The sequence below is a fragment of the Arachis hypogaea genome, chromosome 17 (genome assembly GCF_003086295.3).
Source record: "Arachis hypogaea cultivar Tifrunner chromosome 17, arahy.Tifrunner.gnm2.J5K5, whole genome shotgun sequence".
NCBI lineage: Eukaryota > Viridiplantae > Streptophyta > Magnoliopsida > Fabales > Fabaceae > Arachis > Arachis hypogaea.
In genome coordinates, this window is record NC_092052.1 from 93,922,912 (window position 1) to 93,995,000 (window position 72,089).

Sequence of the window (72,089 nt, forward strand, 5' to 3'; positions counted from 1 at the left end):
CCTAAATCACATCAAGAACAACTTTAAATCCAAAAACTCTCAACTTACCAAATCTCACTCAGTATGTTAGGAAGAGATATCTCACCTTAGACTTGCTGTAAATTCACATTTCTTGGCCCTCAAGTCAAGTTAAGCATGATTCCTAAGGAAGAACATCAAGAAAACACATATTTTGCATGGTTTTCCTAGAAAACCGAATTGAAATGGGAGGGAGACAGCCATCTCACCTTATTTCCATCCTTGATAAGTTACATGGTTATGTAGAGGAAGAAGAGAGGATCATTTTGGTGAAATCGGAGTTTTGATTTGACTTTTAGTTCAGAAGAAATCAAGCTTTGAAGATTAAGTGTTCATGAAAGTTTCTCTCTTTTCTCTCTTGTTATTTTCGGCCAAAATGATGAAATGAGACAGCCTTGGAGGTATTGGGGGTGTAAGGTGAGTTATGATTGGTTGGCTTGGAGGTGGATTAAAATAATATTAAAATATCTCTGGTGTACAACTACTAAAACTAGGTGTATCGGAACACTCGTAAAAACATCTCTAAAAATTATTTTCTGAGCTACTAGCATAAATGACACTAGTAACATATTTATTATGAGAATAGTATATGTATAATGAGGCCTTAGCATTGCTAAATTCATCAGAGAGTGTTGGTGCTAAGCTGCACCAGTAAACCGTAAATCCGGTTAAACCGATTTTCTGTTTTTAACTAAAACTGACCAGGTAACCTTATAATATTATTCAAGAAGCTTCTAATACTAATATAATGATAATATCATCCTATTATCTCTCTTCTCTCATAAATCGAGTCCGGTTCATCAAACTGAGACTATTTACAAAAAACCAAATCAAAACTTCTAACCGATACGGCTCAAAAACCAGGTTCTTTGTGACCGCGTTATCGAGCTTGTTTCGGAAAAGGTTCTAACTTAAAGATGACATAATGACAATGAGGATTGAGATACTTGATGATATATCAAAGGTTTTCCCCTTACTGATCTTCCAGAGAAATCCGTACTTTCAGAAAAGATTTCGCGTTCTCGAAAACCGGGGTTGTTACATTCTACCCTCCTAAAAGAAAATTTTGCCCTCAAAATTTCAGTTAACTGAGAATAGATGCGAGTAATCAGCTTTCATCTTATCTTCCAGTTCCCAAGTGTGCTCTTCTTCTCCTCTTTGTCCCTAAGCTACTTTGACTAAGCGAACAGTCTTGCCTCTCAGTTGCTTATCACTTCTTTCTACGATCTGAACTGGTGATGCTTGATATGTCAAATCGTTTTGTAACTGTACTGTCTCTGGTTGTAAAATGTGACTCTCGTCGGGAATATATTTCTTAAGTTGCGAGACATGAAAAACATCATGAAGGTTTGATAAATAAAGAGGAAGGGCTACTTGATAAGCTACTAGACCGACTCTTTTAAGTATTTGGAAAGGTCCTATGTATCGAGGGTTAAGCTTCTTAGTCTTAAGGGCTCTACCTATCCTAGTAGTCGGGGTTACTTTAAGAAAAACATGCTCTCCCTCACTAAACTCTAAGGGTCTACGTCTATTATCGGCATAACTCTTTTGACGGCTCTGTGCGGTCTGGATCTTCTGGCGAATCCCCTTTATCTTCTCAGTAGTTTCTTGCACTAAGTGTGGACCTAAGACACTAGCTTCTCTGTCATCATTCCAACACAATGGTGTCTGACATCTCCTTCCATAGAGAGCTTCATATGGTGCCATCCCGATACTTTGTTGGTAACTGTTGTTGTAGACGAACTCGACCAATGGCAAATACCTATCCCAACTGCCCTGGTTATCCATCACACAAGATCTTAACATGTCTTCCAATGTCTGGATTGTTCGCTCTGATTGTCCGTCTATCTGAGGATGGTATGCTGTACTCATATGCAATTCTATTCCTAAAGCTTTCTGGAAAGCTCCCCAGAATCTGGAAGTAAACCTCGGATCTCGATCTGAAATAATTGATGAAGGTATCCCGTGCAATTGTACGATTTCTTGAATATATAGCCGTGCTAGCCTTTCTAAAGTATAGTCAACTCGAATCGGGAGAAAAAGTGTTGATTCTGTTAACCTGTCCACAATCACCCAAATAGCATCGTGTCCTGTTGAGGTCCTTGGCAATCCCGTGACAAAATCCATAGTGATCTGCTCCTATTTCCATTTTGGTATTTCCAAGAGTTGCAGGGTTCCTGACGTTTCTGGTGTTCCACCTTCACCTTCTGGCAGGTTAAACATTTTGAGACATAATCAGCTACCTCTTTCTTCAAGCCCGGCTACCAGAACATTTGTTTCAAATCCTTGATACATTTTTTTTACTCCAGGATGCATAGAAAATATACTTTGATGAGCTTCTGCAAGAATCCTTTGCCGCAAATCTCTAGAGCTAGGCACACAAATTCTGTTCTTATATCTCCAGAGGCTGCTATGATCTAGTCTTACAGCTTTTGGTTCCTCTACTTTCATCCGTCTCAGCATCGTCATCATTTCTGAATCCTGTGCTTGTGCTTGCTGAATCCTAATCTTAAAATCTGGTGTTATATGCAATTGGGCCAAACGGACTCCACTTGACGTCTCAGTCATAGCCAACTTAAGGTCCTCAAATTCCACGAGTAACTTTTCTTCCTTTATCATCATCCAAGAGATATTCAAATTCTTCCTGCTCAAAGCGTCTGCCACCATGTTCGCTTTTCCTGGGTGATAACTTAACTTAAAATCATAGTCCTTCAAGAACTCCATCCACCTTCGCTGTCGCATATTAAGATCCTTCTGGTCAAAGATATACTTTAAACTTTTGTGGTCAGAGAAAACTTCTAGTTGAGCGCCATACAAATAGTGTCTCCAGATCTTCAGAGCAAACACTACTGCAGCCAACTCCAAGTCATGCGTCAGATAATTTCGTTCATGAGGTCTCAGCTGCCGGGAAGCATAAGCTACCACGTTTTTGTCTTGGATCAGCACACATCCAAGTCCTTTATGAGAGGCGTCACAGTATACTTCAAAAGGTTTCTGCGGGTCGGGTAGTACTAATACAGGTGCAGTTGTTAACTTCTCCTTAAGCATCTTGAAACTTCTATCACACTCAGCCGTCCAAACGAACGGAACTTCCTTTCGTGTAAGGTAAGTCAGAGGTAAGGCTATCTGTGAAAACCCTTTAATAAACCTCCGGTAATATCCAGCAAGTCCGAGAAAACTCCGAACTTCTGTAACGGTCATAGGTGGTTCCCATTGCACTACTGCTTCAATTTTTGAAGGATCTACTACAATTCCTCCTTGTGATATAACATGTCCCAAAAATGCCACCTTCTCTGTCCAGAACTCGCACTTTGATAGTTTAGCATATAACTTCCGAGTCTTTGGTATCTACAATACAGTCCTTAGATGCTCTTCATGCTCTCTTTCTGTCTTCGAATAGATGAGAATATCGTCTATGAAGACTACTATGAACTAATCAAGGTAAGGACGGAAAATACAATTCATGTAATCCATGAAAATCGCAGGAGCATTAGTTAGTCCAAACGACATAACTGTATACTCATAGTGACCATATCGAGTTCTAAATGCAGTCTTCGGTATATCTGACTCTTTCACTCAAATCTAGTGATAGCCCGATCGCAAATCAATCTTCGAAAACACAGTTGCACCTTTTAACTGATCCATCAAATCATCTATTCGTGGAAGTGGGTACTTGTTCTTGATAGTGACTTTATTTAACTGTCGGTAATCTACACAAAGTCACATTCCACCATCCTTCTTCTTTACTAGCTACACCGGAGCTCCCCAAGGTGATGCGCTGAGACGAATAAATTTTTTTTTCCAAGTAGCTCATCTAACTGCTTCTTCAACTCTGCAAGTTCCAGTGGTGACATCCGGTACAGTGCTATGAAAATCGGTCCGGTTCCAGGTACAAGTTCAATGCTAAATTCTATCTCTCGCTGAGGAGGAAACTCAGGTATGTCATCCGGGAAAATATCAGGAAATTCCTTCACCACTTGGATTCGTTCTAAGCTTAGTTCACTATCATTCGAGCTAGCCGCTAACAGAACGTACCCCTCACAATCACTCCTGTCTAATGCAACTCTTACAGAATTCCGATATAAAGTATGAGACAGAAATGGTTTAATATCTAAACTATCAGATGAAATAATAGCAGTTCTTTCATAGCAATCAAGGAAAACATGATACTTAGATAACCAATCTAACCCTAGAATAACTTCTAAACCACATAGAGGCAAACAGATTAGATCATGTATAAAAGTTCTATTACTAATAGTGAATGGTACTTGCAGGCACACTAAACTAGTCAAAGCATTTTAGGATGCAGGTGTATGGACAATCAGATCAAAGTTCAACTCAGAGAAATCTAGTCCCAACTCACGAGCAACAGTTAAAGAAACAAAGGAATGCAATGCACCCGAGTCATACAGTACAATTAGAAATCGATCTTTGACAATACACTTACCTTGGATCAGGGCGTCTGATTGCATAGCATCATCAGCAGTCATGGCAAACACTCGACCTTATTGCTGGGTTCGCACTAGATTCCGAAAAAACTTTCTTGGGTACATCCTAGCTGTGTGTCCAGATTCTTCACAAGTAAAATAAGCGTTCATTCCTTACAGCATCTAAATATAACATAACCATAACCATGGAGATCATAACAGCTATGAGGATAGCTGTGCCTCGCATCGATTCATCATTCGGAACTCAATTAAACTATGTCTATTCGCAGTCATTAAGGTCCTATCCGCACCAAACAATCAACATTAAGGTGATCAGTCTTAATATTTCAAGTAAGGCATGAACATTCCCAAAATGAGCACTCATAGACATTCATGCCAAATGTATCTTAAAGATACCCTAACAGCATGAGACACACAAGCAGAGTATGCAATGAAGCATAGTCAGTCCACTCCCCAGGCTCTACTGGGAACGAATTGCTCTGATACCAAATTGTAACGACCCAATTTTCAGTACGCCTAGGACATACCAAAAACTGAGTGCTACCAATTTGTCATCCTAATTATTATCTATTATTTATTATTGAGCCTGATTCATTGTTAAAAACGTAGTTAGTTAGTGAGGTACTTTTTTTTTTTGAAAATGTTTGAATTAATAAACAGAATCATTTATAATCAATTCACAAATAATAACAGGTAAAACAATTATAAACAACCACACATAAATACATCACAAGTAGTTAGCAGCGTTCGGTGATTCAGCCTTTATTAGAAGATAGACTATTAGTTAGAACACCCTAGATATAGCTAAATAATATCTATATACATATATATACATACAACATCCCAGGTCCTAACCTGTTCAAGAGGTCCCTAAGATGGCACCTAGGCTAGCCTAGACTCTATACTCACCTAGTCCCTCTAAACTACTAAAGCGAGGGAAAGTACGTTCTAAGTCTTCACAACTCAAGTCAGGTGGAACGTCATCAAAAGATAGAACATCATCTGCTACTCCTCTGCACGATCAGACTTTTCCACAGGACGTCTCTCTGGTACCTCATGAAGTATCCACAAAATCGGAATCTCGTACACAGGATTTAGGTTAAAGTGCGCATACGAAGGGGTGCAGACGTTGGCTGGTCTCACAGTATTTACATATAATCAGAGAACGATATTTGTAACGACCCAACTTCCAATACGTCATGATCGTACCAAAAGTAAGGCGTTACTGACCTGTTTTCCTTATTAACTATTTACTATTAAGCCTTTAGTTTGATATCGCGATTCAATTTTAGTAAAAATACCAGAAATTTTTGTTTTTGTTGATTAAAATCATATAGCAAACATCACCAAGTAATAATAATCACATAATTATTAATAATAGTAATATTATACAAAATAATTTAAATAGAATTCAGGTACAACTCCTATCCCTCTGCATAAAATAAAAACTAAAGCTTCAACGGCGAGGGAATTCTATGAAAGAAACTTAAGTCATAAACTTAACTCGTAAACAAGTTCTATAATTGCCCGCAGCTCCAAACAGAGTCTTCGAACCTGTGTCATTGAAAGGGTGGAAGATTTTGGGGTGAGAACAAACCACACGTTCTCAGTAGGGAATGGGAATGCCGTAAAAGTAAAGAAATAAAATGCAAATAATTAACATACTCAAGAAAACTATATTTCATCCTAAATCCAAAGCCTTTTTAAAAGTTTTTCCTAGACAGTATGAATGATCAAACTGTTCCAAGTATAGGTTCATTAAGTCTGCTGAACTAGTTTAGCTTTTCATACTTTTCTAAACCAAAAATATAAACCAAACACAGTCTTCAGTCCATCTCGTAATTAACCACGGCCCTAGGCCCAAGCAACTTAATCAACAACCAAATCATTACAATCCAACCAATTTTCACTCACAAACACAAGTAAGAAGGTTCAAACACAACCAAGCAGTTATATCAAGTAAAGCAATTAGCAATTAAACATAACTATTCACATAGGCAAACCAATTATAATATGAACACCCAAACAATGTCATATAAATGCATATGATGCATGCCTGTCCTACTGGCCATGAGCTCATGCGTCGGTTATGTTGCCAGACCCGACTCGGATAAGCGGGATTCAACCACCATCCTTATCCGTAGGTTCCACAAGCAAGCAGGACTAAACCACCATCCTTGCCCGGAACACGCAAGCGGGATTTAAACCACCGTCCTTGCCAAATAATTTATCAATATGTGAGCGGGACAAAACCACCATCCTTACTGCAGGCGGGACAAAACCACCATCCCTGCATAACAGTTTACGCACTGAGCAAGCGGGACTATACCACCATCCTTGCCAGGCCTCATCATATTCTCAATAACTTCCCGGTGCACGAAATTGTGATGTCCAGGCTCAAACTATTCCTGGCACATGAGCAACTTGGTACGCGTAATCGTGATTACACATTCATAAATTGTCACAACTTCGATACAACTAACCAGCACGTGCACTGGGTCGTCCAAGTAATACCTTACGTGAGTAAGGGTCGAATCCCACGGAGATTGTTGGTATGAAGCAAGCTATGGTCACCTTGCAAATCTCAGTCAGGCGAATATAAAACAGTTATGTGGTTTTCGAATATTAATTAATAAGATAGGGATAGAAATACTTATGTAAATCATTGGTAGGAATTTCAGATAAGCGAATGGAGATGCTTTTCGTTCCTCTGAACCTCTGCTTTCCTGCTATCTTCATCCAATCAGTCTTACTCCTTTCCATGGCTGGCTTTATGTGATACATCACCACTGTCAATGGCTACTTTCGGTCATCTCTCGGGAAAATGATCCAATGCCCTGTCACGGCACGGCTAATCGTCTGGAGGCATCACCCTTGTCAATGGCTTCATCTTATCCTCTCAGTGAATAATATGCTCACGCACCCTGTCACGGCACGGCTATTCATCTGTCGGTTCTCGATCATGCTGGAATAGGATTTACTATCCTTTTGCGTCTGTCACTAACGCCCTGCAATCGCGAGTTAGGAGCTCGTCACAGTCATTCAATCATTGAATCCTACTCGGAATACCACAGACAAGGTTTAGACCTTCCGGATTCTCTTGAATGCTGCCATCATTCTAGCTTACGCCACGAAGATTCTGGTTAGGAGATCTAAGAGATATTCATTCTAGCTTAATTCATGTAGAACGGAAGTGTTTGTCAGGCACGCGTTCATAAGGGATAAGGATGATGAGCGTCACACATAAGCATCACCTTCATCACGTTCTTGGGTGCGAATGGATATCTTAGAAGCGAAATAAGAAGAATTGAATAGAAAACAGTAGTACTTTGCATTAATCTTTGAGGAACAGCAGAGCTCCACACCTTAATCTATGGCGTGTAGAAACTCTACCGTTGAAAATACATAAGTGAAGGTCCAGGCATGGCCGAGAGCCCAGCCCCTCTGATCTAAGAACCAGGCGTCCAAAGATGTCAAAATACAATAGTAAGAGGTCCTATTTATAATAAACTAGCTACTAGGGTTTACATGAGTAAGTATTTGATGTATAAATCCACTTCCGGGGCCCACTTGGTGTGTGTTTGGGCTGAGCTTAAGTGTTGCACGTGCAGAGGCCATTTGTGGAGTTGAACGCCAGTTTTTGTGCCAGTTTGGGCGTTCAACTCTGGTTTTGGATCCTTTTCTGGCGCTGGACGCCAGATTTGGGTAGAAAACTGGCGTTGAACGCCAGTTTACGTCGTCAATTCGTGGCCAAAGTATGGACTATTATATATTTCTGGAAAGCCCTGGATGTCTACTTTCCAACGCAATTGGAAGCGCGCCATTTCGAGTTCTGTAGCTCCAGAAAATCCACTTTGAGTGCAGGGAGGTCAGAATCCAACAGCATCAGCAGTCCTTTTTCAACCTCTGAATCTGATTTCTGCTCAAGTCCCTCAATTTCAGCCAGAAAATACCTGAAATCACAGAAAAACACACAAACTCATAGTAAAGTCTAGAAATGTGAATTTAACACAAAATCTATTAAAAACATCCCTAAAAGTAACTAGATCCTACTAAAAACATACTAAAAACAATGTCAAAAAGCGTATAAATTATCCGCTCATCACAACACCAAACTTAAATTGTTGCTTGTCCCCAAGCAACTGAAAATCAAAATAGGATAAAAAGAATAGAATATACTATAAATTCCAAACCATCAATGAAACAGAGCTTCAATCATATGAGCGGGACTTATAGCTTTTTGCCTCTTGAATAGTTTTGGCATCTCACTTTATCCATTGAGGTTCAGAATGATTGGCATCTATAGGAACTTCAGATTTCGAATAGTGTTATTGATTCTCCTAGTTCAGTATGATGATTCTTGAACACAGCTTCTTTATGAGTCTTGGCCGTGGCCCTAAGCACTTTGTTTTCCAGTATTACCACCGGATACATAAATGCCACAGACACATAATTGGGTGAACCTTTTCAGATTGTGACTCAGCTTTGCTAAAGTCCCCAATTAGAGGTGTCCAGGGTTCTTAAGCACACTCTTTTTTTGCTTTGGACCTTGACTTTAACCGCTCAGTCTCAAGTTTTCACTTGACACCTACACGCCACAAGCACATGGTTAGGGACAGCTTGGTTTAGCCGCTTAGACCAGGATTTTATTCCTTTAGGCCCTCCTATCCACTGATGCTCAAAGCCTTGGGATCCTTTTTATTTGCCCTTGCCTTTTGGTTTTAAGGGTTATTGGCTTTTTGCTCTTGCCTCTTGGTTTTAAGATCTTTGGCTTTTTCTGCTTGCTTTTTCTTTTTCTTTCTATTTTTTTTTCGCCTATTTTTTTTTCTGCAAGCTTTGTTCTTTGCTGCTTTTTCTTGCTTCAAGAATCATTTTTATGATTTTTCAGATTATCAAATAACATGTCTCCTAGTCATCATTCTTTCAAGAGCCAACATATTTAACATTCTTAAACAACAACTTCAAAAGACATATGCACTGTTCAAGCATACATTCAGAAAACAAGAAGCATTGTCACCACATCAATATAATTAAGCTAAGTTCAAGGATAAATTCAAAACTTCATGTACTTCTTGTTCCTTTGAATTAAAACATTTTTCATTTAAGAGAGGTGATGGAGTCATAGGACATTTATAACTTTAAGACATAGTTGCTACTACTAATGATCATGTAATGAAGACACAAACATAGATAAGCACATAATATAGAAAACGAAAAACAGAAGAAATAAGAACAAGGAATGAATCCACCTTAGTGATGGAGGCGTTTCCTTCTTGAGGAACCAATGATGTCCTTAAGCTCTTCTATGTCTCTTCCTTGTCTTTGTTGCTCCTCCTTCATTTCTTTTAGATCTTCTCTGATTTCATGAAGGATGATGGAGTGCTCTTGATGTTCCACCCTTAGTTGCTTCCAATAATTGTGTGGAAGAAAATGTATCCCCTGAGGTATCTCAGGGATCTCTTGATTTGCAGTCAAATGTTCTACCACTGAGCTATAGACCCTTGATGGAAGCTTTTGTCTTCCCTTTCCTCTTTCTAGAGGTTTCTCTGGCCTTAGGTGCCATCAATGGTTATGGAAAAAACAAAAAAGCTATGCTTTTACCACACCAAACTTAGAATGTTGCTCGCCCTCGAGCAAAAGAAGAAAGAATAGAAGAATAAGAAGAAGATATGGAGGAGATAGATGAGAGTGTGTATTCGGCCATATGGGTGGGATTGGGTGGGAGAGAGATGTTGAATTTTGAACGTAGTGGGTGTATGGATGTGAGTGGTAAATGGAAAGTAGAAGGGATGATCATGAATGGGAAGAGAGATGATGAGGTAGGTGGGGATACTGTGGGGTCCACAGATCCTGAGGTGTCAAGGCATTTACATCCCTGCACCAATTTAGGCATGTAAAATGCCCTTGCACACAACTCTGGGCGTTCAGCGCCAGGTTGGTGCCCATTTTGGGCGTTCAACGCCCCTTTGCTGCCATTTCTGGCGTTAAACGCCAGAACCATGCTTGTTCTGGGCGTTCAGCGCCAGGATGCTCCCATTCTGGGCGTTCAGCGCCAGAACTATGCTCTGTTCTGGCGTTTGAACGCCAGACAGATGCTCCTCCAGGGTGTGATTTTTCTTCTGCTGTTTTTGATTCCGTTTTCAATTTTTATATTTATTTTGTGACTCCTCATGATCATGAACCTATAAAGACACATAACTAATAAAAATATAGTTTGATAAATAAACATTGGGTTGCCTCCCAACAAGCGCTTCTTTAATGTCAATAGCTTGAAAGTGGGCTCTCATGGAGCCTCACAGATGTGCAGAGCTTTGTTGAGACTCTCCAACACCAAACTTAGAGTTTGGATATGGGAGTTCAACACCAAACTTAGAGTTTGGTTGTGGCCTCCCAACACCAAACTTGGAGTTTGACTGTGGGGGCTCTGGTTGACTCTGCTTGGAGAGAAGCTTTTTCTGCTTCCTCTCCATGGTTGCAGAGGGAGATCCTTGAGTTTGAAACACAAGGGAGTTCTCATTCCATTGAAGGAATATTTCACCTCTGTCAACATCAATCACAGCTCTTGCTGTGGCCAGGAAAGGTCTTCCTAGGATGATGGATTCATCCTCTTCCTTTCCAGTATCCAGGACTATGAAATCAGCAGGGATGTAAAGGCCTTCAACCTTTACTAACACGTCCTCTACTTGTCCAAAAGCCTGTTTTCTTGAGCTGTCTGCCATCTCTAATGAGATTTTAGCAGCTTGCACCCCATAGATTCCCAATTTCTCTATTACAGAGAGGGGCATGAGGTTTATTCCTGAACCAAGGTCACACAGAGCCTTAAAGATCATGGTGCCTATGGTACAGCGTATTATGAACTTTCCAGGATCCTGTCTCTTCTGAGGCAATGTCAGTTGATCCAGATCATTTAGTTCATTGATGAACAAGGGAGGTTCAACTTCCCAAGCATCAATGCCAAATAATTTGGCATTCAGCTTCATGATTGCACCAAGAAACTTGGCAGTTTGCTCTTCAGTGACATCCTCATTCTCTTCAGAAGAGGGATACTCATCAGAGCTCATGAAGGGCATAAGGAGGTTCAATGGGATCTCTATGGTCTCTAGATGAGCCTCAGAGTCCTTTGGTTCCTCAGAGGGAAGCTCCTTATTGACCACTGGACGTCCCAGGAGGTCTTCCTCCTTGGGATTCACGTCCTCTCCTTTCCTCACAGGTTCGGCCATGGCACTTATGTCAATGGCCTTGCACTCTCCTTTTGGATTCTCTTCTGTATTGCTTGGGAGAGTACTAGGAGGGATTTCAGTGATCCTTTTACTCAGTTGGCCCACTTGTGCTTCCAGATTTCTAATGGAAGACCTTGTTTTATTCATGAAACTTATAGTGGCCTTAGATAGATCAGAGACTAGATTTGCTAAATTAGAAACATTTTGTTCAGAGTTCTCTGTCTGTTGCTGAGTTGATGATGGAAAAGGCTTGCTATTGCTAAACCTGTTTCTTCCACCATTATTAAAGCCTTGCTGGGGCTTTTGATCCTTCCATGAGAAATTTGGATGATTTCTCCATGTTGAGTTATAGGTGTTTCCATAAGGTTCACCTAAGTAATTCACCTCTGCTATTGCAGGGTTCTCAGGATCATAAGCTTCTTCTTCAGAAGATGCCTCTTGAGTACTGTTGGATGCAGCTTGCATTCCATGCAGACTCTGAGAAATCATATTGACTTGCTGAGTCAATATTTTATTCTGAGCCAATATGGCATTCAGAGTATCAACCTCAAGAACTCCCTTCTTCATAGGCGTCCCATTACTCACAGGATTCCTTTCAGAAGTGTACATGAACTGGTTATTAGCAACCATGTCAATGAGTTCTTGAGCTTCTGCAGGCGTTTTCTTTAGGTGAATGGATCCACCTGCAGAAGTATCCAATGACATCTTTGATAACTCAGATAAACCATCATAGAATATATCCAGGATGGTCCATTCTGAAAGCATGTCAGAAGGACACTTTTTGGTCAACTGTTTGTATCTTTCCCAAGCTTCATAGAGGGATTCACCTTCTTTCTGTCTGAAGGTTTGAACATCAGCTCTAAGCTTGCTCAGCTTTTGAGGAGGAAAGTACTTGGCTAAGAAAGCCGTGACCAGCTTATCCCAAGAGTTCAGGCTGTCTTTGGGTTGAGAATCCAACCATAATCTAGCTCTGTCTCTTACAGCAAAAGGGAAAAGCATGAGCCTGTAGACTTCAGGATCTACTCCATTAGTCTTAACAGTATCACATATCTGCAAGAATTCAGTTAAGAACTGAAAGGGATCTTCAGATGGAAGTCCATGAAACTTGCAGTTCTGCTGCATCAGAGAAACTAATTGAGGTTTCAGCTCAAAGTTGTTTGCTCCAATGGCAGGAATGGAGATGCTTCTTCCATGTAAATTGGAATTAGGTGCAGTGAAGTCACCAAGCATCTTCCTTATATTATTATTATTTTCGGCTGCCATCTCCTTTTCCTGTTCGAAAATTTCTGAAAGGTTATCTCTGGATTGTTGTATTTTAGCTTCTCTTAATTTTTTCTTCAGAGTCCTTTCAAGTTCTGGATCTGCTTTAACAAGAATGTTCTTGTCCTTGCTCCTGCTCATATGACAAAGAAGATGGCACAGAAAAAATAATAATAATAATATGGATCCTTTATACCACAATATGGGGATCCTTGTGTTAGTAGAAGAAAAGAAGGGAAGAAAATCTGAACTCAGAGAGAGAGGGGGTTCGGATTTTTGGAGAGTTGAAGGAAAGATGTTAGTATATCAATAAACAAATAGAAGAAGATGAGAGGGGGAAGTGAATTTTCGAAAACAATTTTTGAAAAAGAGTTAGTGATTTTTGAAAATAGTTTTTGAAAAAGGTTAGTATTTTTTTCGAATTTTTTTTAAATAAAAAATAAAAATAATTAGTTAATAAAAAAGAAATTTTTGAAAAAAGGGGGAGATATTTTCGAAAATTAGAAAGAGAGAATTAGTTAGGTGGTTTTGAAAAAGTTAAGAAACAAACAAAAAGTTAGTTAGTTAGTTGAAACAAATTTTGATAACCAATTTTGAAAAGATAAGTAGTTAGGAGGTTAGGAAAGATATTTTGAAAAGATATTTTTGAAAAAGATAAGATAAGAAGATATTTTTGAAAAGATATAATTGAAATTAGTTTTGAAAAAGATTTGATTTTTAAAATCTCAATTAATGACTTGATTCACAAGGAATCACAAGATATGATTCTAGAACTTAAAGTTTGAATCTTTCTTAACAAGCAAGTAACAAACTTCAAATTTTTGAATCAAAACATTAATTGATTATGTTATTTTCGAAAATTTGATATAAAAATAAGAAAAAGATTTTTGAAAAATATTTGATTTTTGAAAAAGATTTTGAAAAAGATAAGATTTTCAAATTGAAAATTTGATTTGACTCATGAGAAACAATTTGATTTTAAAAATTTTTGAAAAAGTCAATCCAAATTTTCGAATTTGATGAGAGAAAAAGGGAAAGATATTTTTTTTATTTTTGAATTTTTATGATGAGAGAGAAAAACACAAAAAAAGATGCAATGCATGAAATTTTTAGATCAAAACATGTGATGCATGCAAGAATGCTATGAATGTCAAGATGAACACCAAGAACACTATGAATGTCATGATGAACATCAAGAACATAATTTTGAAAAATTTTTAATGCAAATAAAACATGCAAGACACCAAACTTAGAATTCTTTAATGCTTAGACACTAAGAATTCAAGAATGCATATGATAAACATGGAAAGACACAAAACAAAAAATCATCAAGATCAAACAAGAAGACTTACCAAGAACAACTTGAAGATCATGAAGAACACTATGAATGCATGATATTTTCGAAAAATGCAAAATGCATATGCAAGTGACACCAAACTTATGATATGACTCAAGACTCAAACAAGAAACATGAAATATTTTTTATTTTTGTGATTTTCTAAATTTTTTTTGGATTTTTATTTTATATTTTTCGAAAAATTATTTTGAAAAAGAAAAATAAGGATTCCAAAATTTTTAATATGAATTCCAGGAATCTTATGCTCTAAAGCTCCAATCAAAGGGTCAGGCATGGCTTAATAGCCAGCCAAGCTTTAGCATATAATTACATGGACTGGAGTGATTAGTTGAATACCAATCCCAAAGCAGTTTGGGTATGGCTTTACAGCTAGATAGGATTCAACATGTTTCATGAAACACTAGAATTCATTCTTAAAAATCTTGAAGCCATAGAATAATTTATTTTTTGAAAACATTATTTTTATTATTTTATTTTATTTTATTTTATTTTTTCTTCGAAAACAAAAGAAAAATTTTTGAAAGCTTTTTGAAAAATTTTTGAAAACAAAACAAAAAGAAAATTACCTAATCTGAGCAACAAGATGAACCGTCAGTTGTCCAAACACGAACAATCCCCGGCAACGGCGCCAAAAACTTGGTGCACGAAATTGTGATGTCCAAGCTCAAACTATTCCTGGCACGTGAGCAACTTGGTACGCGTAATCGTGATTACACATTCATAAATTGTCACAACTTCGATACAACTAACCAGCAAGTGCACTGGGTCGTCCAAGTAATACCTTACGTGAGTAAGGGTCAAATCCCACGGAGATTGTTGGTATGAAGCAAGCTATGGTCACCTTGCAAATCTCAGTCAAGCGGATATAAAACAGTTATGTGGTTTTCGAATATTAATTAATAAGATAGGGATAGAAATACTTATGTAAATCATTGGTAGGAATTTCAGATAAGCGAATGGAGATGCTTTTCGTTCCTCTGAACCTCTGCTTTCCTGCTATCTTCATCCAATCAGTCTTACTCCTTTCCATGGCTGGCTTTATGTGATACATCACCACTGTCAATGGCTACTTTCGGTCATCTCTCAGGAAAATGATCCAATGCCCTGTCACGGCACGGCTAATCGTCTAGAGGCATCACCCTTGTCAATGGCTTCATCTTATCCTCTCAGTGAATAATATGCTCACGCACCCTGTCACGGCACGGCTATTCATCTGTCGGTTCTCGATCATGCTGGAATAGGATTTACTATCCTTTTGCGTCTGTCACTAACGCCCTGCAATCGCGAGTTAGGAGCTCGTCACAGTCATTCAATCATTGAATCCTACTCGGAATACCACAGACAAGGTTTAGACCTTCCGGATTCTCTTGAATGCCGCCATCATTCTAGCTTACGCCACGAAGATTCCGGTTAGGAGATCTAAGAGATACTCATTCTAGCTTATTTCATGTAGAACAAAAGTGTTTGTCAGGCACGCGTTCATAAGGGAGAAGGATGATGAGCGTCACACATAAGCATCACCTTCATCACGTTCTTGGGTGCGAATGGATATCTTAGAAGCGAAATAAGAAGAATTGAATAGAAAACAGTAGTACTTTGCATTAATCTTTGAGGAACAGCAGAGCTCCACACCTTAATCTATGGCGTGTAGAAACTCTACCGTTGAAAATACATAAGTGAAGGTCCAGGCATGGCCGAGAGGCCAGCCCCTCTGATCTAAGAACCAGGCGTCCAAAGATGTCAAAATACAATAGTAAGAGGTCCTATTTATAATAAACTAGCTACTAGGGTTTACATGAGTAAGTATTTGATGTATAAATCCACTTCCGGGGCCCACTTGGTGTGTGTTTGGGCTGAGCTTAAGTGTTGCACGTGCAGAGGCCATTTGTGGAGTTGAACGCCAGTTTTTGTGCCAGTTTGGGCGTTCAACTCTGGTTTTGGATCCTTTTCTAGCGCTGGACGCCAGATTTGGGTAGAAAACTGGCGTTGAACGCCAGTTTACGTCGTTAATTCTTGGCCAAAGTATGGACTATTATATATTGCTGGAAAGCCCTGGATGTCTACTTTACAACGCAATTGGAAGCGCGCCATTTCGAATTCTGTAGCTCCAGAAAATCTACTTTGAGTGCAGGGAGGTTAGAATCCAACAGCATCAGCAGTCCTTTTTCAACCTCTGAATCTGATTTCTGCTCAAGTCCCTCAATTTCAGCCAGAAAATACCTGAAATCACAGAAAAACACACAAACTCATAGTAAAGTCCAGAAATGTGAATTTAACACAAAATCTATTAAAAACATCCCTAAAAGTAACTAGATCCTACTAAAAACATACTAAAAACAATGTCAAAAAGCGTATAAATTATCCGCTCATCACTTCCACAGTCAATCAGACTCAAAATCTTATTTCAAAAAAATCATTCTTGGCCCACTTTCAAATTACAAATGTATTCAGTTCACATCTTGCCAAGAACCACTTTTCTTAAGTAAATTTTCTTTTCAAAACTTTCAAACAACTTCATAACCAAGCCAGATTCAAAATCTCTTCTAAAAGACTCATAATCACTCATTTTCAAATTATTCGCTTCATCACTTTGAAATCAAGAGTTATTAATCAACAACCTTGGCAAGGACTCAAGACTTTAGGGAAGAATAACCTGCCTCATTTCTTAAACTCTTCAGAAGTTCTCGGAATCATAGTTGCTTAAGTTGAGATAAATTAAAGTAAAGATTTAAAATCAAAACCAAAGCATGTAAGCCAAGAGTTCTGAACCAGTTTCAAAACCAAAATTATTTAAGTCCAAAAAAAAACCCAATTTCTTTTCATTCTTAAATCAGAAACTCTCCCAAAGGTACTTCTTTAACCAAACTTCAAAACATAGGCCCCTTCATATTTAAATCAATCAGGTAACATGAACTTTTATTAAACAGTTTAACTCAAAACACCAATTTCTTAATAAATCAAGAACCAATTCGTAGAACCTCTCAAGTCCAAATCTTTTTCTAAATCACATTTTAAAACAGAATCTAGATTTTTATGAAAATTCGGCAGCATCTTCCCTAAAACTTGGACTTTGCCACCCTTTTGGGTTCCCTCTTTCTCAACAAGTGTCCCCCTTTCCTCAACAACTACCAAAGAAGAGGTTCTCAAATCAATCAGAAAATTCTCAATTTACAATAGCCAACAGTTCGGTCATAACCCACAATTCCCACATAACCCATCAATTCAACTTTCACCTCATCAATTCGTAACTAACTTTCACTTATCATAGGATTCTTTAAAAATTAAACTCAATAAACTAGTATTCCAAGAAACTTGGTGTTGAGGTAATTTGGTCACAATAAAAACTTGTACCATCTCTCTTAAAATTCTGTTGTTGTTTCCTAAGAAAATGCAGAAAAACAGCAGCAAGTAGTAAGTTTGATAAATTCCTTAAAAATCCAGTTTTCACCCAATGCCTTTCAAAATTCACGACCTCAAACAAGACTCTTTTAGCTTTTTATTGAATCAAATTCCAGATTAATAACAAGTCATATAAAAAAGTTATGAAGTGAGAAACACAGCCAGGCCTTTTAGAATTCGGTTTCCAAAATCCAGTGAGTTATCCATACTCTTTTCAACATATCTACTTGGTTAAATAGGATATTGACATGAAATTTAAAATGAAGATTGTGGACACAGGAAGCTTGAATATGCCGTTGGTTTCAGCTCAAATACTTACCAGAATTGAAAGTTAAGTGAGTTGGAAGTTGGTGCTTCTGCAGTAAAGAAACAGAATTTTCTGCAGAAACCATCAATCTTCAAAAATTCATTTCTCCCAAAATACTCATCAATAAATTCTGAATTTTTTATGTATTGCTCAAAACACAGTAAAGTTTCATGAAAAAATAGTTTTATTCAAGTATATGAGCTGAGATGCTCCCAGAAATTGATTCTTTCTACTGTCATGCATGCAGAAATTCTGCCTTAAGCATTTTCAACACCCTTACTTATCAAAAACCACATTTGAACTTATAACCCTTCCAAAATCACACGTTTAACCTCTTTCCAGTTATTCAAATTGTCTTCATTGCCAACACAGCCCAAGAACCCAAAATCAATAATTCCCACGATGTCAAGTACTTAAGCATCATCAAACCTTTTCTTTTCTACACTATGCCAAGCATAATTTTCCATATACACTCATCATCATTCAAACACACAATAACTCATCAATTCACACCAGCAAGCTCAGCAACAAAAGTAACACCATTTATTCTATCCCTCACAACATTCAGTACGCACAATCATCAAATCAATCACCAACTACAGTTATAATTCAACTCAATTCCATCCATATCAGAGAAAACAATATCAATTACAACTTCAAACACTCACAACAAAGCCCAAAGACATTCACAGCCTTAACCTGAATTCAATAATCCAATTGAAGCACTAAAACATCATCAAACTTAATCCAAATTTCACAACCTCAAGCCAAGCTTATTTCTATCAATTAGTCTCTCATAACAACAGAACTAATTACATTCACAGCAATAATCAAAACTCAATTCATCAGTTATCCATACCACAACTTTTCAATAAATAACTCGGCATATTTCAATTTAATAAACTATACTAAATTAATCATTATTCACAACAGCATCTAAATTCAATCACAGCTCAGAATAATCACAACAACTAACTAATTTCAAATGCATTTCAAATCATTCATGTCAATTAAGAAATTCTTAACCATTTGCACTTATCCAAATAACTTTGTAGGCATTCTAAATTAAAAACGTTAAATCCCCTACCTCAAAGTCGAAACTCGCGGAAATCACTAAACCCACCAACTCCATTGGCAGTTCTAACATCCGTTCTGCTCTCTTAGCAGCTACCATGATGATTCTGGGTAGCTCCAGCGATGGTGAAAGGTCTCAGCTTCAGCCAAGCAGCAACAGTTTCTTCTGTCAATATCTCCTTCCCCGACAAGCTTCAATGGTGACAGTAGCAGCGTCCTCCTCCAAACTTGATGGTGGCAGAATAGCGACTCTGATGGTGGCACAAGACTCACCAACGACCCTGACAGCGGCGAAGATCCTTTCTCCCTCTCCTCTGTGTGTATTCTGCAATGGTGACAGCTTGGACAGCAATGGCGGCATCAACCCAGCAGAACAGCGACAGAATGACGGCGCAATACAGAGGTTTGCGTTCCTCTCTCGGGCTCCCTCTCTCTCTGTGGGTTCTTCTCAAGCGGCAGCGGTGGCTTCCATCGATGGTATCTAGGCTCAACGGCAATGGCGTGGCTATGCTTCCTGCGATGAGCAAGCTCTCTCTTCTGCACCCTTCATGCTTGACGGCGATGACTACGGCTCCCTTCGAAGCAGCGGCGACGGCGGCCTCGTGGCAGCAAAGCGCGACGACAATGAAGCTTCATCTCCCTCCTCCGTGTCACTCTTCTCTCCTGGCGATGGCACTCCTCGCCGGCACCGCAAACGGCGACAAGGACGGCGGCGGTTGCAACGGCGTCTCCTCGAGCGACAAATCGGCGGCATGAGTTCTGGCGGGAGTGGCTGCGACAAGGATGGCGCAGTGGCGGCGGGCTGGACGGAGGCAGTGCGATGGTCACGGCGGCGGCGGGGCAGCAGCTCTTCCCTCTCTCTTTTCTCTGCTCTTCGTGCTCTTTCTCTCTGCGTTTCTTTCTTCTTTTGTGTGTGTGTGGTGTTTAGGAAGAAATGGGGGTATGGTGCGGCTGAAGGGAGAAGAAAAGGTAGGTTAGGGTTTCTGATTAGGAACTTAGGGTTAGGGTTTCCAATTTGGGAATTAGGGTTAGAAATTAGGGATTTTATAAAGTAATATGGATAGATATGAATAGATATTTTGATAAAATTGGAGAGTATGATAATTTTAAAATCAAATATACTCTCTTAAAAATATTTAGGAGCATTATTTATCAACATATTGCTAAGTTAAATCAATTATTTCTAATTTACAATTATAAATTGAACAAGTTAATTATATTTTGTAAAGTACAATTTAAATTCAAATATCAATTTGCTAGATTAAATCATACAAATCTCTATTATTTTTCTATATCCGAAACTTTAATTTCAATTTATAAAATAATTAATTATAATAAAAATTATACATAAATATTAATTGACTTAACTTGAAGTATTTATAAATATCAATCTAATCATTTCTAATAAAAATAATTTCTAGGAGTTCAAGTTAATAATATAATTCATTCAAAATAGAATTTATTTAAATTAAATTATATAATTATTCTAATTTTTCAATTATCAAACTTATAATTTCAATTATACCAAAGATCCAATAAAGATTATATAAAAATTCTAATTAATTTAAACTCCAATTATCATGAAACTCCATTTAATTACCTTTAGCAAAATAATTTTCTTAAAATAAATCACAAATAATTAATTATTTGATTTTCAAAAATTAGGGTTGTTACATTCTACCCACCTTAGAAAAATTTTCGCCCTCGAAAATTGCTAGAATAAAATAAGTTCAAACTGAAATCAAAGAAAGCAGAATATATGGACAGAAGCATAGGCATTGTCAAGGATGAATATTCAAAGAATTACGTAAGCAATCAGATTCAAAGGCAAGTAAAGGTATACAATAATGACAAGGTATGGTTAAGAAACAACCAAATCACATCCTAAGGAAGAAATTCAAATCAGAGGATTCCAATGAAAGCAACAAAGAAAAGGAAGGTACGAGTTCATGTGGCACGAATATAGATTTTACGTTGAATCGAGGCTAACTTCATAACCTCTAATGCTCCCAAACCCCGTGAATCGCATTACCTATTCTTCTATTTCGTCTATGATAACCCATTAGTGTTCCCATATACATAAATCATTAGTATTAAGTTGGCCAGACCTAATACCATGAGGAATGCAATGGTAACCTAACAACATTAATCATCAGACAGTCATGCATATAAAACACAAACTCTTGTTATCAGAACAAGTCACAAAGCATGACAGACACTCAGAGTATGCAATGAAGCATAGTCACAAAGTATGACAGACACTCAGAGCATGACAGACACTCAGAGTAGGGTCGGGGTTATTAGTTACGTTCATTAATTCTATGTTGTTTAGTAGACTATTAGTAGAATACAAGGAAGCAGTAATTAGAAAACACAGATAAGTAGAGAAGATAGAGAAAACAGATAGCAGAACACAAACAGAAGAATACAAGAAAATATCACAAGTGCAGAGAATTGAATACAAACAAGGAAAGCATACATTCATACCACAAACATAACAAAGGAAATGCGCAACCAAGTATGATGCATGTCTAGCCCTAGTGTAGGTAATGAGCTCATCTGTCGGTTACTAACCCGCTCCCAACGTTATCCAGCAACCTCTGTCTAGATAAGGCTTTCCTATTGGCTATACCCATGTGTACAGGAAATAACCCCTCTGCCACCACAGGGTCCACTGCACGTAGGAAATAACACATCTGCCACTGCAGGGATGTACGCCGACACACCTTCTGTATACAGGAAATAATCCCTCTGCCACTACAGAAATGGAACAGGTGGTCACGGTACTTCTGTAGCAGGAAATAACCCCTCTGCCTTACAGAAATAAAATATGGATCTGTACCGTAGGAAAGCGTTCTCAGTGATCACACCATTATCTATCTGACTGCCTCACTGCAGCAGATGATCATACAAGTATATCTGGAGTTGCTTTAAACGTAACAAATGAATAAACACATCTCTTGGGTTGCCTCAAGCAACAAATAAATATCTCTTGGGTTGCCTCAAGCAACAAATCAGCACATAATCATTCTCATTATCATCATTCATCATCATTTTCACATTCTTATGCAGTACCTCTTTCTTTCTCTGTTCAATCATACTGTACAAACTTTACATCTTTCACTTTTACAACATCTTAATTCAAACCATTTCTCTTTATCACATTACTCTTTTCTCTTTGTCTTTTTACTTTGCTCTGATTACTCTTTTCTCTGTATCCCTTTATTCTGCTCTGGTTACTCTGTTCTCTGTGTTTCTTCACTCTGCTATGATTTCTCTGTTTAACGTATGTATTTAAAGCTTATGTAAATTTCGGTATGAATAGTTAGTCTGTCCCAAGTATAGGTTCATTAAGTCTATACTAAAACAGTTTAACTTTTCATATAATACCTAACCCTATTCGCAATTCAAGGACTAACTATGTTGTCCTAGTTCGTTCACTAGTCTCTGTCTGTTTTTCTGTCATTAAAACTTTACAGACTTTTTCTTTGATTTTTATCTTTTCTTCAACTATTTATCTTTTATTTATATTTGCCTCACTAATATGTTTTTACCACTCCCTAAGGGTTTTATGAAGGTAATTATGAGATTCTGCGCTTAAAGTTGTCTTTCTAAAGCTTTTACAGAAAACTGCCTTTTCCGCATTATTTTATTATTTTTATTAAAATATTATTTTTAATTAAATATTATTATTTAATATTTTATTATTTTTTATTATTTTATCATTAAATTTTCGAAAATTAACTTACTTTTACTTTTAACCTTTAAAATTCACTTTTTACCACCCGTAACTTTTAATATTTCTACTTTTACCACCCTAACTTTCAGAAATTACTAAATAACCCCCCAAACACCAAATTAATTACTTCCTTGCCCTTTTATGAATCAAAATGGTGTTCTTCATTGTTCTTCATCACACTCAAAGTGTTCTTCATGTTCTTCATAAATTCTTCAGATTCTTTCTCTGTTTTTACACGTTTTTCAGTCTTTTCAGCAACCGATTTTTACTATAATTCATAATAAATTAGCAGCCACTAAAACCCCATCTCTTCTACATGATTTCAACACAAATTGAACCTCAATTTAAGCTTAGGGTTTCGTTTTTTCAGCTGCCCCAAGAACATGAACTTTAAAGCTTGAACTTCATCAAATTTCATCAAAATTTCACCAAATTTTCACCAAGAATCAATCATATAAGCAACCAATTTTTAGCACAGCCAATTTATACAACATTCACACAACTAAAACACAAATAATCAAGATTAATTTCGTGACACCCTACCTGGTTTTGCTGCTCCTAATTCGGTTAAACTTTCAGGTGGTCCTTAAGCACTTTTTCCTCCTAAATCACATCAAGAACAACTTTAAATCCAAAACCTCTCAACTGACCAAATCTCACTCAGTATGTTAGGAAGAGATATCTCACCTTAGACTTGCTGGAAATTCATGTTTCTTGGCCCTCAAGTCAAGTTAAGCATGATTCCTAAGGAAGAACTTCAAGAAAACACATATTTTGCATGGTTTTCCTTAAAAACCGAACTGAAATGGGAGGGAGACAGCCATCTCACCTTATTTCTATCCTTGATAAGTTACATGGTTATGTAGAGGAAGAAGAGAGGATCATTTTGGTGAAATCGGAGTTTTGATTTGAGTTTTAGTTCAGAAGAAATCAAGCTTTGAAGATTAAGTATTCATGAAAGTTTCTCTCTTTTCTCTCTTGTTATTTTTGGACAAAATGATGAAATGAGACAGCCTTGGAGGTCTTGGGGGTGTAAGGTGAGTTATGATTGGTTGGCTTGGAGGTGGATTAAAATAATATTAAAATATCTCTGGTGTACAACTACTAAAACTAGGTGTATCGGAACACTCGTAAAAACATCTCTAAAAATTATTTTCTGAGCTACTAGCATAAATGACACTAGTAAAATATTTATTATGAGAATAGTACATGTATAATGAGGCCTTAGCATTGCTAAATTCATCAGAGAGTGTTGGTGCTAAGCTGCACCAGTAAACCGTAAACCCGGTTAAACCGATTTTCTGTTTTTAACTTAAACTGACTAGGTAACCTTATAATATTATTCAAGAAGCTTCTAATACTAATATAATGATAATATCATCCTATTATCTCTCTTCTCTCATAAATCGAGTCCGGTTCGTCAAACTGAGACTATTTACAAAAAACCAAATCAAAACTTCTAACCGATACGGTTCAAAAACTAGGTTCTTCATGACCGCGTTATCGAGCTTGTCTCAGAAAAGGTTCTAACTTAAATATGAAATAATGACAATGAGGTTTGAGATACTTGATGATATATCAAAGGTTTTCCCCTTACTGATCTTCCAGAGAAATCCGTACTTTCAGAAAAGATTTCGCGTTCTCGAAAACCGGGGTTGTTACACACTTGGTGTGTGCTTGGACTGAGCATTGAAGCTTTCACGTGTAGAGACCTTTCTTGGAGTTAAACACCAGCTTTAGTGCCAGTTTGGGCGTTTAACTCCAGTTTTCATGCCAGTTCTGGCGTTTTGACGCCAGAATTTCTATGCTGACTTGGAACGCCAGTTTGGGCCATCAAATCTCGGGCAAAGTATTGACTATTATATATTGCTAGAAAGCCTAGGATGTCTACTTTCCAACGCAATTGAGATCACCCCAATTGGGCTTCTGTAGCTCCAGAAAATCAACTTCGGGTGCAAGGAGGTCAAAATCCAACAGCATCTGCAGTCCTTTTTCAGCCTCTGAATCAGATTTTTGCTCAGGTCCCTCAATTTCATCCAGAAAATGCCTAAAATCACAGAAAAACACACAAACTCATAGTAAAGTCCAGAATTGTGATTTTTGAATAAAAAATAATAAAATCATAATAAAAACTAACTAAAACATACTAAAAACAATGCCAAAAAGCGTATAAATTATCCGCTCATCACAACACCAAACATAAATTGTTGCTTGTCCCCAAGAAACCAAAAATCAAATAGGATAAAAAGAAGAGAATATACTATAAATTCCAAATTATCAATGAAACTTAGCTCTAATTAGATGAGCGGGACTAGTAGCTTTTTGCCTCTGAACAGTTTTGGCATCTCACTTTATCCCTTGAAGTTTAGAATGATTGGCATCTCTAGGAACTCAGAATTTAGATAGTGTTATTGATTCTCCTAGTTCAGTATTATTGATTCTTGAACACAGTTACTTTATGAGTCTTGGTCGTGACCCTAAGCATTTGGTTTTCCAGTATTACCACCGGATACATAAATGCCACAGACATATAACTGGGTGAACCTTTTCAGATTGTGACTCAGCTTTGCTAAAGTTCCCAATTAGAGGTGTCCAGAGCTCTTAAGCACACTCTTTTTCCTTTGGACCACGACTTTAACCGCACAATCTCAAGTTTTTACTTGACACCTTCACGCCACAAGCGCATGGTTAGGGACAGCTTGGTTTAGCCGCTTAGGCCAGGATTTTATTCCTGTGGGCCCTCCTATCCACTGATGCTCAAAGCCTTGGATCCTTTTTATTACCCTTGCCTTTTGGTTTAAAGGGTTATTGGCTTTTCCTTTTTCTTTTTTTTTTCTTTTCGCCAAATATGTTTTTTTTTTCGCTGCTTTTTCTTGCTTCAAGAATCAATTTTTTTATGATTTTTCAGATTATCAATAACATTTCTGTTTTTCATTATTCTTTCAAGAGCCAACAAATTTAACATTCATAAACAAAAAATTCAAAAGACATCTGCACTGTTCAAGCATTCATTCAGAAAACAAAAAGTATTGTCACCACATTAAACTAATTTCAAGGATGAATTCGAAATCATGTACTTCTTGTTCTTTTGTGATTTAAAACATTTTTCCTTTAAGAAAGATGATGGATTCATAGGACATTCATAGTTTTAAGACATAAACTTTAAATATTTTTTTTTATTAATTATGGAAAAAATAAGACTCAAAAATAAATATAAGAGCAGACCAATAATAGTAGAAGACAGAAATTAAAAACAGAAAAATAAATGACTCTTAAAATAGATTCCTAATAATAAAGGTTATCACAGAGTTAGGAATCAACAACCTTGATTTTGAGAGGTGGATGCTCCTTCAATCTGTGGGGTGTTTGATCCTTCAAGGGAGAGATTCTGGCGCTTCAGCTCCTGTAGCTCACGCCCCTGCTTCTCCTGTTCCTTAAGCAGCTTGCAAAGCATGCAGTTTTGATTCTGCTGTTCTTCCTTAAGTTGATCCATAGCTTCTTGCAGCTTGGCGACAGATGCTTCTCGGCGGGTCTAGTAGTCAATTTCAGGGATTTCTGGGAGGAACTCCTGCTCCCTCCTTTTGATGGAGTTGTCTTGCACTTGTTGTCCTTCCATTGACTTCTTGGTGATTGGGTGTTCGATTGGGATGAATTTATATACTCCCATCCTCACCCCAGCATCTTTACATAGCAGAGAAATTAAGCTTGGGTATGCCAGTTTGGTTTCAGTGGAGTTCTTGTTTGTAATTGTGTAAATCTCACAAGAAATCAGATGATGAATCTCCACTTTGTTTTCCAGCATAATACAATGAATCATCACTGCTCTTTTGACAGTGACCTTAGAACAGTTGCTAGTGGGCAGTATGGAACGCCCAATGAAGTCCAACCAGCCTCTTGCGACTGGTTTGAGATCTCCTCTCTTGAGTTGGTTTGGGACACCTTTTGAATTGGTTATCCACTTAGTTCCATGGAGGCATATGTCCTCTAGAACATGGTCCAACCCCTTATCCTCTCTCACCATTCTCCTATTAAAGGATTCTGGATCATCTTGTAGTTAAGGCAGTTTGAAGACCTCTCTTATTTTGTCCAGATGGAAGTAAATAATCCTCCCTCTGACCATGGTTCAGTAGGTATGAAAGGCAGTTCCAGTTATTTTCTGCTTATCTGTCAGCCACAGATTTGAATAGAATTCCTGAACCATGTTTCTTCCAACCCTTGTTTCAGGATTAGCTAGGATTTCCCATCCTCTATTTCGAATTTGCTCATGAATATCCGGATATTCGTCTTCTTTCAGATCGAATTTAACTTTCGGGATCACTGATCTTGGACCCATTATTTTATGGTAATGGTCTGCATGTTCTTTGGTGAAGAACCTCTCTTGATTCCAAATACTCTTTGGAGTATTCTCTTTCTTGCCTCTTGAATTGGTTTGTTTTCCCTTAGGAGCCATGATCTTGATGAGTCTTAGCTCGGTGATCACGGAAAAACACACCAAACTTAGAGGTTTGCTTGCCCTCAAGCAAAAGAAAGGAAACAGGAAAGAGAGGAGGAGAGGCAAATTCGAATGGTGGAGAGATAGGGATGGCCGAATGTGTATTTATAAGTGGAGGGGAGGGATTTCGAAAATTTTGAAAAAGATATGACATAAAGATATGATTGGTGGAAGAAAATAGAGTCATGATATGAAAAAGATGAGATTTTTAAATGGAAAAGATATAAAGAGGTTAAATCTGAAAATTTGTTTATGCATCTAAGAATTAAGAGATGATATGATGAGTTGGAAAAGATTTGGAAAGAAATTGAAAAGATACTTGAGTTTTTGAAGAAGATTTTGGAAGGATTTGAAAGAAATTTGAAAAGAGATTTAGAAAATTGTTGAATTTTTGAAAATTGAGGTGAATGATGAAAGTTTGAAACATGTTTATGCAGAAAATTATGAGTCAAAACATGAAAATTTGAAAAATTTTGAAGTGGAAAACAAAATCCTCCCCCTATCTTTTTTGCGTTAAACGCCCATATGTTGGCCATTGTGGGCGTTTAACGCCCAGCCAGGTACCTTGGCTGGCGTTAAACGCCAGAAATCTTTTGTTACTAGGCATTTTTCTGAACGCCCAGGATGCTGCAATTCTGGCATTAAACGCCCAGAATGGTACCCATTCTGGTATTTAATGCCCAAAATGGTATCTTTACTGGCATTAAACGCCCAGAATGGTATCCATTATAGCATTTTACGACCAAAATGCCCCTTACTGGCATTTTCTTACCAGTGAGCTCCTTTTCTCTGCTTTTTGTGCTGAATCCTTCTGTAAATCTGTGAATTCCTACAATTTGATGATTAGTCTTGAAGAGAATTTATATTAAACTTCTCTAAGTATTAAGTAAAACAAATAACTTGCTAATGGCTGGGTTGCCTCCAAGCAAGCACTTCTTTATTGTCTTTAGCTGGACCTTGACTGAGCTTTATTCAAGCCTCAGTTTTGAGCATTCTTGCTCAAAATTGCTTTCAAGATAATGTTTGATTCTCTATCCATTAACAATGAACTTTTTGTCAGAGTCAAAATCCTGAAGCTCAACATATCCATATGTTCTCTGTCTCTTTTCTATCTCTTGTTTCTATATCAAACTCTTGCAGAAGCAACACCCATCTTATGAGCCTGGGTTTTGAATCCTGCTTTGTGAGTTGGTATTTAAGAGCAGCATGGTCAGTATACACAATCACTTTTGAACCTACTAAATAGGATCTAAACTTGTCAATGGCATAAACCACTGCAAGTAACTCTTTTTCTGTGGTTGTGTAATTCTTCTGTGCATTATTTAGAACATGGCTAGCATAGAAAATGACGTGCAGAAGCTTGTTATGCCTCTGTCCCAACACTGTACCAATGGCATGGTCACTGGCATCACACATTAGTTCGAATGGTAATGTCCAGTCTGGTGCAGAGATGACTGGTGCTATGATCAGCTTAGCTTTCAGGGTTCCAAACGCTTGCAGACACTTTGTGTCAAACACAAATGGTGTGTCAGTAGCTAGCAGATTGCTCAGAGGTTTTGCAATTTTTGAAAAATCCTTTATAAACCTCCTGTAGAATCCTGCATGTCCTAGAAAGCTTCTGATTTCCTTTACATTGGCAGGTGGTGGTAATTTTTCAATTACCTCTACCTTAGCTTGATCCACCTCTATTCCTTTGTTCGAAATTTTATGCCCAAGGACAATTCCTTCAATCATCATAAAGTGGCATTTTTCCCAATTTAAAACCAGGTTAGTCTCTTGGCACCTTTTTAGAACACGTGCTAGATTATTAAGACAGGAGCTGAATGAGTTTCCAAATATTGAAAAGTCATCCATGAAGACTTCCAGAAATTTTTCCACCATATCAGAGAAAATAGAGATCATGCATCTCTGAAAGGCTGATCTGGTCTATGAATGGTAAAGGAAAATGATCCTTTCTGGTGGATGTATTGAGCCTTCTGTAGTCAATACACATACGCCACCCTGTAACTGTTCTTGTAGGAACCAGTTCATTCTTTTCATTGTGAACCACTGTCATGCCTCCCTTTTTGGGTACAACTTGGACAGGGCTTATCCAGGGGCTATCAGAAATAGGATAAATAATCCCAGCCTCTAGTAACTTAGTGACCTCTTTCTGTACCACCTCCTTCATGGCTGGATTTAGCCGCCTCTGTGGTTGAACCACTGGCTTAGCATCATCCTCTAATAGGATCTTGTGCATGCATCTTGCTGGGCTAATGCCTTTAAGATCACTTATGGACCACCCAAGAGTTGTCTTGTGTGTCCTTAGCACTTGAATTAGTGTTTTCTCTTCCTGTGGATTTAAAGCAGAGCTTATGATCATTAGAAAAGTGTCACCTTCTCCCAGAAATGTATATTTCAGGGATGGTGGTAGTGGTTTGAGCTCGGGTTTAGGAGGCTTATCATCTTCCTGAGGAATTTTCAGAGGTTCTTTTATTTCCTCTGATTCCTCCAGATCAAGCTGAACATCTTTAAAGATTTCCTCTAGCTCTGATTCGAGACTTTCAGTCATATTGATCTCTTCCACCAAAGAGTCAATAATATCATTGCTCATGCAGTCATTTGATGTGTCTGGATGCTGCATAGCTTTGACAGCATTTAACTTGAACTCATCCTCATTGACTCTCAGGGTCACTTCCCCTTTTTGTATATCAATAAGAGTTCGTCCACTTGCTAGGAAAGGTCTTCCTAGAATGAGAATTACACTCTTGTGCTCCTCCATTTCCAGTACTACAAAGTCAGTGGGAAAGGCAAATGGCCTAACCTTGACAATCATGTCCTCAATTATGCCTGATGGATATTTAATGGAGCCATCAGCAAGTTGAAGACATATCCGGGTTGGTTTGACTTCTTCAGTCAAGCTAAACTTTCTAATAGTGGATGCAGGTATTAGGTTGATACTTGCTCCAGGGTCACATAGAGCTGTCTTGGTACAAGCACCCTCTAATGTGCACGGTATCATAAAGCTTCCTGGATCTTGAAGCTTCTCTGGTAAGCTTTTCAGAATGACTGCACAACATTCTTCAGTGAGAAACACCTTTTTAGTTTCTCTCCAATCCTTCTTATGACTTAAGATCTCTTTCATGAACTTAGCATAAGAGGGTATTTGCTCAAGTGCCTCTGCAAATGGGATCTTTATCTCAAGAGTCCTGAGATAGTCTGCAAAGCGGGCAAGTTGTTTATCCTGCTCCGCTTGGCGGAGTTTCTGAGGATAAGGCATCTTGGCTTTATATTGTTCAAACTTAGTTGCTGCAGGTTTATTCCCTACAGAGGTGGTTGGAGAAGCCTTCTTATAGGGGTTACTATCAGCACTTGCAGGTGTCTGATCCCTCATTGGCATTTGAACACCAGGATTGGGTGCTAGATGGGCATTTAATGCTAGCTTTCCACCCTTTTCTGGCGTTTGAATGCCAGAACTGGTCAAGGAATGGGCGTTCAATGCCAACTTTTCTCCCTTTTCTGGCGTTTGAACACCAGAATTATTCCTCTCTGGGCTCTTGCTGTCCTCAGAGGGATTTTGGGCAGTGGTTTGGTCATCCTCTATCAGTTGTTCCTTTCTTGGCTTTTTGCTACTTTGAGCTGAATTATTCAATGTCTTCTCGCTCCTTAGTTTGGACAGCTTGGCATTCTTCTGTTTTCTGTTTAGATAGCTACTGTCTTGTCTGATTCAATTGTGCTTCCATATTCTTGTTAGCATTTTTAGTGTCTTGGAGCATCTCTTTAAATTCTGCTAATTGTTTTTTCATAAGGAGTAATTGCTGATTAAGTTCAACAATCTGTTCTTGTGGATTAGGATCAGTAGTTACTGTCCTAGCCTCTTCTTTTATAAAGAACTCACTACTTGAGTACAGATGTTGATTTCTAGCAACCGTGTCAATGAGTTCTTGAACTTCTTCAATCGTCTTTCTCATGTGTATGGATCCAACAGCTGAGTAGTCTAGAGACATTTGAGCTCTTTCTGTGAGCCCATAGTAGAAGATGTCTAACTGTACCCACTCTGAAAACATTTCAGAGGGGCATTTCCTTAGTATCCCTCTGTACCTCTCCCAGGCATTATAAAGGGATTCATGATCCTCTTGTTTAAAGCCTTGGATGTCCAGCCTCAGTCGTGTCATCCTTTTTGGAGGGTAAAATTGATTCAGGAATTTGTCTGATAGTTGTCTCCATATTTTTTTGCTTGCTGTGGGTTGGTTATTTAACCACCTTTTAGCTTGATCTTTTACAGCAAATGGAAACAGTAATAATCTGTAGACATCCTGATCCACTTCTTTATCACGTACTGTGTCAGCAATTTGTAGGAACTGTGCCAGAAACTCAGTAGGTTCTTCCTGTGAAAGACCAGAATACTAGCAATTTTGCTGCACCATGATAATGAGCTGAGGATTTAGCTCAAAACTACTTGCTTTGATGGGAGGTATACAGATGCTACTCCCATATGCACCTGTAATGGGGTTTAGCAATCAAAAAGATATGATTGAAAATTATTTTAAAAAGATATGATTGAGAAGATATGATTGCAATTTATTAAAAAAAAAAGATATGATTGAAAAGATATGATTAAAGAAATTAAAAAGATTTGATTTTTGAAAAAGATTTGGAAAGATCAATTTTTGAAATTAGAATTTTGACTTGACTAAAAAAATAATATGATTTTGAAAATCTTTGACTAATTTAATGCAAAATTTTGAAATTTATGAGTAAAATAAGGAAAAGATTTTTTTTTTAATTTTTGAATTTTAATGAGGAAAGAGGAAAACAACAAAATGACACTAAACTTAGAAATTTTAGATCAAAACAAAGAGAACAAACAAGAAAACTTTGAAAGTCAAGATGAACACCAAGAACACTTTGAAGATCAAGATGAACACCAAGAACAAATTTTTGAAAATTTTTTAAGTAAATAAAAGCACAAGGGACACCAAACTTAAAATTTTTAGAAAATCAAACACAAATTTTCGAAAATTTAAAGGAAAACACAAAGAAGACACCAAACTTAGAATTTTTAAAGATCAAGAAAGAACTAAGAACATGCAAATTCGAAAAATTAAAAGAAAATAAAAGCATGCAATTGACACCAAACTTAAAATATGAAACTAACTCAAATAAAAGACTCAAATTTAGTGACTCTAAACCAATAAAAATAAATTATTCCTAATCTAAGCAACAAGATAAACCGTCAGTTGTCCAAACTCGAACAATCCCCGGCAACGGCGACAAAAACTTGGTGCACGAAATCACAATCACACTTTTGCAATTCCGCACAACTAACCAGCAAGTGCACTGGGTCGTCCAAGTAATACCTTACTTGAGTAAGGGTCGATCCCATGGAGATTGTCAGCTTGAAGCAAGTTATGGTTATCTTGTAACTCTTAGTCAGGATATCAATAATTCTTAGATTTAATTGTAAAAAGTAAAAGAATATGAAATAAATACTTGTTATGCAGTAATGGAGAACAGGTTGAAGTTTTGGAGATGCTCTGTCTTCTAAATTTCTGCTTTCCTACTGTCTTCTTCTTTATGCACGCAAAGTTCCTTCCATGGCAAGCTGTATGTTGGTGGATCACCGTTGTCAATGGCTACCATCCTTCCTCTCAGTGAAAATGGTCCAAATGCCCTGTCAGCGCACAGCTAATCATCTGTTGGTTCTCACTCATGCTGGAATAGGATCCATTGATCCTTTTGCGTCTGTCACTACACCCAGCACTTGTGAGTTTAAAGCTCGTCACAGTCATCCTATCCCAGATCCTACTCAGAATACCATAGACAAGGTTTAGATGTTCCGGACCTCAAGAATGCTGCCAATTGATTCTAGCTTATACCACGAAAACTCTTATCTGAACCAGGGGGCTAAGAGACAAGCACTCAGTCTAAGGTAAAACGGAGGTGGTTGTCAGGCACTCGTTCATAGGTTGAGAATGGTGATGAGTGTCACAGATCATCACATTCATTAAGTTGAAATACGAGTGAATATCTTAGAATGGAAGCAAGTGTGATTGAATGGAAAACAGTAGTAATTGCATTAATTCATCAAAACATAGCAGAGCTCCTCACCCCCAACCATGGGGTTTAGAGACTCATGCCATAGAAGATACAATATGAAACGTGTAGAGTGTCATGAGGTACAAGATGAATCACTAAAAGTAGTTTTATAATAAACTAGTGACCTAGGGTTACAAAAAATGAGTAAGCTAGAATAGTTAGTGTAAAAATCCTCTTCTGGGGCCCACTTGGTGTGTGCTTGGGCTGAGCATTGAAGCTTTCACGTGTAGAGACCTTTATTGGAGTTAAAGGCCATCTTTAGTTCCAGTTTGGGCGTTTAACTCCAGTTTTCATGCCAGTTCTGGCGTTTTGACGCCAGAATTTCTATGCTAACTTGGAACGCCGGTTTGGGCCATCAAATCTCAAGCAAATATGGACTATTATATATTGCTGGAAAGCCCAGAATATCTACTTTCCAATGCAATTAAGAGTGTGCCAATTGGGCTACTGTAGCTCCAGAAAATCCACTTTGAGTGCAGGGAGGTCAGAATCCAACAGCATCTGCAGTCCTTTTTCAGCCTCTGAATCAGATTTTTGCTCAGGTCCCTTAATTTCAGCCAGAAAATACCTGAAATCACAGAAAAACACACAAACTCATAGTAAAGTCTAGAATTTTGATTTTTGAATAAAAACTAATAAAAACATAATAAAAACTAACTAAAATATACTAAAAATATACTAAAAACAATGCCAAAAAGCTCGGTTAACTAAGTTAACTTAGCTTTATGGTGAAAAATTCAGCTTGGAAGCAAGATTTTTCGCTAAGTTAAACTTGGGCATTCACAGCATGACCATGCCTTCTTCAATGGGCCATAACTTGAGCTACAGATGTCCAATTGATGTGCTTCTAGTTGCGTTGGAAAGCTGAAATTCAGAGCTTTCCAACGATATATAGAAATTCATAATTGGCATGAAATTGAGGCACAAGTGAAAGGCATCTTTAAGGACCAAAAACAAGCAAAAAATAGACCAAAGTGGCTTCACCAAGATTCAAAGGGGGAGACACAAGGAAAGCTAGGCCAGCAGTGCTAGAGTGAACTAAAAAAATTGCTCCAAATGGGCCTCACAAGGATCGAACTTGGAAGATTACACTCAAGGCAAAGGCGCTACTCTTTATGAAGAATTGGCTAGATGATGGAGCTGGGATTCTAACTTGGAACCTCACTTGCAAGCAAAAGGATGCTGCGCTCTCCCCATTCACTGAGCACTATGGAGTGTGACACGAGCAGGAATTGGCAAGCGAAAGCAAGGTGGAGCACTGCGCTCTCCTTGTTAACCGAGCATTATCGAGGCTAGGCCAAGAAAGAAATGGGGGGTGTTGCGCTCTCTCTTTCAACCGAGCACTCCCCTGAAAGCATACCCCATGCCTCCAACCAACTTAAACCAAAGCCAATCGGACCCATCCTTCTTCAAACCCATTTTTTTTTATTCAAGGCCAAATAAAAATCACCCCATTTCATTGAAATCCAAACCAAGCAAAGCCCAATTAACATCACTTAAAGGCACAAGGATCAGTTAGATTAGGATTCTTATTTTTGAAATTTAATTTGTTTTCAATTTCATTTTCATTTTCACTTTGTAAAGCCTATATAAGGCATCATTTTCATTTTAGTGAAGAGGCTGGCTCCAATAGGGAGCAGTAGGAGTAGTAGAGAGCTCTCTTTTAATTTTCCTTTTTGAATTTGAGAATTGAGATTGGATCTGAGTTTTTCTTTTCGTATTTTAATTTTCTTCTACAATCTGCTATCTGTTCTTAGAATTGAATTGAGATTGAAGAGCTTCATTGATTCTAAGTTTGAGAATCATATTTTACCTCTCTTCTCAATTGTTCTAAGAATTGGATTTGAGTTTAGTTTTCTGTTTTTATTTTCTTGCTTCAAGCAACTTCTACTTTCTGTTTTGAGTTTTAGATTGAGATTGAAGAAATTCTGTTTCAATTCTTGATCTAAAATTCATCCTTGTTCTTCTTCTGCATAATTCTGAGAATTAAGAAATTGGATCTAATTTCATTTGGTGTTTTCATTTATATCTCTTCTGCAATTTAAATTTCTGCAATCCTCTGCTATAATTTCCTTTTGCTGTAAGTTTACAATTCAATTTACATTGAGCTTGATTTTGAACTTTGGTTCCCATTACTTTCTGTTCTCATTGTTCCCAATTTACTTTCCTGCACTTTTGTTCCTCTGCACTTTACATTTGAGCTACAGTGATCTAAATTTAATTTTCCTGCACTTTAAATTTCTTGTCACTTGTTCTCAAGTTCTCTTTGATTGTTTGCTTCATTGTTCTCTTTAATTTCCAGCAACTCTTTACATTTTATGCAATTTACATTTCTTGTCATTTAAGATTCCATCAATTTACATTCCTTGCTCTTTAAGTTTTCTGCCCATTTACATTCTGTCATTTACAATTTTTGTCAATTTACTTTCTGTTGCTTCAATTTCATCCAATTTCACTTCAATGTTAGCTTGACTAAACTAATCACCCACTAAAGTTGCTTGATCCATCAATCCCTGTGGGATCGACCTTACTCTAAGTGAGTTTTACTACTTGATGCGACCTGGTACACTTGCCGGTGAGTTTTTGGTGTGGAATCCGATTTCCACCCATCAATAGGATTGAATGATATTGGTGTATGAATAATTATATGTGAACTGAAGTAATTTTTGGTGTTAGGGAGTATTGATGATTGGTGTTGTTGATGAGGATTGGTAAATTAAGTGATGGTGTTATGTGGAATGAATTCAAATACTCGTAATAATGATTATATAATTTGATGAGGTTGTTGGTATTTAATGATTTATGATGAATATTGATGTTGATGGTATTTAATGATCATGAAGGTTGATGACAAATGTGTGGTTTATTATTGTTGATGAGGGATTGATGATTATTGAGGGTGAGGAGGAATTGTAGTGATTTTTAATATTGTTGATGGTTGGTATTGATTATAAGAGTTATGATGGTTGTTGATGTTGAGAAAAATTGAGCATGAGTGTTGATATTTATTAAGGTTGTTGGGAGTTATTTGTATTGTTGATTATTATTTATGAGTTGTGTTGATTATGGTAAATGATGGTGTTGGTGTATGATGTGGGAAATTGGGTAATGATGATTTGAGGATTGTTAATGGTTGATGGGGTTAGTTGACGTTAATGAGGTTAATGGAAACTGAAAAATGTGAATTTGGTGGGAATTCGAATTGTTGAATGGTTTAGAAGGTTGTGTGATTGAGAAAATGTTTGAGGTAGTGTTTGTATGAATTTTGGATTGCTTTGGTTTGGTTGATATGTGATTGAATTGGTATTGGATTGAGGTTTGGTTAAAAATTGAGTTTATGAGATTTTGGGTAAAAATAGATTTTTGGTGAACCTTGCCTGATCATAACTTCTGTCTCAGTTTTCAAAATTTATTGAATTTGGTTTCGAATTAAAGATTATTGAAAACCCTTCGATTTGATATAAAGTTTGTAAAATTTGGAATTTTCTAGAGAAAATTATGATCATTCAAAAGTTGGTGTCGAAATCTGAAAATTATGCAGAGTTACAGAATTTTGGGATATCTGGTATGTGCGCATGCACAAACTTGCTAGATTTTAGACATGTGCGGACGCACAGACCTGTGAGCACGGACAGGTAGGGATGGGCGTGCTGTTTGTAGCGCTAGCACAGCTTGTGCGCGCACATACCAATGAGGTTTTACAGCCTGTGCGCATGCACAAGTTGGGAAAGTTAATGCCTGTGCGTACGCACACCTCTATGCATACGCACACATCTTAAAAATCTTCTGGGCATGTGCACGCACACCCCTGTGCATATGCATACGTCCTGTTTTATAACTTAAACTTTGTTTTTAAACTATTTCTCTTTCCCAACAAGATTGTATACTTCTATGACACCATTTTAAGACTTTTAGGCTTATTTTTAGGTATTGGAACATGAGAAAGGTCCCAGGAGGTTTAATCCGGGTTTTACTTTGAAAAGTTAGCAAACGGAACTTTAGGTTTCTGGTATATTGAGGATGAGTTGGTTGAGAGAGAAGGAAGAGTAGTGAACTGGGTGATTGCTGACAATGAACCAAGATACTGATGAACTATGAGTTCGGAATGGAAATCATGATTTGATGATGGTTGTGATGAGTCAAGGACTTGAAAAGGAATGAATGATCTTGAGGAATGTTGAGAGTGTGCCAGGCACTATATCCTTGGGCTAAGTACGATGAGGACTTAAAGAGAAATGAGGATCTTGTTGAACGTGGAAAGTGTGCCAGGCACTACATCCTTGGGTTAAGCATGATAGTGTGCAGGGCACTATATCCCTGGGAATGAATTATGATTATTGACCTCTTTTGCTGCAAGAGTGTACCAGGCACTATATCCTTGGGTTACGCATGCGAGTGTGCCCGGCACTATATCCGTGGGTGAATAGAGTGTGCCCGGCACTATATCCGTGGGTCAGTAGAGTGTGCCCGGCATTATATCCGTGGGCATGGCAGAAAAGCTACATCCGAAAGAATGTGTTGAGTTGGCATTTATGGACCGACAAGTGATATCACGAGCCAATAGGATAGACATTCATCATATGCATTTTCTATAAGCTTGCTTGCTTTGATTACTTGAGTTTGCTTAATTGTATAACATGCCTACTTGCTTCTTGAATTACTTGCTGTATATGAAAACTATCTGTGTTTTACTTATTTGCATTAATTGTGATTGTCTAGTGCTAAGGTGGTTAGGTAGGTGGTGGCGATGGGATCGCACGGAGGTTAGGATGGCGAAGGTTGTAGGATACAACGGTGTGGTTAGTAATAGTTAGAATCCCCCTAAGTTAGATAACCCTGCTTATGGTTTATGGTTTAAGGTCTTTATTTATTTATATTTGTTCTAAGCTTGAATATTAGTCCGATATGAAGTTCTAGGATTGCCTTTGGTGTCCTGGAGCCTTACATCTTATATCATTGGGCACTGTTACCATATTGAGAACCTTCGGTTCTCATTTCATACTTTATTGTTATTTTTCAGATGCATGTCGTAATCTACTTCGATGAGATTGCGGATATGGTGACAGAGCGGAGTATGCTTCGTTCCGTGTTTATTTCTGTTTTACTTTCGTCATAGTATTCTCTCACCTTTTGTATATTCAACTTTATGGCCTTAGAGGCTTATTTGAGAGATAGGTTGTATAAGCTATTTTAATTCTAAAGTTCTGTATCTTTCTATTTGTAACTAGTCAGCTTAAACTCCGCAAGCTGCGGCTAGTTCTCTATGATTATTATTTTCTTATATTTATATATATTTTATTCTCTTATACTTATACCTTGTATCTTATGTCCTTGAGCTTAATCCTTCATCAGGCTTCTAGAATATATTATTTCCTTCTATATATAAATATGTAGAAGCCTTAGGACTGTTGTAACCTCTGATTAACCTTTGCTTTACGGCTAGAGGTAAGGCTTAGGCTAATTGGGGTGTTACATCAAATATAAGAAAAAATTAAAGGAATCAAAGAACAATAAAAATTGCAATTAATGAACTAATAAATGAATTAACGAACAATCAATGCAAGTAAAGAAAAAGAAGCAAGATTAAGCTAAGTGAATTATGATTCAAGACATAAATAGAACCTTGGCTTGGGTTGAGTGAAGGAATCCTTTCTGTGTCATAACCATAACTATGGAAATTATAATGGATTAATCTCACCTAATTAACCCTTAACATCGAAGAGTAAGTCAAGTGAGCATAATTGTTCTTAATCCACAAATCCTAGCTAACTTACTAATTGTCTTAGTAAAAAGCTAGCATTAGTGGAAACAAGAACAACTAACAACCCAAGAATCACCAGTAAATGTTGGACATTATGACTCTAGTATCCAACATACTCATTGTCCCAAGCCAAGGAGTAGAAATTTACTCCATATTCAAAATGAACATTTCCACAAACACCTGGTGGGCATAATCATAAAACATAGCAAAATTGCAAAAATACTTAAAACTATGAACAATCAATGAACAAAATCAACAATGGCAACTCAAACAAATATGCAATAACCAATAATCATCAAATTCATCAACTAGATACCAAAATTGCAACAATACACACACACACACACAAAGTGACTTAAACTATAAGAAAGTGTAGCACAAGTATTGTAATTAAAGAGAAAATCAAGAAATACTTACAATGGAAGCAATCTAGAATCCAAGATGAAAATGAAAATTGTAAGCTTGTAATATAAACCCTAATTAAACCCTAAGAAAGTTGAGAGAAAATTCTAAGGAAAACTAAACCAAAACTTCGTAAAAACTATCTATAAATGCCTAAGTGTGTTTTTGTATGTTCTCTCCTTCATAGCCCTTCCATATGAGCTTCAGGCTATGCCGAATTGGGCCTCTCAGCCTCCAAAATTGCGAGCCATGTGACTTTTTAATGAAGTCACACGCTGGGACTCGTGTGTATGCACAGGTGTGTGCATACACACACTTGCTGATTCTCATCTCCTGCGTATGCACGGGATATTGTGCGTATGCACACTCTGGAATGCTCTTCTCCTTTGTTTCCCCATGTTTTCTCCCATTTGCATGCTTCTTTTCCATTCTGGTGCACGAAATTGTGATCTCAACGGCGCCAAAAACTTGGTACGCACGTTTATAATCTCAACTCCTTTTCACAACTCTGCACAACTAACCAGCAAGTGCACTGGGTCGTCCAAGTAATAAACCTTACGTGAGTAAGGGTTGATCCTACGGAGATTGTCAGCTTGAAGTAAGCTATGGTCATCCTTGTAAATCTCAGTCAGGCAGATTCAAATGGTTATGAGCTTTTGATAATTAAAATATGAGTAAAATAAAATAAGATAGAAATACTTATGTAATTTATTGGTGGGATTTCAGATAAGCGTATGGAGATGCGTGTTGCTTCTGAATCATTGCTTTCCTACTGTCTTCATTTAATCATTCATATTCCTTTCTATGGCAAGCTGTATGTTGGGGGATCACCGTTGTCAATGGCTACCGTCTGTCCTCTCAGTGAAAATGGTCCAAATGCGCTGTCACCACACGGCTAATCATATGTTGGTTCTCGATCATGTTGGAATAGGATCTATTGATCCTTTTGCGTCTGTCACTACGCCTAACATTCGCGAGTTTGAAGCTCGTCACAGTCATCCTTTCCCAGATCCTACTCGGAATACCACAGACAAGGTTTAGACTTTTCGGATCTCAGGAATGGCCACCAATAATTCTAGCCTATACCACGAAGATTCTGATCATGAACTAGGAGGCTAAGAGATACACACTCAAGCTATTGCAGATAGAACGGAAGTGGTTGTCAGGCACGTGTTCATAGGTGAGAATGATGATGAGTGTCACGAATCATCACATTCATCAGGTTGAAGTGCAAGTGAATATCTTAGAATAAGAATAAGCTTGAATTGAATAGGAAAACAATAGTACTTTGCATTAATTCATGAGGAACAACAGAGCTCCACACCTTAATCTATGGGGTGTAGAAACTCCACCGTTGAAAATACATAAGTGATGAAGGTCCAGGCATGGCCGAATGGCCAGCCCCCTAAACGTGATCAAGAGATCAAAAGTGATACAAAGATAGTCTCAAAAATGATCAAAAGATATGAAAATAAAATCACTAAAAGTAGTTTTTATACTAAACTAGTAGCTAGGGTTACAGAAAATAAGTAACTAAGTGCAGATAGTGCAGAAATCCACTTCCGAGGCCCACTTGGTGTGTGTTTGGACTGAGCATTGAAGCTTTCATATGTAGAGACTCTTCTTGGAGTTAAACGCCAGTTTGTAACTTGTTTGTGGCGTTTAACTTTGGTTTGTAACCTGTTTTTAGCCTTTAACTTCAGAATAGGGCAGGAAGTTGGCGTTTGAACGCCAGTTTGCATCATCGAAACTCGAGCAAAGTATGGACTATTATATATTTCTGGAAAGCCTTGGATGTTTACTTTCCAACGCAATTGAGAGCGTGCCAATTGGGTTTCTGTAGCTCCAGAAATTCCATTTCGAGTGCAGGGAGGTCAGAATCCAACAACATCTGCAGTCCTTTTTCAGCTTCTGAATCAGACTTTTGCTCAGGTCCCTTAATTTCAACCAGAAAATACCTGAGATCACAGAAAAGCACACAAACTCATAGTAAAATCCAGAAATGTGATTTTTATTTAAAAACTAATAAAAATATACTAAAAAGTAGCTAAATCATACTAAAAACTACCTAAAAACAATGCCAAAAAGGGTATAAATTATCCGCTCATCACACTCCTATCAAACCACTCTTATCCATTGCACCTAAAATCACTCACCAAAAACATCATGGCATTGAATGGAATGAAAGTGAAATAAAATTGATTAAATTAGGCCTAAAAAAGCATGTTTTCACATTTAGACACAATTTAGGGAGAAAACACAAAAGTATGCTATTTAAGTGAATCAAATGTGGTTTTATGTGATGAAATCCATTCAATTCAATCCAAAATTTACCATCAAATATGGATTCATCACATAGCATATGGTGCGTGAGGCACATGAAGGAAAGGCAGCCCCTGTAGGTTAGGTTGGTGGCTGTGCAAGGCACAAGGACGGGGGACGTGAGGTGCAGGGGAAAACCTTTGATATATCATCAAGTATCTCAATCCTCATTATCATTATGTCATCTTTAAATTAGAACCTTTTCCGAGACAAGCTCGATAATGAGGTCACGAAGAACCTGGTTTTTGAACCGTATCGGTTAGAAGTTTTGATTTGGTTTTTTGTAAATAGTCTCAGTTTGACGAACCGGACTCGATTTATGAGAGAAGAGAGATAATAGGATGATATTATCATTATATTAGTATTAGAAGCTTCTTGAATAATATTATAAGGTTACCTGGTCAGTTTTAGTTAAAAATAGAAAATCGGTTTAACCGGGTTTATGGTTTACTGGTGCAGCTTAGCACCAACACCTCTCTGATGAATTTAGCAATGCTAAGGCCTCATTATACATGTACTATTCTCATAATAAATATATTACTAGTTTCATTTATGCTAGTATCTCAGAAAATAATTTTTAGAGATGTTTTTACGAGTGTTCCGATACACCTAGTTTTAGTAGTTGTACACCAGAGATATTTTAATATTATTTTAATCCACCTCCAAGCCAACCAATCACAACTCACCTTGCACCACCAAGACCTCCAAGGCTGTCTCATTTCATCATTTTGGCCGAAAATAACAAGAGAGAAAAGAGAGAATCTTTCATGAACACTTAATCTTCAAAGCTTGATTTCTTCTGAACTAAAACTCAAATCAAAACTCCGATTTCACCAAAATGATCCTCTCTTCTTCCTCTACATAACCATGTAACTTATCAAGGATGGAAATAAGGTGAGATATCTGTCTCCCTCCCATTTCAATTCGGTTTTCAAGGAAACATGCTTAAACATGTGTTTTCTTGATGTTCTTCCTTAGGAATCATGCTTAACTTGACTTGAGGGGCAAGAAACGTGAATTTCTAGCAAGTCTAAGGTGAGATATCTCTTCCTAACATACTGAGTGAGATTTGGTCAGTTGAGAGTTTTTGGATTTAAAGTTGTTCTTGATGTGATTTAGGAGGAAAAAGTGCTTAAGGACCACCTGAAAGTTTAACCGAATTAGGAGCAACAAAACCAGGTAGGGTGTCACAAAATTAATCTTGATTATTTGTGTTTGAGTTGTGTGAATGTTGTATAAATTGGCTGTGCTAAAAATTGGTTGCTTATATGATTGATTCTTGGTAAAAATTTGGTGAAATTTTGATGAAATTTGATGAAATTCAAGCTTTAAAGTTCATGTTCTTGGGGCAGCTGAAAAAACGAAACCCTAAGCTTAAATTGAGGTTCAATTTGTGTTGAAATCATGTAGAAAATATGGGGTTTTAGTGGCTGCTAATTTATTATGAATTATAGTAAAAATCGGTTGCTGAAAAGACTGAAAAACGGATAAAAACAGAGAAAGAATCTGAAGAATTTATGAAGAACATGAAGAACACTTTGAGTGTGATGAAGAACAATGAAGAACAGTCCTTAGATCTTAAAAAGGGCAAGGAAGTAAATTTTTTGGTGTTTAAGGGGTTGTTTGGTAATTTCTGAAAGTTAGGATGGTAAAAGTAGAAATATTAAAAGTTACGGGTGGTAAAAAGTGAATTTTAAAGGTGAAAAGTAAAAGTAAGTTAATTTTCGAAAATTTAATGATAAAATAATAAAAAATAATAAAATATTAAATAATAATATTTAATTAAAAATAATATTTTAATAAAAATAATAAAATAATGCGGAAAAGGCAGTTTTCTGTAAAAGCTTTAGAAAGACAAATTTAGCTTAAATACATACGTTAAACAGAGAAATCAGAGCAGAGTAAAAAAATACAGAGAACAGAGTAACCAGAGCAGAATAAAGGGATACAGAGAAAAGAGTAATCAGAGCAAAGTAAAAAGACAAAGAGAAAAGAGTAATGTGATAAAGAGAAATGGTTTGAATTAAGATGTTGTAAAAGTGAAAGATGAAAAGTTTGTACAGTATGATTGAACAGAGAAAGAAAGAGGTACTGCATAAGAATGTGAAAATGATGATGAATAATGAGAATGATGATGAATGATGATAATGAGAATGATTATGTGATGATTTGTTGCTTGAGGTAACCCAAGAGATATTTATTTGTTGCTTGAGGCAACCCAAGAGATGTGTTTATTCATTTGTTGCGTTAAGGCAACTCCAGATATACTTGTATGATCATCTGCTTCTGTGAGGCAGTCAGATAGATAATGGTGTGATCACTGAGAACGCTTTCCTACGGTACAGATCTGTATTTTATTTCTGTAAGGCAGAGGGGTTATTTCCTGCTACAGAAGTACCGTGACCACCTGTTCCATTTCTGTAGTGGCAGAGGGGTTATTTCCTGTATACAGAAGGTGTGTCGGCGTACATCCCTGCAGTGGCAGATGTGTTATTTCCTGCGTGCAGTGGACCTTGTGGTGGCAGAGGGGTTATTTTCTATACACAGGGGTATAGCCAATAGGAAAGCCTTATCCAGACAGAGGTTGCTGGATAACGTCAGGAGCGAGTTAGTAATCGACAGATGAGCTCATTACCTGCACTAGGGCTAGACATGCATCATACTTGGTTGCACATTTCCTTTGTTATGTTTGTGGTATGAATGTATGCTTTCCTTGTTTGTATTCCATTCTCTGCGCTTGTGATATTTTCTTGTATTCTTCTGTTTGTGTTATGCTATCTGTTTTCTCTATCTTCTCTACTTATCTGTGTTTTCTAATTACTGCTTCCTTGTATTCTACTAATAGTCTACTAAACAACATAGAATTAATGAACGTAACTAATAACCCCGACTCTACTAAGAACTCCCCAGTTCTTACCCCTTCTCTCTTCCTTTCCCCTTCAGATGGAAGTAAGAGTACCTTACCATAGTTCGCTGATGACCGTTCGCAAAAGGAGGATTCTGCTCTAGATAGTCTTCTGAGTCTAGGGTGAATATCGTTCTCTGATTATATGTAAATACTGTGAGACCAGCCAACATCTGCACCCCTTCGTATGCACACTTTAACCTAAATCCTGTGTACGAGATTTCTATTTTATGGATACTTCATGAGGTACCAGAGAGACGTCCTGTGGAAAAGTCTGATCGTGCAGAGGAGTAGCAGATGATGTTCTATCTTTTGATGACGTTCCACCTGACTTGAGTTGTGAAGACTTAGAACGTACTTTTCCTCTCTTTAGTAGTTTAGAGGGACTAGGTGAGTGTAGAGTCAAGGCTAGCCTAGGTGCCAGCTTAGGGACCTCTTGAACAGGTCAGGACCTGGGATGTTGTATGTATGTATATGTATATAGTTATTATCTAGCTATACCTAGTGGTGTTCTAACTAAAGGTCTATACTCTAATAAAGGCTGGATAACTGAATGTTGCTAGCTACTTGTGATGTATTTATGTGTGGTTACTTATAACTGCTTTATCTGTTATCAGCTGTGAATTGATTATGAATGATTCCGTCTATTAATCCAAATGTTCTCAAAAAAAAAAGTAAAGTACCTCGCTAACTAACTACACTTTTAACAATGAATCAGGCTCATATAATAAATAATAGATAATATATAGGATGACAAATTGGTAGCACTCAGTTTCTGGTATGTCTTAGGCGTACTGAAAATTGGGTCGTTACAATTTGGTATCAGAGCAGTTCGTTCCCAGTAGAGCCTGGGGAGTGGACTGACTATGCTTCATTGCATACTCTGCTTGTGTGTCTCACGCCATTAGGGTATCTTTAAGTTACATTTGGCATGAATGTCTATGAGTGCTCATTTTGGGAATGTTCGTGCCTTACTTGAAATATTAAGACTGATCACCTTAATGTTGATTGTTTGGTGCGGATAGGACCTTAATGACTGCGAATAGACATAGTTTAATCGAGTTCCGAATGACGAATCGATGCGAGGCACAGCTATCCTCATAGCTGTTATGATCTCCATGGTTATGGTTATGTTATATTTGGATGCTGTAAGGAACGAACGCTTATTTTACTTGTGAGGAATCTGGACACACAGCTAGGATGTACCCAAGAAAGTTTTTTCGGAATCTAGTGCGAACCCATCAACAAGGTCGAGTGTTTGCCATGACTGCTGATGATGCTATGCAATCAGACGCCTTGATCCAAGGTCAGTGTATTGTCAAAGATCGATTTTTAACTGTACTGTATGACTCGGGTGCATCGCATTCCTTTGTTTCTTTAACTGTTGCTCGTGAGTTGGGACTATATTTCTCTGAGTTGAACTTTGATCTGATTGTCCATACACCTGCATCCCAAAATGCTTTGACTAGTTTAGTGTGCCTGCAAGTACCATTCACTATTAGGAACAGAACTTTTATACATGATCTAATCTGTTTGCCTCTATGTGGTTTAGAAGTTATTCTAGGGTTAGATTGGTTATCTAAGTATCATATTTTCCTTGATTGCTATGAAAGAACTGCTGTTATTCCGTCTAATAGTTTAGACATTAAACCATTTCTGTCTCATACTTTATATCGGAATTCTGTAAGAGTTGCATTAGACGGGAGTGATTGTGAGGGGTACGTTCTGTTAGCGGCTAGCTCGAATGATAGTGAACTAAGCTTAGAACGAATCCAAGTGGTGAAGGAATTTCCTGATATTTTCCCGGATGACATACTTGAGTTTCCTCCTCAGCGAGAGATAGAATTCAGTATTGAACTTTTACCTGGAACCAGACCGATTTCCATAGCACCGTACCGAATGTCACCACTGGAACTTGCAGAGTTGAAGAAGCAGTTGGATGAGCTACTTGGAAAAAAATTTATTCGTCCCAGCGCATCACCTTGGGGAGCTCCGGTGTTGCTAGTAAAGAAGAAGGATGGTAGAATGTGACTTTGTGTAGATTACCGACAGTTAAATAAAGTCACTATCAAGAACAAGTACCCACTTCCACGAATAGATGATTTGATGGATCAGTTAAAAGGTGCAACTGTGTTTTCGAAGATTGATTTGCGATCGGGCTATCACTAGATTCGAGTGAAAGAGTCAGATATACCGAAGACTGCATTTGGAACTCGATATGGTCACTATGAGTATACGGTTATGTCGTTTGGACTAACTAATGCTCCTGCGATTTTCATGGATTACATGAATCGTATTTTCCGTCCGTACCTTGATCAGTTCATAGTAGTCTTCATAGACGATATTCTCATCTATTCGAAGATAGAAAGAGAGCATGAAGAGCATCTAAGGACTGTATTGCAGATACTAAGGACTCAAAAGTTATATGCTAAACTATCAAAGTGCGAGTTCTGGACAGAGAAGGTGGCATTTTTGGGACATGTTATATCACAGGGAGGAATTGCAGTGGATCCTTCAAAAATTGAAGCAGTAGTGCAATGGGAACCACCTACGACCGTTACAGAAGTTCGGAGTTTTCTCGGACTTACTGGATATTACCGGAGCTTTATTAAAGGGTTTTCACAGATAGCCTTACCTCTGACTTACCTTACACGAAAGGAAGTTCCGTTCGATTGAACGGCTGAGTGTGATAGAAGTTTCAAGATGCTTAAGGAGAAGTTAACAACTGCACCTGTATTAGTACTACCCAACCCGCAGAAACCTTTTGAAGTATACTGTGACGCCTCTCATAAAGGACTTGGATGTGTGCTGATCCAAGACAAAAATGTGGTGGCTTATGCTTCCCGGCAGCTGAGACCTCATGAACGAAATTATCCGACGCATGACTTGGAGTTGGCTGCAGTAGTGTTTGCTCTAAAGATCTGGAGGCACTATTTGTATGGCGCTCAACTAGCAGTTTTCTCTGACCACAAAAGTTTAAAGTATATCTTTGACCAGAAGGATCTTAATATGCGACAGCGAAGGTGGATGGAGTTCCTAAAGGAATATGATTTTAAGTTAAGTTATCACCCAGGAAAAGCGAACGTGGTGGCAGACGCTTTGAGCAAGAAGAATTTGAATATCTCTTGGATGATGATAAAGGAAGAAAAGTTACTCGCGGAATTTGAGGACCTTAAGTTGGCTATGACTGAGACGTCAAGTGGAGTCCGTTTGGCCCAATTACATATAACACCGGATTTTAAGATTAGGATTCAGCAAGCACAAGCACAGGATTCAGAAATGATGACGATACTGAGACGGATGAAAGTAGAGGAACCAGAAGCTGTAAGACTAGATCGTAGCAGCCTCTAGAGATATAAGAACAGAATTTGTGTGCCTAACTCTGGAGATTTGCGGCAAAGGATTCTTGCAGAAGCTTATCAAAGTATATTTTCTATGCATCCTGGAGTAACAAAGATGTATCAAGGATTTGAAACAAATGTTCTGGTAGCCGGGCTTGAAGAAAGAGGTAGCTGATTATGTCTCAAAATGTTTAACCTACCAGAAGGTGAAGGTGGAACACCAGAAACCGTCAGGAACCCTGCAACCCTTGGAAATACCATAATGGAAATAGGAGCAGATCACTATGGATTTTGTCACGGGATTGCCAAGGACCTCAATAGGACACGATGCTATTTGGGTGATTGTGGACAGGTTAACAGAATCAACATATTTTCTTCCGATTCGAGTTGACTACACTTTAGAAACGCTAGCACGGCTATATATTCAAGAAATCGTACAATTGCACGGGATACCTTTGTCAATTGTTTCAGATCGAGATCCGAGGTTTACTTCCATATTCTGGGGAGCTTTCCAGAAAGCTTTAGGAACAGAATTGTATATGAGTACAGCATACCATCCTCAAATAGACGGACAATCAGAGCGAACAAGAAGACATGTTAAGATCTTGTGTGATGGATAACCAGGGCAGTTGGGATAGGTATTTGCCATTGGTCGAGTTCGTCTACAACAACAGTTACCAACAAAGTATCGGGATGGCACCATATGAAGCTCTCTACGGAAGGAGATGTCAGACACCATTGTGTTGGAATGATGACGGAGAAGCTAGTGTCTTAGGTCCAGACTTAGTGTAAGAAACTACTGAGAAGATAAAGGGGATTCGCCAGAAGATCCAGACCGCACAGAGCCGTCAAAAGAGCTATGCCGATAATAGACGTAGACCCTTAGAGTTTAGTGAGGGAGATCATGTCTTTCTAGAAGTAACATCGATTACTGGAATAGGTAGAGCCCTTAAGACTAAGAAGCTTAGCCCACGATACATAGAACCTTTCCAAATACTTAAAAGAGTCGGTCTAATAGCTTATCAAATAGCCCTTCCTCCTTATTTATCAAACCTTCATGATGTTTTTTTTATGTCTCGCAACTTAAGAAATATATTCCCGATGATAGTCACATTTCACAACCAGAAACAGTACAGTTATAAAATGATTTGACATATCAAGCATCACCAGTTCAGATCGTAGAAAGAAGTGATAAGCAGCTAAGAGGCAAGACTGTTCGCTTAGTCAAAGTAGCATGGGAACCAAGAGGAGAAGAAGAGCACACTTGGGAATTGGAAGATAAGATGAGAGCTGATTACTCGCATCTATTCTCAGGTAACTGAAATTTTGAGGGCAAAATTTTCTTTTAGGAGGGTAGAATGTAACAACCCCGGTTTTCGAGAACGCGAAATCTTTTCTGAAAGTACGGATTTCTCTGGAAGATCAGTAAGGGGAAAACCTTTGATATATCATCAAGTATCTCAATACTCATTTTCATTATGTCATATTTAAGTTAGAACCTTTTCCGAGACAAGCTCGATAACGCAGTCACGAAGAACCTGGTTTTAGAACCGTATCGGTTAGAAGTTTTGATTTGGTTTTTTGTAAATAGTCTCAGTTTGACGAACCGGACTCGATTTATGAGAGAAGAGAGATAATAGGATGATATTATCATTATATTAGTATTAGAAGCTTCTTGAATAATATTATAAGGTTACCTGGCCAGTTTTAGTTAAAAACAGAAAATCGGTTTAACCGGGTTTACGGTTTACTGGTGCAGCTTAGCACCAACACTCTCTGATGAATTTAGCAATGCTAAGGCGTCATTATACATGTACTATTCTCATAATAAATATGTTACTAGTGTCATTTATGCTAGTGGCTCAGAAAATAATTTTTAGAGATGTTTTTACGAGTGTTCCGATACACCTAGTTTTAGTAGTTGTACACCAGAGATACTTTAATATTATTTTAATCCACCTCCAAGCCAACCAATCACAACTCACCTTGCACCCCCAAGACCTCCAAGGCTGTCTCATTTCATCATTTGGGCCGAAAATAACAAGAGAGAAAAGAGAAAAACTTTCATGAACACTTAATCTTCAAAGCTTGATTTCTTCTGAACTAAAACTCAAATCAAAACTCCGATTTCACCAAAATGGTCCTCTCTTCTTCCTCTACATAACCATGTAACTTATCAAGGATGGAAATAAGGTGAGATAGCTGTCTCCCTCCCATTTCAATTCGGTTTTCAAGGAAACATGCTTAAACATGTGTTTTCTTGATGTTCTTCCTTAGGAATCATGCTTAACTTGACTTGAGGGCCAAGAAACGTGAATTTCCAGGAAGTCTAAGGTGAGATATCTCTTCCTAAAATACTGAGTGAGATTTGGTCAGTTGAGAGTTTTTGGATTTAAAGTTGTTCTTTATGTGATTTAGGAGGAAAAAGTGCTTAAGGACCACCTGAAAGTTTAACCGAATTAGGAGCAGCAAAACCAGGTAGGGTGTCACGAAATTAATCTTGATTATTTGTGTTTGAGTTGTGTGAATGTTGTATAAATTGGCTGTGCTAAAAATTGGTTGCTTATATGATTGATTCTTGGTGAAAATTTGGTGAAATTTTGATGAAATTCGATGAAATTCAAGCTTTAAAGTTCATGTTCTTGGGGCAGCTGGAAAAACGAAACCCTAAGCTTAAATTGAGGTTCAATTTGTGTTGAAATTGTGTAGAAAATATGGGTTTTTAGTGGCTGCTAATTTATTATGAATTATAGTAAAAATCGGTTGCTGAAAAGACTGAAAAACGGGTAAAAACAGAGAAAGAATCTGAAGAATTTATGAAGAACATGAAGAACACTTTGAGTGTGATGAAGAACAATGAAGAACAGGCCTTAGATCTTAAAAAGGGCAAGGAAGTAAAATTTTTGGTGTTTAAGGGGTTGTTTGGTAATTTCTGAAAGTTAGGGTGGTAAAAGTAGAAATATTAAAAGTTACGGGTGTTAAAAAGTGAATTTTAAAGGTTAAAAGTAAAAGTAAGTTAATTTTCGAAAATTTAATGATAAAATAATAAAAAATAATAAAATATTAAATAATAATATTTAATTAAAAATAATATTTTAATAAAAATAATAAAATAATGCGAAAAAGGCAATTTTCTGTAAAAGCTTTAGAAAGACAACTTTAAGCGCAGAATCTCATAATTACCTTCATAAAACACTTAGGGAGTGGTAAAAACATATTAGTGAGGCAAAGATAAATAAAAGATAAAAAGTTGAAGAAAAGATAAAAATCGAAGAAAAAGTCTGTAGAGTTTTAATGACAGAAAAATAGACAGAGACTAGTGAACGAACTAGGGCAACATAGTTAGTCCTTGAATTGCATATAGGTTTAGGTATTATATGAAAGGGTTAAACTGTTTCAGTATAGACTTAAAGAACCTATACTTGGGGCAAGCTAACTAATCATACTGAAATTTACATAAGCTTTAAATACATACGTTAAACAGAGAAATCAGAGCAGAGTAAAGAAACACAGAGAATAGAGTAACCAGAGCAGAATAAAGGGATACAGAGAAAAGAGTAATCAGAGCAAAGTAAAAAGACAAAGAGAAAAGAGTAATGTGATAAAGAGAAATGGTTTGAATTAAGATGTTGTAAAAGTGAAAGATGTAAAGTTTGTACAGTATGATTGAACAGAGAAAGAAAGAGGTACTGCATAAGAATGTGAAAATGATGATGAATAATGAGAATGATGATGAATGATGATAATGAGAATGATTATGTGATGATTTGTTGCTTGAGGCAACCCAAGAGATACTTATTTGTTGCTTGAGGCAACCCAAGAGATGTGTTTATTCATTTGTTGCGTTAAGGCAACTCCAGATATACGTGTATGATCATCTGCTGCAGTGAGGCAGTCAGATAGATAATGGTGTGATCACTGAGAACGCTTTCCTACGGTACAGATCCGTATTTTATTTCTGTAAGGCAGAGGGGTTATTTCCTGCTACAGAAGTACCGTGACCACCTGTTCCATTTCTGTAGTGGAAGAGGGGTTATTTCCTGTATACAAAAGGTGTGTCGGCGTACATCCATGCAGTGGCAGATGTGTTATTTCCTACGTGCAGTGGACCCTGTGGTGGCAGAGGGGTTATTTCCTGTACACAGGGGTATAGCCAATAGGAAATCCTTATCCAGACAGAGGTTGCTGGATAACGTCGGGAGCGGGTTAGTAACCGACAGATGAGCTCATTACCTGCACTAGGGCTAGACATGCATCATAGTTGGTTGTGCATTTCCTTTGTTATGTTTGTGGTATGAATGTATGCTTTCCTTGTTTGTATTCCATTATCTGCGCTTGTGATATTTTCTTGTATTCTTCTGTTTGTGTTCTGCTATCTGTTTTCTCTATCTTCTCTACTTATCTGTGTTTTCTAATTACTGCTTCCTTGTATTCTGCCAATAGTCTGCTAAACAACATAGAATTAATGAACATAACTAATAAACCCGACCCTACTAAGAACTCCCCAGTTCTTGCCCCTTCTCTCTCCCTTTCCCCTTCAGATGGAAGTAAGAGTACCTTACCATAGTTCGCTGATGACCGTTCGCAAGAAGAGAATTCTGCTCTAGATAGTCTTCTGAGTCTAGGGTGAATATCGTTCTTTGATTATATGTAAATACTGTGAGACCAGCCAACGTCTGCACCCCTTCGTATGCGCACTTTAACCTAAATCCTGTGTACGAGATTTCTATTTTGTGGATACTTCATGAGGTACCAGAGAGACGACCTGTGGAAAAGTCTGATCGTGCAGAGGAGTAGCAGATGATGTTCTATCTTTTGATGACGTTCCACCTGACTTGAGTTGTGAAGACTTAGAACGTACTTTCCCTCGCTTTAGTAGTTTAGAGGGACTAGGTGAGTATAGAGGCTAGGCTCGCCTAGGTGCCAGCTTAGGGACCTCTTGAACAGGTCAGGACCTGGGATGTTGTATGTATGTATATGTATATAGTTATTATCTAGCTATACCTAGGGGTGTTCTAACTAAAGGTCTATACTCTAATAAAGGCTGGATAACTGAATGTTGCTAGCTACTTGTGATGTATTTATGTGTGGTTGCTTATAACTGTTTTATCTGTTATCAGCTGTGAGTTGATTATGAATGATTTCGTCTATTAATCCAAATGTTTTCAAAAAAAAAAAAAAGTAAAGTACCTCGCTAACTAACTACGCTTTTAACAACGAATCAGGCTCATATAATAAATAATAGATAATATATAGGATGACAAATTGGTAGCACTCAGTTTCTGGTATGTCCTAGGCGTACTGAAAATTGGGTCGTTACATTCTTCCTCTTGAAGATCTTATGGAATGCTTTAGCACCTCAATGTCTCTTCCTTGCCTTTGTTGCTCCTCCCTCATACCTCTTTGATCTTCTTTAATTTCATGGTGGAGGATAGAATGCTCTTGGTACTCTACCCTTAGTTGTCCCATGTTGGAACTTAATTCTCCTAAGGAAGTGTTGATTTGCTCCCATTAGTTTTGTGGTGGGGAAATGCATCCCTTGAGGCATCTCAGGGATTTCATGATGAGGAATTTCTTCATGCTCTTGTTGAGGTCCATGAGTGGGCTCTCTTGTATGCTCCATCCTCTTTTTAGTGATGGGCTTGTCCTCTTCAATGAGGATGTCTCCCTCTATGACAATCCCAGCCGAATTGCAGAGGTGACAAATGAGGTGAGGAAAGGCTAACCTTGCCAAAGTGGAAGACTTGTCAGCCACCTTGTAGAGTTATTGAGGTATAATCTCATGAACTTCCACTTCCTCCCTAATCATGATACTATGGATCATGATGGCTCAATCCACAGTTACTTCAGATCAGTTTCTAGTAGGAATGATAGAGCGTTGGATGAACTCCAACCATCCTCTAGCCACAGGCTTAAGGTCTGGTCTTCTCAATTGAACCGGTTTACCTCTTGAGTCACTTTTCCATTGAGCTCCTTCCACACATATGTCCGTGAGGACTTGATCCAACCTTTGATCAAAGTTGACCCTTCTAGTGTAGGGGCGTGCATTTTCTTGCATCATTGGCAAGTTGAACGCCAACTTTACATTTTTCGGACTGAAATCTAAGTATTTTCCCCGAACCATTGTAAGCCAATTCTTTGGATTCGGGTTCATACTTTGATCATGGTTCCTAGTGATCCATGCATTTGCATAGAACTCTTGAACCATTAAGATTCCGACTTGTTGAATAGGATTGGAGAGAACTTCCCATCCTCTTCTTCTAATCTCATATCGGATCTCTGGATACTCACTCCTTTTGAGCTTGAAAGGGACCTCAGGGATCACCTTCTTCTTGGCCACAACTTTATAGAAGTGGTCTTGATGGACCTTTGAGATGTTTCTCTACATCTTCCATGACTCAGAGGTGGAAGCTTTTGCCTTCCCTTTCTTCTTTCTAGAGGTTTCTCCGGCCTTAGGTGCCATAAATGGTTATGGAAAAATAAAAAGCAATGATTTTACCACACCAAACTTAAAGTGTTTGCTAGTCCTCGAGCAAAGAAGAAAGAATGAAGGAGAAGAAGAAGAAAATGGAGGAGATGGAGGGTGAGGGTGAGTTCAGCCAAGGAGGTATAAGGTGTTTGTGATGTGTGAAATTGATGGAGTTATGAGGGGTATATATAGGGGTGGAGGGAGGCTTGGTTCGTGTATTTGGGGTTGGGTTTGGAAGGGAAAAAGAGTTTTGAATTTGAAGGTAGGTGGTGTTTTGGGGAAAAGTGAATGGGGTGATTGGTGAAGGGTATTTAGGGAAGAGTGTTATAGAAAGGTGTGAAGAGGAGAGAAAAAGAGATGGGGTAGGTGGGGATCCTGTGGGGTCCACAGATCCTGAGGGGTCAAGGACTTTAACATCCCTGCTCCATTTAGGTGTGCAAGACGCCCTTAGAGTGCAATTCTGGCGTTAAACACCAGATTACTGCTTGTTTCTGGCGTTTAACGCCAGCTTTTCTCCCTTTCTTGGCGTTTAACGCCAACTTGGTGCCCTGTTCTGGCGTTAAACGCTAGTCTGGTGCCTATTTCTGGCGTTAAACACCAGTCTGGTGCCTATTTCTGGCGTTAAACGCCCAGAATAGTGCCAGACTTGGCGTTTAACGCCCATTCTGCTACTCTTACTGGCGTTTAAACGCCAGTAAGCTCTTCCTCCAGGGTGAGCTATTTTTAATGTTATTTTTCATTCTGTTTTTGATTTTTCAGTTGTTTTTGTGACCTCACATGATCATCAACCTAAAGAAAACATAAAATAACAATGGAAAATAAATAGATATAATTAAATAACATTGGGTTGCCTCCCAATAAGCGCCTTTTTAATGTCAATAGCATGACAGTGAGCTCTCATGGAGCCTCACAGATAATCAGAGCAGGGTTGGAGCCTCTCAACACTAAACTTAGAGTTTGGTTGTGGCCTCTCAACATCAAACTTAAAGTTTGGTTGTGGCCTCCCAACACCAAACTTAGAGTTTGAATGTGGGGGTTTTGTTTGACTCTGTATTGAGAGAAGCTTTTCATGCTTCCTCTCCATGGTCACAGAAGGAGAACCTTGAGTCTTGAATACAAGGTAGTCCTCATTCAACTTAAGGACCAACTCTCCTCTGTCAAAATCAATCACAGCTTTTACTGTGGCTAAGAAGGGTCTGCCAAGGATGATGGATTCATCCTCATCCTTCCCAGTGTCTAGGATTATGAAATCAGCTGGGGTGTAAAGGCCTTCAACCTTCACTAGCACATCCTCTACTAGTCCATAAGCCTATTTCATTGATTTGTCTGCCATCTCTAGTGAGATTCTTGCAGCTTGTACCTCAAAGATTCCCAGTTTCTCCATTACAGAGAATGACATGAGGTTTATCCCTGACCCCAGGTCACATAGAGCCTTCTCAAAGATCATGGTGCCTATGGTACAAGGTATGTAGAATTTTCTGGGATCCGGTTTCTTCTCAGGTAATGTCTGTCTCATTAATGCATTCAGTTCATTAGTGAACAAGGGGGCTCATCCTCCCAAGTCTCAGTACCAAATAACTTTGTATTTAGCTTCATGATTGCTCCTAGATATTTAGCAACTTGCTCTTCAGTGATGTCTCCATCCTTTTCAGAGGAAGAATATTCATCAGAGCTCATGAATGGCAGAAGGAAGTTCAATGGAATCTCTATGGTCTCTGTATGAGCCTCAGATTCCTTTGGTTCCTCAAAGGGAAACTCCTTTCTATCCAGAGGACGTCCCATGAAGCTTTTCTCATTGGGACTCACGTCCTCCTCACTCTCTCCAGGTTCGGCCATGTTGGTCATGGTTATGGCCTTGCACTCTCTCTTGGGAGAGTATTGGGAGGAGTTTCAGTAATCTTCTTACTCAACTGACCCACCTATGCCTCCAAATTTCTAATGGAGGACCTTGTTTCATTCATGAAACTTAGTGCAATCTTGGATAGATCAGAGACTATGGTTGCCTGGCCAAAATGGCTCTGTTCGAAATTCTCTGTGTGTTGCTGAGAAGTTGATATAAAAGGTTTGTTATTGCTAAACCTGTTTCTTCCACTATTATTATTATTATTGAAGCCTTGATTAGGCTTCTGTTGATCCTTCCATGAGAGGTTAGGATGATTTCTCCATGAAGGATTATATGTGTTTCCATAGGGTTCTCCCATGTAATTCACCTCTGCCATTGCAGGGTTCTCAGGATCATAAGCTTCTTCTTCAGAAGATGCTTCTTTAGTACTGCCTGTTGCAGCTTGCATTCCAGATAGACTCTGAGAAATCATATTGACTTGCTGAGTTAATATTTTGTCCTGAGCCAATATGGCATTCAGAGTATCAATCTCAAGAACTCCTTTCTTCTGAGTTGTCCCATTATTCACAAGATTCCTTTTAGAAGTGTACATAAATTGGTTATTTGCAACCATTTCAATGAGTTCCTGGGCTTCTTCAGGTGTCTTCTTCAGATGAAGAGATCCACCATCAGAGTTGTCCAATGACATCTTAGACAATTCAGATAGACCATCATAGAATATGCATATGATGCTCCATTCTGAAAGCATGCTAGAAGGACACCTTCTGATCAATTGCTTGTATCTTTCCCAAGCTTCATAGAGGGATTCGCCTTCCTTCTGTCTGAAGGTTTGGATTTCCACTCTAAGCTTACTCAATTTTTGAGGTGGAAAGAACTTTGCCAAGAAGGCATTGACCAGCTTTTCCCAAGAGTTCAAGCTTTCTTTAGGTTGTGAGTCCAACCATGTCCTAGCTCTGTCTCTTACAGCAAAAGGGAAAAGCATAAGTTTGTAGACCTCAGGGTTAACCCCATGAGTCTTAACAGTGTCACAGATTTGCAAGAACTCAGCTAAAAACTGATGAATCTTCCAATGGAAGTCCATGATACTTGCAATTCTGCTGCATTAGAGAAACTAATTGAGGCTTAAGCTCAAAGTTGTTTGTTCCAATTGCAGGAATTGAGATGCTCCTTCCACAGAAGTCAGAAGAGGGTGCAATAAAGTCACCAAGCATCTTCCTTGCATCTCCACCATTGTTGTTGGGTTCGGCCATGTTTGTTTTTTCTGCTTCCTTTTTGAAAATTTTTGTTATGTCCTCTCCAGAGAGTTGTGCTTTAGCTTCTCTTAGCTTTCTCTTCAAGGTCCTTTCAGGTTCAGGATCAGCTTCAACGAGAATGCCTTTATCTTTGTTCTTGCTTATATGATAGAGAAGAAGACAAAGAAAGTATGGAATCCTCTATGTCATAGTATAGAGATTCCTTAATGTGTCAGAGGAAAAGAAGAATGGAAAGATGAGGTAGAGAGGAGAATTCAAACTTATGTAGAAGGAGAGAGTCCGAATTGCTAATTGAGGAGGAGTGTTAGTCCTTAAATAGAGTAAGGTGAAGACGGAAAAGAATTTTTGAAAACAAAATTAAAAAAGTTTTAAAATAATTAAAAAGAATTTTGAAAAAATTGATGATGGTTTTCGAAAATTAAAAGTGAGAAAGTGGTTCGAATTCGAAAATTAGAGAGAAAAATAGTTAGGTGGTTTTGAAAAAGATATGATTGAAATAGAAAACTTTTAAAATCAAACAAAAAGTCAAGTAGTTAATTTGAAAATATTTGAAAATAAATTTTGAAACGATAAAAAGTTAGAAAAGATTTTGAAATTGATTTTTGAAAAAGATATGATTGAAATTTATTTTGAAAAGGATTTGAATTGGAGATTAAAAAGATTTGATTTTTGAAATCAAAGTTGATTGCTTGATTAACAAGAAATTAAAAGATATGATTCTAAAATTCAAATATTGAACCTTTCTTAATAGGCAAGTAAAAACTTAAAATTTTTTAATCAAATCATTAATTGTAGCAAGGATTTTCGAAAATAGTGAGAGAAAATGGAAAGGATTTGATTTTGAAAAGGATATGATTTTGAAAAAGATATAATTTGAAAAAGATTTGAATTAAAAAAACAAAATCTCCCCTCCTGTGCCATCCTGGCATTAAACGCCCAGAATGGTATCCATTCTGGCGTTTAACGCCCAAAATACTACCCTTTTGGGCGTTTAACGCCCAGCCAGGTACCCTGGCTGGCGTTTAAACGCTAGTTTTCCTTCCTCTGAATCTTCAATTCTCTGTATTATTAACTTGAAAAGACATAATTTTGAAAATTTTTTTGAATTTTTAATGATGAAAAACAACAAAATGAAACTAATCATGGAAAACTAAGATCAGATAAACAATGCATGCAAGACACCAAACTTAGAAATTTTCATATGAGAGACACTATCAAATTGAAAATGCACATGAGAAACAACAAAAGACACAAAACACGAGAATTTAAAGATCAGACCCAAGAGAATCATCAAGAACAACTTGAAGATCAATGAAGAACACAAGAACACACTTTCGAAAAATGCAAGAATAAAGACATGCAATTGACACCAATCTTAAAAATTGACACTAGACTCAAACAAGATACCCAAAATATTTTTGGTTTTTTTATGGTTTTATAAATTTGTTTTTGAAAATTTTTTTTAGAAAAAAAGGAATTCTAAATTCTTAATGAGAATTCTAGGAATCATGCAATGTTAGTCTAAAACTCCGGTCCAGGAACTAGACATGACTTACTAGCCAGCCACGCTTTCAGTGAAAGCTCCGTTCCAAAATACTAGACATGGCCAATGGCCAGCCAAGCTTTAGCAAATCATTACATTCAACAGCAAGATTGATAGAAATCAACAAGGTTTTATGATGATAAGTTGAAACCTCAGTCCAAAAGATTAGACATGGCTTCACAGCCAGCCAAACTTCAATAAATCATCATGAAAATCTAGAATTCATTCTTAAAAATTCTGAAGAACATAGAATAATTTATTTTTTTGAAACATTTTTTTTGAAAATAAAAAATAATAAAAACAAAAAGCTTAAAATTAAAATAAAATTACCTAATCTGAGCAACAAGATGAACCGTCAGTTGTCCAAACTCGAACAATCCCCAGCAACGGCGCTAAAAACTTGGTGCACGAAATTGTGATCTCTGAAACGGCACCAAAAACTTGGTACGCACAATCGTAATCTCAACTCTTTTTCACAACTCTGCACAACTAACTAGCAAGTGCACTGGGTCGTCCAAGTAATACCTTACGTGAGTAAGGGTCGATCCCACGGAGATTGTCGGCTTGAATCAAGCTATGGTCATCTTGTAAATCTCAGTCAGGCAGATTAAAATATAAATAAAATATAAAATAAGATAGAAATACTTATGTAATTCATTGGTGGGATTTTAGATAAGCGTATGGAGATGCTTGTTGCTTCTGAGTCTCTGCTTTCCTACTGTTTTCATTCAATCATTCATACTCCTTTCCATGACAAGCTGTATGTTGGGGGATCACCGTTGTCAATGGCTACCATCCGTCCTCTCAGTGAAAATGGTCCAAATGTGCTGTTACCGCACGGCTAATCATCTGTCGATTCTCACTTATGTATGAATAGGATCCATTGATCCTTTTGCGTCTGTCACTACGCCCAACACTCGCGAGTTTGAAGCTCATCATAGTCATCCCATCCCAGATCCTACTCAGAATACCATAGACAAGGTTTAGACTTTTCGGATCTCAAAAATGCTGCTAATTGATTCTAGCTTATACCACGAAGACTATGATCTCAAGGAATTGAAGGCTCTGTTGTCAGGAGAGACAATCAAACGCATGGACCAAGAATCCAAGAGATATGCATTCAAGCGTGTTTTCATGTAGAACGAAAGTGTTTGTCAGGCATGCGTTCATAAGTGAGAATGGTGATGAGTGTCACTTGATCATCACGTTCATCATGTTCTTGTGTACGAATTAATATCTTAGAATAAGAATAAGCTTGAATTGAATAGAAAAATAATAGTACTTTATATTAATTCACGAGCAACAGCAGAGCTCCACACCTTAATCTATGGGGTGTAGAAACTCCACCGTTGAAAATACATAAGTGATAATAGTCCAGGCATGGCCGAATGGCCAGCCCCCAAAACGTGATCAAAGATGAAAAAATAGATTCCAAAAATGATCTAAAGATGAAAGATAAAAAATAAATCACTAAAAGTAGTTTTTATACTAAACTAGTCACTAGGGTTTATAGAAAATGAGTAACTAAGAGCAGATAGTGTAGAAATCCACTTCCGGGGCCCACTTGGTATGTGCTTCGGCTGAGCATTGAAGCTTTCACGTGTAGAGACTCTTCTTGGAGTTAAATGCCAGCTTTGGTACCAGTTTTGGCGTTTAACTCCAGCTTTTATGCCAGTTCTGGCGTTTAACGCCAGAATAGCGTAGAAAGTGGGCGTTCAAACGCCAGTTTGCGTTATCAAAACTTGGGCAAAGTATGGACTATTATATATTGCTGGAAATCCCAGAATGTCTACTTTCCAACGCAATTGAAAGCGCGCCAATTGGGTTTTTGTAGCTCCATAAAATCCATTTCGAGTGCAGGGAGGTCAGAATCCAACAGCATCAGCAGTCCTTTTTCAGCCTCTAAATCAGATTTTTGCTCAGGTCCCTCAATTTCAGCCAGAAAATACCTGAAATCACAGAAAAACACACAAACTCATAGTAAAGTCTAGAAATGTGAATTTTGCTTCAAAACTAATAAAAATATACTAAAAAGTAGCTAGATCCTGTTAAAAACTACCTAAAACAATACCAAAAAACGTATAAATTATCCGCTCATCAGCAACCCACTAAAATTCACTGGAAGTGCTCCTTCAATATTGGCTTTCTTGTTCTTCTCTTTTTCTTTGTTCTTTACTAACTTTCTTCTAAAATCTCGTTGCTCTTTAGTGCTATGGTTGCTTGCTCCTTTTCATCCTTATTCCTGCTCATTTTCAACTATTTTCTACGTATACTGATGAGCGAAAAATTGATGGTATAAAATTCACATATGAAATCTCGTCGAAGTATAGCTTCTAAACCAACACTAATTCTTTCATACAAAAATTTGTTTGTCACTAAAATAAACCCCTAAATTTATAAACCGAAGTATTGGAACCTCGGGTTGTTCTCCCTAGGAATTACAATAAAGTGTTCTTGTTATTGGTTATGAGGTATGTTTTGGGATTTTTGCGATAAGAGACATGAAATATAAATGGCAATGAAAATAAACTAACAACTAACAAAGGTCTTGGCAAGGTTTGGTGGTCAAGGATCTCTATCCCTATCACTAACCACAACATGAGAATTGGCAAGGATCAATCCCACTAAGTCATCCCCAAACTAATAGTAAAGGAAAGTCAAGTGAGCTATACCAATCCAAGTCCATAAGTCCTAGCTCTCCCCCAACTCAATTAGTGAGACCTAGATTTAATGGCTCCCAATCATCAATTACTTGGACATTAGTAACTCAAGAGTTTCTAAGTTACCTTCACAAGCCAAGAGCATAAAATTCTATACTAAAATCCAACTAAGCATTTCGTCAAACACTTAGAAGGCATAGAAGGGAAGTAAAATGAACTAAGCAATTCAACAATAAAAGAACATGAATCATAAATTGCATTGAAATGAAAATAGAAGAAACAAAAATGCATCAACATAAAAGTAGAGAATTACAATAATTAAATGCTAAACTAGAGAGAGGAGATGTAGAGGAAGAAGAATTGCAAAAGGAAAAGTAAATCAAAGCATGAAATTAACCTAGATCTAAGAAATTCTAATCTAGATCTAACCTAATCCTAATCCTAGAGAGAAGTGAGAGCTTCTCTCTCTAAAAACTAACTTTCCCTCCAAAAACTAGACTAAAACTAAAAATGAAGTAGTGTGTTTATTCCTCTTCATTCCTTGGGTTAAATAGCATCAGAGGTGAGTTGGATTTGGGCCTGGGAAGCCCAGAATTCGCCCCCAGGGTATCGCCTTTAAGTGAGTCACATGCGGACATCGACGCGTACGCGTACGTCATGCGTACGCGTCGCTTGACATTTTTTCATCCATGCATACGCGTCATGTGCGCGTGCGGGTAGGTCTCAGCATCCCAAATCCTTGCTTTTCCATGATTTCTCCACTTTGCATGCTTTCCTCTTCACTCCTTTGATTCATTCCTAGCCTTTTCAACCTGAAATCACCTAACGAACAAATCAAGGCATCTAGTGGAATCAAAGGTGAATTAAATTTAGCTAATTAAGGACCTAGAAAGCATGTTTTCACACTTAAGCACAAATTAGGAGACAATCATGAAACCCTGCTATTTCATTAAATAAATGTGGGTAAAAGGCGATAAAACCCCCTAAATCAAGCACAAGATAAACCCTAAATATGGGGTTTATCAACCTCCCCACACTTAAACCAAGCATGTCCTCATGCTTAAACCAAGAGAGAACAAAGGGTATCAATATTTATTCAATGTAAACTAATCTAAATGCAATCTACCTATATGCAACTATGCAACTATCTACATGAATGCAATTGCTTGGTCAAAATAAATCAATCTTCAAGAAGCATATATGCACATGGGCTAAGGACTAGCAAGTCTAATCCACAATTTAATTGAGTTATTAAATACTTTTACAAACTTGCATGAAAAGAGATGATCATAGGTGAAAACATGTAATTGAGAAATCGAACCCTCACCGGATGTGTTTGCACTCTATTCGCTCAAGTGTTTACGGTTGATTCACTCAATTCTCCCCTAATCATGCTTTCCACAATTTATTTTTCTTCTAACAATCAACATATATTTCATGCATGCATACAAGTATCATGAGGTCTTTTCTTTAGGTTGTATGGGTCTGGGATCAAGGTAGGATGCATATTTGGTCAAGTGAGCTTGAAATTCGAATCTTTGATAAGCTTAGACTTCCCACCTAATCTATATAGCAACCTATACAATTCTAAACAAACCTAACTACCCATTCTTCACTTTTTCACATGCTTATGCATTCTTTTCTTGATCACAACTCATATGCATTGATCTTTACTGAACTTTACTTTGGGGCATTTTGTCCCCTTTTTATTTCTTTCTTTTTTTTTCTTTCTTTTTTCTATTTTTTTTCTTTACTTTCTATTTGTATGTTTTTCTTTTTCTTTTCTTTTCTTTTTCTCATTTTTTTTCTTTCTTTCAAACTATATACAAGAACATCAATGCATAAGAATTTACATTCATTACACATGAGCATGTACCCAATTCCCAAAATTTTCAACAAAAATACAAAACTACCTTTTTTCTCGACCAATGTCCCAAGTTTTCCACACTTGAATGATACTCACACTCTAGCCTAAGCCAATCAAAGATCCAAATAAGGACTTTTATTGTTTTCTGCTTCATGGCTCGTAATGTGCTAAATTTAGAAAAAAAGTGGGTCAATCGTAGGCTCAAAGTTGGATAACAATGGAAGATAAAAGGTAAGACTATTTGGGATAAGTGAGCTAAATGAAATGAAGGCCTCAATCATATAAATGCATGAATACATAAAATAATGGACATAAAGAATCAAACAAATCAAAGATTACAATCATAGAAAGAGAACTATTGCACACAAGAAGGAAAATAAGTTGTTATAAGATGTAACCACACTATTAGGCTCAAAACTCACTAGGTTGTGTGTTCTTAGCTCAAAACATGTTCCCTAATATATATATAATTCAAGCAAGTTCAATGAAAAGTTTTCAATCAAATCAATTGAGGTTCCCTATAGATAGAAATCTTGAAAAATTTTATTATTTTGGCTAAGCTTATTGTGTATATATATGCAAAAAAAAAATAAAAAATGCAAGTAAAAATCCTAAAAGACCTAAAATAAAATGCAAAAGTGTTGAGATTGGAAATTGGTCACCCAAAATCGCCGACCGATTGGACGACCTCCCCACACTTAAAAGTTTGCACTGTCCTCGGTGCATTCAAAGATGAGCAAGGGGGTACGGCAACTCGCCAGATTGCTACCTTCATCTGGTAGGTCAACCGGTTGCTGCATGTTCTTTCTTCGGCTTCCATTTTTGCTTGCAGTGCATCGTTCATGAAAAGTATAAAATAAGACCATAAGATGAGAAAACACAAAAGCAAGGAAGCGTACATTGTTGGAATGAGGTAATTCACTAGAAATGAGTGAGTGAATTAGTGTGACATTATTGAAAATAGGAATGTGAGACCTAAATTAGGCGCCTTTTAGAATACACATTAGCTTAAAAAGCGATGTCACAAAAGAAGCATGCACTTTACTCATTCAGTGTGCTTGAAATGCTTTAAATAAACTTGTAAGGTAAAACAAGCATTAAAGAAGCATGAGAGCATTCAAGCCAAAAACATATGGATGCATATAATCATCAAACACAATGCATTAAGGGAAATGCACAACATCAACCATCAAGAAATTGCCTAATCGAGGAAAAGGATTGAAATTACATGGTGGCCAAATCATGCAATTCAAGAAAAGTTACAAGCTCGAAGGCGATTCTCATCACTTGGTATTCTCAAGATTAAGTATGAAGATCTTAAAACCAAGTAGCAAAATATAACCTCAATCAAGGGATTCAACAATGAATATCCAAAAATAATTATGCTAAGATAGCATTCAATTAGTAATAAGCAACAATATATGGGAAACTAAATAAATAATCCAACACTTATAATAAAAAAGAGAAAATGAAATGAAAACTAAACTAAAACTAACCAATCAACTAACTAACTAACTAATTAACTAACTAAAATAAATGGTTATCAATGGTGTTTGGAAATGTTGGATGAGGGGTAGGAAAAGGGAAGAAGAAAGGAGAATGAAAGAAATGGAAAAAGGAGAAGAAAAGAAATGGAGTGAAAGAAGGGCAACCACGCGTACGCGTGCATGGCGCGCGCGTGGATGTTGGTGCAATGGACGTGACGCGTACGTGTACATAGCACGTCCGCGTCGAATGGCTTATTTCGAGAGTGACGCGTACGCGTCCAGCACGCGTACGCGCGGGTTGGGTTGTGCCTCAGGCATAGTGCTGGCGCAGTATAGGCGCAACTCTCGGGAAAATGGCTGGGAGGTTAAATCTTGCAATCCACGCGTACGCGTACATGGCACGTGTGCATGGAGGGGTAAAAATGCTTGATGCACACGCACGCGTGCAGTACGCGTACGCGTGGATGGTGCTCTGTTTTTCAAAATTTTTCTATGTTTTTGCACCAATCCAAGCATTCCAAACCTCCGAACAGCTACCAAAACACCTTAAAACATTATTGAACACACTAAACTATCAATTAAACTCAACAAACTCAACAAAACATGAAATTAAACTAATTACCAATATGTACAAAAAGAGAAAATGAAAGATTTTACTATGGTGGGGTGTCTCCCACCTAGCACTTTTGTTTACTGTCCTTAAGTTGGACTTATGGGGAGCTCCTCTCAAGGTAGCTTGTGCTTAAATTCATCTTGGAACTCCCACCAATGCTTGGTTCTCCATTGTGCCCCAAGATTTCTCATGGATTGGGCCAAGTTTTAATGGAGTTCTTCACAAGCTTGGGGCTTCCAAAGTTGATCCTCTTTTTGTAATCCGGGATCCCATACTTTGTTTTCACACCCATCTTTAAGTTGACTATCATTGATCCATGTGGGTGGTAGACATGATAAATTCTCAATGAAGTGACCAAACATTCTCCTAGACCTAAGCGATCTAGCTCTATACCAACCCTTACAATGCTAACCACTAACCATCTCCCTTTTGCTTTTAAGGCGACAAATATTTCTAAGTTGACCATCCGTCTTAAGCAAACCATATTCAAGGGGAATTATAAAGCTTAAGTATAAGGAATTTACCCACTTGAATGAAAGAATGGATGGTGATGGCTTGGGGAGAGGTATCTCCAATGTCCTTGCAAGCTCTACTCCCTTATGTTCTTCCTTAACTACCTCTACCTCTTCACAAACTTATTCACTTTCAATCCTTTGTTCATCAATTTCATCTAACTCTTCTCCATCGCTCAAATCATAAATGGGGGGTTGAGAGAAATCTACCTCCACATTGCTTTCTATCTCATTGGGAGAAGGTTCTTCATTTGCAAAGGATTCACCACCAAGACGATTGGATGCATGGTCTTCATCATTAAGGGAACTCAATTCTTGCTCCACTCCTTTCAAGTCTTTATTCAAAAATTGTTTTGGAGGTTGTGCACTCTCCTCCTCAACATCCAATTCAATCGATTTGGAGAGGTCCTCTTCGACTCTAGGTTCCCAAGGAGGTTCCGCATCTCCTAAGTCTTCAACCACTTCTTCCTCTTCTTCAATGATCATAGGCTCCTCTAATTGCTCTAGTACAAAATAACATTCCTCATTTTTCACCGGAGTTTTCAATCTCTCCTTCATGCTATGCTTTTCAATTAATTATCCACATGTAACCATGGGAGTGCTTTGAGTGCTCAAGCATTGGGAGGCCAAAGTGCTTACTACCTTGGTCAAGATAGCCACAAATTCTAGTTTCTCCCTTTGTATTTCACCTTGCCCTTGAAGTATAAGGCCAAGGATTTCATCCATTGGGGATGGGAGTGGATAAGGGGGTTCATTGTCTTGGAGAAAGGGTTTATAATAGGAAGGTAGTTCTTCTTGGTAAGGGTATGGTGGTGTGTATTGAGGTGGTTCTTGGGAGTACTGATATTGGAATGGTAGTCCCATGTATGGCTCATATGGTTCAAAAGGTGGTTGGTAGGATGGATATAGATTAGGGTCATATGGAGGTGCTTGGTGGTAGGGGGCTTGTGAGTATGGTTGGGGTTCATGTTGAGGATATGACTCGTAAGTATATGGTGGTGGTTCTTGAAAGTCACAAAGAGATTCACCATAGCCATTGGATTAATATGCATCAAAGAATGGCTCTTGTTCATAGTCTATTGGTGGAGGTTGTTGCCATGAAGATTTATCATATGTATATGGCTCCTCCCACCTTTGATTATCCCATCCTTGATACACATCCTTATTGTAGTCTTTATTCCTTACAACATAGTTAGAACCAAACTCATAGCCAAAGTGAGAATTCATGATGAAAAGAGAAAATAATAAACAAAGCACTACAAGAAAAACACCCATTCAGCCACACTTTTTTTAAGCTACATTTGAAAAGCATAGCCTATTCCTAGAATAGGCTACGCTTTTCTTAATGTTGTCTTTTTGTAAGAGAAAAGGAAACACAATTTCGGCATCATTTGAAAAGTGTAGCCTTAGGTATTATAGAAATCACTTATAAAGTGTAGCCGTATGTTTGATATCTATGGGTCCACTTTTTGTATCAAAGAGAGCGATTTTAGAGGATAGCCTATTTATTAAGTTTTGGGTGCACTTCAAAAGTGATGCCTAATGTATATAGAGTCAAAAGCTTGACACTTGATAAATTTTTTTTCTCTTTTTCATGAAAGCAAACTCACACTTGGTGAAAATTTTGTCCATTCCCTCCAAAACTCATCACTCACAACGCCTTTATCCCCTGCGAAGTAACCCTCTCAGAAACCCTTCATCACTTAGAAATCCTTTATCCCCTTCATCAATCAAAAACCCTCTCACCATCACGAAGAAACCCTCCAAAGCTCACCATCACAAAGAAACCACTCACCACTCACCACATCGCCGCACACTCACCACTCACCACTCACTATCGCCACTGATCGTCGCTCCTCTTTGCCCTCCTGCACTGATCGTCGCTGCGCCGCCCTCACCATCGTCATCTCTGCGCTTCTCGTCGTCCTTCCCCTTTTGATTCGATCAAGCAACCCTCACCTTCGCCATTCTCACTGTCGCTGCTGAATGTCGCCACCCAGTAACCACTCACCACCAGTCACCGTCGCTGTTGCTGCACTGACCATCGCTCTTCTTTGCCGTTCTTCTCATCATCGTCTTCTCTGTGCTCACATTATTGAATATGTATGTATTGATTTCTATTTGGTTCTGAAATTTCAGAGGTTTAGGGCTCCGATTTTAGGGGTTTTAATCTGTGAAATATGGGTTTGTGAATTCTGATTTGATGACATGCATGCTGTTGTTGATGAAGATGGATTCAATTATATATCAGACATTTAGATGCTTAATTGTTTTCTTAACTAGTTATTAAGTAGTCAGAATAAGAAAGAACATTTTAAAGAAGATTTGATATGATGATTATATTCAATGAACTCTGTTACTGCTTGCTATTGATGGTAGCACCATCATTGGCTGATAATTCCTTTTTTCCTTTCAAGGCTGAAGGAGATAGTTTTCTTGAAGCTATTCATTTTTTTTACACATCTGGTGTATAATAATGTTCCTCTTTATATACTATCTAAAAAGTAAAGCAAAAATTTATTTGAGAATTGAGGTGCTTATTGATGTTTTGATGACTTGTGAAATGCCTTTATATTTGTAATATGTTTGGCATAATAAGTTAATAGATTTCATACTCAATTCATAGGAAAATTACAATAGATCAAGACATTAGAAACTTAGAAAAATTCTAGTGGAAGATGTTTAATGTTTTGGTCCTGCTTCTACATTTGATTTAGAATTGTTTCTTCACTAACTGCAGATTGGGGAAGCTGGTGGAGCCTGTATTGGTGTTTTGGATCTACTCATAAAAGCAATAAGCGGATTGGTCATGCTATCCTTGTTCCTGAACCTGTTGCACCAGTAGGTCTAGCTGCTACTGTGGCACCAAATCCTTCAACCACCATTGTAATGCTATTCATTGTCCTTCCATCTTCTCCTGCATCTTTTCTCCAATCTGATCTACCTTCCGCTACTAATTCGCCGGCTGGATTACTCTCTCTCACAGTCAATTCTTACTCATCTGGTGGACCAGCATCCATTTGTGAAATATGGGTTTAACAGATTAGTGAGTATTGTTAGATTAGTGATTTTCTATGTTTATCTTACCTTCTGATAAAGAATAGAATAGTGTCCTTATGTTTATCAATTTGTCTGGTTTTTATTTTTGACATTAACTCCACCTTAAACGATTTTGATACTCAAATTTATTCACTTACGTAACATGTCAGGTGCTAATCAGTGCCACTATTGATTGTAACTGTGCGACAATATCGCAGGTCAGATATTGGCAATAGATTCTTCTATTTTATATTTATTTGGTCCAACTAAGCCTGTTGTATATAGGATTGTTTGTGTGCATTATATGTAACCAAAGTGGATTGTATGTCGATGTTTTTGCCTTTTCGCTTGCAAGTCTTGTAGACCACCTTGTTGTTATTACCATTTTTTATTTCTGCTGTGAGATTTTCCCCGACGATAGCCGTGACTAGTTTGTGAGATTTCCAGTTATTGTGTTTTTTGTTTTCCTCTTTCTGTTTCTGTGTTTTTTCCCACTGTTTCCCTTTTTTTCACACCGCCTTTTCATTTGCGTGGTTTGGGATCTCATGGAACTCCAGTCTTAGCTTGTGTGAGGATATCAAGAACTGACTTTTCTTAAAGCCTAAGCAGATGCATCTCTCGCATAGACTCCTCATGCAAAAGTCTTTTGGCTTGAAATTGAAGGCATGAATGATGCATAAGCATGTCACTGAAGGCATGAAGGATTCATGAGCATGACACTCATGTTGTTTATATTATATTGATGGCATATCTCTTGGTTTTTATCTTAGATGGCCAATGTGTGTAGCTGATGAGCGGATAATTTATACGCTTTTTGACATGGTTTTTAGTATGTTTTTAGTAGGATCTAGTTACTTTTAGGGATGTTTTCATTAGTTTTTATGTTAAATTCACATTTCTGGACTTTACTATGAGTTTGTGTGTTTTTCTGTGATTTCAGGTATTTTCTGGCTGAAATTGAGGGACTTGAGCAAAAATCAGATTCAGAGGTTGAAGAAGGACTGCTGATGCTGTTGGATTCTAACCTCCCTGCACTCAAAGTGGATTTTCTGGAGCTACAAAACTCGAAATGGCGCGCTTTCAATTGCGTTGGAAAGTAGACATCCAGGGCTTTCCATCAATATATAATACTCCATACTTTGACCAAGAATAGATGACGCAAACCGGCGTTCAACGCCAGCTCTCTGCCCAATTCTGGCGTCCAACGCCAGAAAAGGATCCAAAACCAGAGTTGAACGCCCAAACTGGCACAAATACTGGCGTTCAACTCCAAGAAGGACTTCTACACGTGCAACACTCAAGCTCAGCCCAAGCACACACCAAGTGGGCCCCGGAAGTGGATTTATGCATCAATTACTTATTTCTGTAAACCCTAGTGACTAGTTTATTATAAATAGGACCTTTTACTATTGTATTAGACATATTTGAATCTTTGGATTATCTTTTGATCCTTTGATCATCTTTGGACGCCTTGTTCTTAGATCAGAGGGGCTGGCCATTCGGCCATGCCTGGACCTTTCACTTATGTATTTTTAACGGTAGAGTTTCTACACTCCATAGATTAAGGAGTGGAGCTCTGTTGTTCCTCAAAGATTAATGCAAAGTACTACTGTTTTCTATTCAATTCATCTTATTTCGCTTCTAAGATATTCATTCGCTCTTCAACCTGAATGTGATGAACGTGACAATCATCATCATTCCCTATGAACGCGTGCCTGACAACCACTTCCGTTCTACCTTTGACTGAATGAGTATCTCTTAGATCTCTTAATCAGAATCTTCGTGGTGTAAGCTAAAATGATGGCGGCATTCAAGAGAATCCGGAAAGTCTAAACCTTGTCTGTGGTATTCCGAGTAGGATTCAATGATTGAATGACTGTGACGAGCTCCAAACTCGCGATTGCTGGGCGTAGTGACAGAACGCAAAAGGATAGTAAATCCTATTCCAGCATGATCGAGAACCGACAGATGAATAGCCGTGCCGTGACAGGGTGCGTTGACCATTTTCACTGAGAGGATAAGATGTAAACCATTGACAAGGGTGATGCCTCCAGACGATTAGCCGTGCCGTGACAGGGCATTTGGATCGTTTTTCCGAGAGAAGACCGAAAGTAGCCATTGACAATGGTGATGCATTACATAAAGCCAGCCATGGAAAGGAGTAAGACTGATTGGATGAAGATAGCAGGAAAGCAGAGGTTCAGAGGAACGAAAGCATCTCTATTCGCTGATCTGAAATTCTCACCAATGATTTACATAAGTATTTCTATCACTATTTTATTAATTATTTTCGAAAACCCCATTACTATTTTATATCCGCCTGACTGAGATTTACAAGGTGACCATAGCTTGCTTCATACCAACAATCTCCGTGGGATTCGACCCTTACTCACGTAAGGTATTACTTGGACGACCCAGTACACTTGCTGGTTAGTTGTGCGAAGTTGTGAACCATGGTATTGGCATCATGTTTTTGGTGCCATTACCAGGGAAAGAAAGAGCGATGAATTTTACATAATTAAAGTGTAATCACAATTTCTGCGCACCAGTAGCCATGTAATCTGATGCCGTCTTAGTAAAATATTGAACATTGGTATTGAATGATAAGAACATCAGCTTGCATTGAAATATAAGTTAATTAACAATCACCATGCCAAATGTGGGATTCCTTACAATCTGA

At 37.8% G+C, this 72,089-nt stretch overlaps 2 non-coding genes across 2 annotated transcripts; both read left to right on the forward strand.

The window, feature by feature from the left end:
• Nucleotides 1-12,445: 12,445 nt before the first annotated feature.
• On the forward strand, nt 12,446-12,553 carry LOC112767660 (small nucleolar RNA R71). The gene has a single exon (XR_003185102.1). It is a non-coding gene; the product is annotated as a small nucleolar RNA R71 (small nucleolar RNA).
• Nucleotides 12,554-57,181: 44,628 nt separating this feature from the next.
• Nucleotides 57,182-57,285, forward strand: LOC112768739 (small nucleolar RNA R71). Its single transcript, XR_003186133.1, has one exon. It is a non-coding gene; the product is annotated as a small nucleolar RNA R71 (small nucleolar RNA).
• Nucleotides 57,286-72,089: the final 14,804 nt, after the last annotated feature.